The sequence below is a fragment of the Gymnogyps californianus genome, chromosome 21 (genome assembly GCF_018139145.2).
Source record: "Gymnogyps californianus isolate 813 chromosome 21, ASM1813914v2, whole genome shotgun sequence".
Lineage (NCBI taxonomy): Eukaryota > Metazoa > Chordata > Aves > Accipitriformes > Cathartidae > Gymnogyps > Gymnogyps californianus.
The window spans coordinates 775,608-845,156 of NC_059491.1; the positions used below are offsets into that span (position 1 = coordinate 775,608).

At 59.0% G+C, this 69,549-nt stretch overlaps 1 protein-coding gene across 1 annotated transcript; it reads right to left on the reverse strand.

Moving 5' to 3' along the window:
- Window positions 1-18,355: 18,355 nt before the first annotated feature.
- Window positions 18,356-57,248, reverse strand: AJAP1 (adherens junctions associated protein 1). Its single transcript, XM_050909595.1, has 6 exons — window positions 57,192-57,248; window positions 39,155-39,834; window positions 28,376-28,463; window positions 25,521-25,763; window positions 23,950-24,080; window positions 18,356-18,433 (listed from the first exon to the last, which is right to left on the reverse strand). Exons 1-5 carry the CDS (start codon window positions 57,218-57,220, stop codon window positions 24,008-24,010), a joined length of 1,113 nt encoding a protein of 370 aa, XP_050765552.1. The 5' UTR covers window positions 57,221-57,248; the 3' UTR covers window positions 18,356-18,433; window positions 23,950-24,007.
- Window positions 57,249-69,549: the final 12,301 nt, after the last annotated feature.

Genomic DNA, 69,549 nt, shown 5'->3' on the forward strand with positions numbered 1-69,549 from the left:
ATCCGGGGTTTCGCTCACGCGGTGAGGGCTGGGAAAGAGCAAGGGGCTCCAGCCAGCGCAAGGGGCTCCGGTGCCTGACCCCGACCCCTGCCCGCCCGCGTCGCACGACGCTGGAGCGACTGCAGCCCCTGCTCGTGCCCTGCAGCACGCTGAGAGCTGGGGCGAGGCTGGGACACCCCTGCCCCGGGTCCACGCTCTCGGGCGACCGCTCGCATTTCTGCTCCTCCTGCTTGGCGGCGGCACCTGAATTGCAGCGGCAAAATCCGCGCGGCCTGGAAGAAACGGGCCGGCATTACGCTGCGTGGCAGCTCCCGCGCAGCGGCGAGGCGCAGCCAGGGCGCTGCCGGGATGCTCGAGTGCCCGAGCGCAGGTGGGGGTGCCTGCGTGCACCCCGACCCCGGCTCCTGCCTCTCCGGGGAGGCACAGAAGCAGAGGGGAGATGCTACGAGATGCCTCGAACAGGCACCCACGCTCTCGGGGAGGAGGCGACGGAAGCAGCGACGCCTCCCAGGGCCAGCAGCAGGCCTGGGTAATGAGGCTGCTGAAGCATGCTTAGGCTTTTTAGGCTGGATTAGGAGCCTAGCCACAGAAATTTCAGCTTTCCCAGGAACCCTTTGAAAGAGCATTACAATAAGCTAAACAAGCAGCAGCCTGAGATGAGCTTCTCTAAATCAGGTGGCAATGTTCTTTCCCCCCTCAACTACACGCTCTGAGCCTGCCTACGCACATCTCCCCCGACGGCAGCGGGGCTTCCGGGCGCTCAACCCAGAGCCAGGCGATGCAGCCACGGCTTGCACGCACCCGAGACCTTAAAGAGAGGAGGAAACCAAAGATCACAGCTAGCAGAACTTTTTTTTTTTTTAAAATCATTATTATTGAAAGTTTACAAGCAAATATAGCATCAGAACCCTAGGAAGATTCAAGGGGAAAAAAATAATTTCCGAAACTAGTGAAGTACTGGAACTCTAGGGCAACAACTGCTAATGGTGCTTCTACCTCAGCTGGATAGGCAAAACATTCTCTTTAATAGTAATTTTAAACATAGATTTGAGGCTCTTTCCCGTAAATCACAAAGTCAGACAAGGACTGCGCATAATCACTTGTCAGATTACATAAATAAAACTGATTTCAAATACTTTAAGAAGAAACATTTTTATTCCATTTGCAAAGCTGCAAGCTTGAGAGGAGACTTTAGCATCTGTATGAACCACCAGCCACTTTAAACCTTCATCTGCGGTAACCGTGCCTGTCTATTAATGGCACCAAATCTGATCATCATGCAGGCTTTAAAGAATAATTTAAAACTGTAAGGACAAGAGGTTGTCCAGGGAGAGATCTCCTGCAGGTTTGCTCCGAGACAAGAACAGCTTCCCACGCAAGCCACGAGCCGGGATGATGAGCGGCTACGAGGAGCCGGGGGGGAAACCGCACCGACAGCGGCCCAGCCAGGCTCGAGGAGGAGATGATGCACCAGGCTCGAGGAGGAGATGATGCACCAGGCTCGAGGAGCTCCCGGGGTCGAACGGGGCTGAAACCTCGGCCAGTGGCTCGGGGGCGTTTGCCCCTGGGTTTCCAGCCCCAGCAAGCAGCAGCCTCGCAGCGCCTGCTGCGCTCGGCGGAATCATGGGAGCACCCTCCATCGCGAGCCTTACGCACAAGGAAAGCGCGGGCATCCATCAGTTTTATTCCTCGCGCGCAGCCCTGAGACGCCTCTCACGCTGCCGTGAGCCGCTGCAGCGCCGAGCTATCACTTCAAATGTAAATAATAGCCTGCGCTGTTACACTCCTTTACAATAGGTATTATTTTAACGTTTCCCTCCTTGAATCCCTCTTCCTCCGAGGACCAAAGCACTGCAGGCTGATGCGTTGCTGCCACAGAAATCCCTCGGTAGAGCAACACCCGCCGGTGCCGCCGGCACAGCGGGCTCGGCATCTCCAGGGGCCGGCTGTCACCGAGATGCGCTTCCCGGGCAGCGAGGGAGCAAACGCCCATTTCTCTGATACACTGATAATGTCAAGGTGAGTATTAATATCCTCCCTGAACCTCTGGTCTATCAGACTTCAAGAAAGGGATGCCAGGGAGGAAGGAAAAAAAACCCAACTCATTAACAAAACCTGAATTAGCGCTTCGGGGTCTGTAGATAAGAGCCGGGGGACCTGCGCAATGAGGCCTCCCAGTCGACCGTCTTCTGGCCTTGGACCGCTCTTAAATCACAGCTGCCAAGGCGACTGCCCCGTCCCCAGCTCTGGGGCCCACCGATCACATTTAATGTGACCCCGAATTACCACCGGATTATGCTATAACGCTCCCGCGAGGGGACGCCCGAGCCTCCGAACCCGGCCGAGGAGCTCCGAACCCGCGCTGGGAGGGAGCGGGTCTGCATCCGCCAGTAAAACCATCTCGGGGGGGCAGGGGGAACGGGGGCTCTGCTGCGGGCACAGCTCCTCTGCAGAGCCCCAAGCAGTTCGCTTCTCAGAACAAACGGAGGGAGAGACCGTTGCCATCTCGAATGCCCTGCTCTTTTCAGTGGCTTATAAACTTTTTATCCAGCTGTAAAATTTCTAATTAACTGAGGTAACTAACCAGCGTTGCATGAACTCAAACAGAGAATATTACAGTCACATACATAATTAAAAATTTCTGCTGCGCTGGTTCCTTCCACCGGTTACGTAAGTTACTGCACACACTGCAAGCGCCACAGACCAAACCCCCATTTCCATGATTCCCATTCCGGTAAATGCCAGAGCCACAAGGAAGGAGCCGTGCTCTGCCCTCCCCTCCCCTCCCGCTCGCCGCCGGGACCCGGGGAAGGGACCCCCACCCCTGCCGGGGGACATGGGTGCCCCCTCGCCCCGCCGGCGCTGCTGAGGGCCACGTGCGGCAACGCCGGCTCTCCCGGCCAGCTCTCCATCTGCGCTTGTTTTGAAGAGGAGCCGTAAGTACTGACAGAGAGTGGGAGCCGCCGGGCTGCAGCCCAGGCTCTGCTGGCAGAGACCGAGCTGCAATTAGAGCGAAGCGTATATTAAGCTCTCTCTTCCTCAGAATTAACCCTGGGAAATATTCTCCTGTAAGTAGCTAGCAGCAGCTGGAGACTGACAGGCTGGAAAGCCACAAAGAAAAGAGAGACCGCGACGGGGAGGAGAAGCTGCCGCTCCCGGCTTCCCCAGGCTGTGCGTGCCCTCGCTGCAGAGGGGGAGCCGGGACTCTCGGCATTTGCATCCCACCGACCGCCGGGAAACTTCTGCGGCTCCTCAGACAGTGCCAGAAAACACGATATCCCTCTTAATGACTCACCTGCCTCCACACTGCATCAAAAACATCAAGTGGGTCTCATAGCAACTGCCAGATTAGCACATCTCCCTAAACCAGGCTTCTCACACTGAGCTGGAGGGCTAGAAGGAAAAGCGTGTAATGCCAGCCTTTGAAAACAGGGGCAATTCCCCCGGGGCCACCACGGACCTGCCGGGACAAGCTGCCACCGGGCTCCCAGGAGAGATGAGCAGGGGCCGAGCTACAGGCAGTGCTGGCTCCTTACCTTCCTGTTAAATAACCTCTGCCCCAGCCCAATCAAGCCTGGGAGGCTCCCGCCCCACGGGCAGCCGCCTGCCTCCCTGCCTGCCTGCCTGCCTGCCTGCCCACCTGTGAAAGGGGCTGACTCAGCACCCAGCCCACCCGTCCGGGGGAACCGTGCCTGCTGGCTCTCCCCAGCCCCGGTGCGACCTGCTGCACCGCACGATGGGTCTTCCAGCAGAAGCTTCTCTTTCTGAAACGAACGCGTCGTGGGTGCTGGTGGTCCCCAGCCCCTGCGAGGTGGCACCCGGGCTTAGGCTGCCAAGAGCCACTGCTTTAGAGCGCTCTGCTTTGGCTGAGACGCATCCAGCTGTAGCCGTGTTTGGCTGCTACAGCCAGTTTTCTTTGCAGAGATTTTCTTGCTTCATGGACCCAACGGTGTTTCAAGTCCTGGTAGCCATGGCAAAGCCCTTCTCGCTAGCAAGTGTGACGGATAGGCTCTCCGTCCAGCCCCGCCGCGGTTTCCACCCCACCGCACATGCTTGCTCCGTCCAGCGCCCGCGGCTATGCTCAGCCTCTGGCGCGTTCCGTGCGTTGTGTTCACGATTTCCCTTCGCTTCCCACAGCCCGTGTGAGCAGGGGAGAGGGTCTGCAGCAGCTTTCCCTGTCAACGTCCGCGCTCCACGCGCGCTTGCATTTGATGCGAGAGCGCTGATAGAGGGTGTAAGCCCCCGTTAGGTTGCAGGAGTGATTTACTCCACGTACGCTTTACAGCGGGCCAGGGAGCACCGACACGGAGATCACGTCACCGCAGGGAACCCCCACCCCAAGCAGCAACGGGCTTTCATATGCTCGCCGAGCCCTCGAGCGCGGCACGCTGAGCGCTCGCTAAGCCCGGGCTCTTTGCTGGCTCCGGGACCCGCTGCCGCTGGAACAGCCCTGGCCTGGGGCGGCTGCACCGCCCGGATGAAAGCACTGGTGGGAGAGGGATGCCGGCCATGCTAACCGCTTCTGGCAGCAAAAGCGCGGGGGGCCGAGCGCGTCCGACTCCGCTCCAAATCCTCTTTAGATCAAAAGGCATGTGACTGACTCATTTCAAAGAACCTTCCTGCCTCTCCAGCCCAATCGCTTGGCTTCCCAGGCAGAGCCCTAATCCCCGCTGCCGCCGCCATGCCGAGCGTGGTGCCTGGCTGCAGATGCCCACCGGCCCCGTCTCCTCCGGCAGAGCCGTGGCAAGAGGGGCAGAGCCCAGAGAGCCTCGGGCGGCCAAGCCAGGTCCCGCTGCTTTTTTGGAAAGGGCTGCAGAAATCGGGTCCCTCAGGTCTCGCCGCTGCTGCTTCGCCCGAGCGTCTCCAGCCCCTCCTTCGCCTCCGGGTTTTATCCTGCTATCTATAGCACCGACGGGTAACGCCGGGGAGCGGCGGCAGGAGCTCGCGACCCCAGGGCAGCCGTGCCTGTCGCACCGCCGCTTCGGGGATTCTGCTCGCCGGGCGGCTGGATACAGAGACGATCTCACACGGGAGCGTTTTACAGCTCTTCACAACAAATTATCGGAGGGTGCTTTAAACTCTCGTGCTGTTGTGCCGCTCTCTGTGCCTAATTTTCCGTTCCAGCCCCTAACATTTCAATTTCCCCCTTCGCTGCTCTCCTGCTTTAATAGCTCTTCCAAACTTTGCCCAAGTTGAGGAGAAGTGCCTGTTCGGTACCGTTCCTGCCACATCCTACCGATGCCTCGCCTCCTTTCTTCCTCGTACTCCTTTCCCTTTTCTCATCTTTTTCTCCTTGAAAACACAGGAGATTTCCTCGCTCCCTTGGGAATCGCTGCGCCGGCCGTGCCGCTGCCGGGGATGCTGCGTTCCCGCCACTCAGCTCCCTCGCAGGGAGCCTCAGCTGGACTCTGGGAAGGAATTTCACGGAGCTTGTGAACCTTCACTTTTCCTTTTCTTTTCTTTCTTCGCAGCCCTCAAGCCTAGCTCAAGCTGACACTTCACTTGTATAGGCCCAGCGTGCCTTGAGGGCTGTGCTTGGCCAGAAAACCATTCCAAATCAATTCAGCAGGTTAAAACCACGCTCGGACGGCCTCCAGCGAGCACTGCATCTTTTCTGGGCCTCTTGTCCCGCCGCTTTGTTTGCTTACTCCATGCGCCGAGCGCTTTTGGCTGCCTGCCGCCGGAGAGCCTGCACTGTCCGGTCTCTTCCCAGCTCCCCGGAGAAAGGATGCTCCTGGGCTCCGGCGGCCACTGCTCGGTGTCACTCAGCTGTCACCGGGCTTTGTCCCTGCCAGCATGCCGTCTCCCCGGAGGGGGTCTGCTCCGAAGGGCTCGCTCCCAGTCCCCCCGGCACAAGCGACCCACGGGCTGCTCCCGGCACCGAGCAGGGACGCGGGCTCAGGAGAGGGGTTTTGGGGGCTCTTGGCTGCTTCTTCCCTGCTATCCCGCCAAGTCGCTCCTAGAGCGGAGGAGACCCCGGGAGGTGTAAATAGCTCCGTCCAGGCGGTCGCTGCTCTGCCCTACCCTCTGCCCAAGAAGAGGCAGCCTCAGCAGCTTTGGGAGTCAATTATTAGAAGCCAGACAGCGCTAAAACCTGCCAACCCTGAGGGAATAGGTTTTATTTGCATTTTAAATATTGGCCCTGGCTCCTGTTTTTCAGCCACGTGCTCCACCTGACTTGCACGAGACGTTGGTGGGATTCGGGTAGCGTGCCTGAGCACGCGGGAGCCAGCTCCTGCCCCGGCCACACAAAAGCCCCAGCATCCCCATCTCTGCCCAGGGGGGCCGCGTTTTGAGGGCTCCTGCCTTCCAAAACCCCGGGAGAATAACAGCGCGACTATACCAGCCCAAAAAGCATTAGCGGCAGCGATGGACGTCGCCGGCTGCCGGACGGTTCCCAGCTAAGTGGCTCTCCGGGCTGACTGAAAGGAAATCGGTGCATGTGGGGCTTTTCTTTACCAGGGACTGAGATCACGGCTAATTGCTTCGATGTACAGGTTTATGGACTGTTACATGGATATTGCTCTTCTCATGGCTTCACAAAACCATTTTATAAATGGTGCTGGCTGTGATCCACGGCTCTGTGTATAGCTGTTGGTCTGGATGTCGGCGCGGAGTCTGAAGCAAGAAGGAAAACACGAACGAGAAATAGATAGGGAAAAATAAATGTCAAGCTGTGCTTTTTATAGACCGAGGGCAAAGTGCCGGCCAGCCTTTTAAACACGGAGAAGTAGAGAAAGATGTGCTGGTAATTGGAAACACGCGCCTGGGGGAGGAGGACAGTCTGGCTCCTGCGCCTCCAGGCAATGAGGACACCTGCCCGGCCGGCCCTGGACCGGGATGCTGCGCTCCGACTCCCCGCGTCTGGCTCGGCTCGACCGGGACCAAAGGGGCCGTGTCCCTCACAGCACAGCCTGGGCACGGGCCGGTCCAGATCTGCCCCGGTCACGGAGCCAGTGAGGTCGGAGAGAGGACTGGGAGGAAAGCGTTGAGCTGTCACGGAGCGGATCCCACTTTTCAGGCAAAAATGGGCTGAGGGTTGGCCCCCCTGTTACCATCACGAACACAGCAGGCCCCTGGGTTAGCAGAAAACTTGGAAATACTCAGTGGCAACCAGAGGCTGAATTAGCATTGCTTAGCTGTGGCTTTTTCCAGGAAACTAAAGTCCCAAGGCCACGCTTGGGCCGTAGCTGTTCGCTTTGCCCGTTGGAAACTTCAGGCGACGCTCTCCAGCCAGCGCAACCAGGTGAGAATTTCTAAACAGGCTATCGAAGGCCAGCGCGAGTATCAGGCAAAGAAATCAACTGTTCCCTGATCTAAGCCAACTGAAATCAATTGCCGCAGGGGGAAGCGCGGTCAGCCATGTCTAAGCCCTTTGACAGGTCAATAAATACCGCACCCGAGAGGACACGGCTCGCCCACGGAGGTGGATGTGCTTCCCCTGGCATGGCTGCTTGAGTGACGCCCTGCCGGGGCAGGCGGCGGGCACCGGGAACAGCCCCCGTGCTGCGGGCTCCAGCACACTGCTCCCCTCGGCTTCGCACGGGGCTTCGCACAAGGACAGCGCCTTGCCGCGGCCCTGAGCTCGCACCGGGGCTTTTGCTAAGGCACCTCCCGTGCCGGTCCCCTGTGGCAGCAGAGGCGAGGAGCGGCTCCCGGGACGCCCGCCACCAGCTCCACTCACATCACTTATTCACACTTGAAAATCTGCAAGGGAAAGATAATAACAACCCCGAAGAAACTCCGTCCCCGTTTTAGCCTGGCAAGGAACTCAGATAAACGTGAGCTTTCAGTTAATATCATGCTCGGAGGATGAACAGAACAGCGAGGATTTCCTTCTGGTAAGTTTATTCAAAACATATAGACGTGCCGCTCCTGGCAGAGCTGAACAGGTCCCGGAGTCTCGGGGCTCAGGCCGTATCAGCGTCAATAAAACCCGAGATTAGATCTAACACCAGCCTGGCACTTGAATCCTGCGAATCACGTCCACACGTGCTTCCAGAGTCTTCAGGAGAAGACACGAGTCCCATCGGGGAGCGGGTCCCCAGCGCAAGCCGGGGGCAGCCACCGCGCTCCCCACCCCGGGTGGGCAGGCGGAGGAGACCCGTGGGCTGACCCCAACCATGGGCTGACCCCAACCATGGGCTGACCCCACTGCAGGCTGATCCCACCGCCGGCTGATCCCACCACGGGCCGATCTCACCACGGCCTGACCCCACCACGGGCTGCACCGGCACTCTGCCCGCAGGTCTCCTCCACTGCTGCATCCTCGGGGCTCTTGCTTTCCAACGCCGTCCTGCCATAATTCATCTCTCTGCTGAGAGGCTCTGCTGCTTCAAACTGCTTATTAGCACAAATTGCCTGGCAGTAATAAAACGCTCTCTCAGCGCTCATCATTTATGGGGCATGCACGTCCGTGGCCAAATGTTGAGATGCAAGCCCTGCCGCCTCGGCAGCATGCCCTGCCGCAGGGCTGCATGACCCGTGCTCTGCTTCAGCGACTGATAGCAGTAAGAAACCCTCTGTTTTGCGACGGAACTTTTCGATGAATCAAACAATTCCAATTGGAATAAAAGCTTTTGCTCAGCCCAAAGTCCAGACATGTTCGGGCCACGCCACCCGCCCAGAGCCGGACACACGCCGGGGTCTGGTACCCATCGAGGGATGGGGGAGGCTGGGGGTAGGGACGAGCCGCCGGCTGAGCTCACTGCCGGCGTCTCCTCCGCAATCGTCACTGCCGCGGGGCAGGGAGCTCCTGCCCGGCACCCTGCCGTGGAGCCACCCTGCCGTGGAGCCACCCTGCCTCCGGCCACGGGCACCCACGCACGGCCCCGCTCCCGTTCCCCATCCCCGCGGGGAACTAATGGCACTTAGAAGGGGTGTGAAGCGTGGAGATCTTGGCTGTGAGACCCATCAGCTTGGATGATATACTTAAACTTTTAATAAGAAATAGCACTCAATATAGCACGTTTCCAGCATTTATTGAACTAAAGTGCCTTCTACTGCTTCAGTGCTGAGCCCTGAAGCCTGTCCTGGATGATTTAAGAATGATCCATCTGGAAAATGATGCAGACAATTTGTTATATCCAGCCAGGGCGCCATAGAAACCACAATAACAAGCTTAAACGATTTCAGCATCGCTACATCATCCAGCCCCAGCCAATCTTCCTCAAAGCCACCGCCGAGGTGGGGTCACCGCATCGTGCACGGCTCCTTTTCCCGAAGCCGATGCTCCTCCCGCAGCCCAGCCTGGCGCCGGGAGCCCGGCTCCTAGCGCACGTCTTGCGGGACACGGGGGCACCGGCACGAGCGGTTCCCCGCGGCGAGGGGACCCCTTTCCACCCCTCCTCCCCCCCCACCCCCCCAAAATTCCCTATTTGCGAATAAGAAAATACGACCAGCTTAAAAAACCTTCCTTGGTGGGCTCCTCCTCCTGCAGGCAGCATTGTTGCGTGTTGATGGTTACTACCTAGGCCTGGAAAGATCAGGGCTTCGTTTTTCAAAATAGCATGTTGATTGATGCTTAAAATATCTCCAGCAATTACTTCGCCCCGGTATAATTATAATAATTAAACTTGGATAATGCTTAGTCCTACTTTTTAACAGAACTGCGTGCTGCGGCATCAGTGCGCTCGTGTTTTGTTTCCAGCCTCCTTTTTCAGTCTCGCCCCGCTGCCGGGCTGAGGCAGCCCCGAAGGGATGCAGAGATGGCAGCCCCCAGCGCTGAAACGGGGACGGCGACCCAGCCGGGCCCTGGTCGGCGGGGTGAGCAGCAGGAGGGGATGCTCCCGGCTCTGTGCCGGCGGCGATCGGCGCTGGAGGGGGGCAGGGACGGCCGGCTCTGCGGGGCCGTCGTTTTGGCTGGTTCTCCCCTCTGGCTGCAACGCAGCAAGCTGAGCTGGCCGGGCTGGGCAGGAGCTCCTGCAGCACCGGTCTTTCACGAAGCCCAGGAAGTCACCCCAGCAGCAGAGCAGCGGCGAGCTGCTGCCTGCTCCTGCAGCCGCACCGGCTGCCCGCAGCCGCTGCAATCGGCGCGAGGGAACCACGCGGATGGGTGCACCGCCGCGCAGCACCCGCCCGCCCGAGCCGCTCGGCTCCTCCTCGTCCCCCACGTCCCCCCTCCCACGCTGCACGGCTCAGCACAGTATTTCTCCTCTGCGCTCCCAGCAGCGACGCTTGCAACAATTCAGGCTGGCGAGCACGTTTCCGCCTGTGACAAACAGCAGGGAAAGGAATGAGATCTCAACACTGTATTTCATGCCCTGAAATCCCACTTGTATCTGGAAAAGGAGAGAGCTCTCCGCCTGATATATGCAGCTTCAGGGCCATTCGCGCCCTGTTAGCTTGTACACATTGTCACGGTGATTTAAACCGGCAATTTGGCCCTAAAATGAAGAGCATCTCGCTTTCTCCCTCCCTCTTTTCCTATGTATTTTCCCGCAGAAGAGAGCTTTTGGGGAGGATTTGGCCGGGCTGGGGACGGGCGGCAGCTCTGCTCCTCATTTCGGCGTGCCGTCAGGCGGCTGGCCTGGCACGGAGAGCTGCAAAGGGTCCCGGCGCTGCGGGAAGGCTGCTGCCACAGCCGGGAAACGAAAGCAGCAGGCGGCTGTGCCGAGCTCTGTCTTCTCAGGTCGTCCCTCTTCAAAGCCGACACAGACACCGAAAAAGGCTTGTTTCCCCCCTTTCTAGGTCAGATGGCGTTTCGAAGAATCGCAGCCACGCCGTCCCGCGGCATCCTAGGGAAGGGGAGGACGCCGGTGGGAGCAGAGCAGGGCTCTGGAAGCTGTCCCTGCTGCCCGGCAAGCCCTGCAAGAGCCCCCGCTGCGCGGCGCCCCGGTCCCCCCGTCCGTCTGTCTGTCCGGCAAGCAACGGCAGGGCCAGCCCCGCTTGGGAGCGCGACAGCCCGAGTGCGAACCACCGTCACCCATTTCGACCCAGGCGTGCAAACAAGAAATACCATTTTAACCCGCTCACAGCGCAACGTGTCTTTACGTAAAACGCGTGTGGAGGTTAAGCAACGCCCGCTTACCTCGTTGCATAGCTGTTTATTTAGAACATCATTAGTGACGTTTAATTAACTCCCTAACTGTCCCATTAAAGGGCTTCCCTCTTTCAAGCGCTTCGTCCCAACGCGCACGCATGGTGTCCCCCCCCCCCCGAGCCCCGGGGGACACTGGGCGAGCCTGGGGACCCGGCACCCTCCTGCCTCTGCCGCAGGGTCCGGAGGTGGGTGTTGCCGCGGTGGGGACCCGGAGGGGATGCGCGAGACCCTTTTCCCCGGGATGAAGGCAGGGCCGTTCCTCGGCCGCTCGCCCGAGGGGCACGTAGCCGGGGAGCCAGGGATGTTTCTCCGGTGAAGCTCCCGGGCTCCTTCTTGCCGAGGGGTGGGCCCCCCCGCCCCGGCCCCCGAAACGACCCCGTCCCCTCCCCAGGGACCGCGGCCGCCGCGCGGAGGAACCCAGTCACCACCCGGCTGCGCGGTTCTCATATCAGTTTTAATAGCAACATCAGAGTACTAAATATACACAGGGAAATCGGTATAGGGTGGCATTTACAGTGCTTCCAAACACACAGCTTCCAAGTACAGAGACAAATTAAAAACCGCTCGGGAAGAGAACAGTTCTCGCCTGCGCGGCCCCGCGAGCAGCCGGCTCCCCGGCACCCCGCCGCCATCGCGGGCGCGCCGGGGGAACCGCGACGCCGAAAGGCGACGGCCGCTTCCGCCGGTGACAGGCTCAGGGGCTGGGCCGGCTGGCCGCCGCCAGGGCTGCCCGTGCCAACGGCGCGCGCGAGGGCACCCTCGCCCGCGTCCCTGGCTGGACGCCTCGCGGCGCGGGATCTTCCCAGGAAAAGAAAGAAGTACTCAGTGATGTAAAACCGGTTACAAAGTAAAAGCTGGCTCATGTTAGAAAACGGTTTTTGGCAAAATAAAAATAAAGTGTAAACTTCACTGTACATGTCCCATCCAACAAAAAAATAAACCCCTCGGAACCTAAAATAGAAGAATCTGGGTCAGAAATCTGTGCCCTTAGTGTACATTTTTGTGCAACGTAGACTTTTTCTCAAAGTAAATATCATCTCCACTCATGACACTATTAAAAATGTACCTACAAACGCTGAGAATAATTCTTAAAAATGCGTGAGAAGCATTACATGAGATCGGGAGACCAAACCCACGGACTTCTGAAACGGTGAGGGATTTCTTGCTGGTTTTGAAAAAATCGCTTACAGATTTTATACCTGGTTGAACCAAAATTCCAACCACATTCATCCTGAAATGGGTGGGCTGAGATAGTATATATATATATTTTTGTTCTATTTTATTTTTATTTTTTTTTTTTACAAAATATAGAATATGTGTAGAATATCTACTATTTAACTACCATTTGAGCTGAACTACCTTCCTTCGCAACAAGCTGCCAATGGAGAAGAGGTAACCTGAAATCCGCCCCTGCAGGCTCTGCCGCGCTGGCTTTGCCGCCGCCGCCGCTCCGACCTCCCGCCCGCGGCGCGAAGGGCGCGGAGGCTGGAGAGCCCCGCAGAGCGCGCCTCCCGCACGGCCTCACCGCCGCCGCCGCGACGGCCTGCCCTTTTCTCTAGCTGGGAAGACAGAGTGAAGGTAAACGATCAGATCTGGAGAGACGGGCAGGCGCCCGGGGACGCGCCCCGCTCTGCCCGGCGCACCCGGGGATGCTACGGGACGATGCTGCCCACGGGACAGCCCGGTCTGCGGAAACCAGGGCCTTGAGCACCGAACCCTACCGATCCGCCCGCTGTACCCGGAGGTGCCGCGACGCGGTAGCTCGCACCTGCGGCCCCAAACCAGCTTAGTTTGGCGCAGAAAAGAGCCCATCGGCCCTGCCCGCAGCCCTCGCCCAAGCAGTCGCGCCGACTCCCCGGCTCGGCGGGAGCAGCCAGTCCTGCAGCTCCTGCTCGGCGTTTGCAAGGGATTTTGACGGAGGAGAGGACCCGCACGGCCCCGCGAGGTCTGGGCTTGCTGCAGAGCCCGAGGAAGAGCCAGCCTCTCCTCTGCCCGGGGGAGCCGAGCAGCCGCCGTCCCGGCACAGGAGCAGCCAGCTTTGCCGGCTCCCTGCAGAGGCTGGCGGTGAGAAGGGCTCGTCCCAAGCCGTTCTCTCTCTAAGACAGAGCCACAAGCAACACACGGACACACCACTACACGTCTGGGGGGATTTGGCAGCCTTTCGGCAGCTGTGACGCATTTCTTAGTAACTTCTAAGGGGCTAAGAAATCCGTAAAATGAACCGAAAAGCAACGAGAAGCAGCTAGCTGGAAGTTTACGGCAAAGCAAGGAGCAAAACTTTTTCTTTTTTCAAGCCGCCAGATCCACAATGAAACAAAACACAGTAAAAAGCTCTGGTTTTCCAAGGAAAGGGCACACTGGAAACACAGTTTTGCGAGGCGGTGGCGGACGCCCGATGCCGTGTCCGGGCTGCGCTCCGGGCTGCACCCCGCGCCCGCTGCGGCTGCTCCCCTGGCTTTGCTGTACATCCATCGAGTCCCACCACGCACGTCCCCAGCACGGCACCGCAGCAAGGTGACCGCCCCGGACACAGCGGGGACGTTCACAAGGGACGTTCACCGGCCGTTGCTCAAGGCAAACGATGCCGTCCAGCGCACAGGGCTGTACTTCACGGCGGAACACTTCCTGCTACCTGCGCAACGCTAGCGGGCTGGAAAAGGGGCTCAGCTTCTGAACAACAACAGAAAAATCCCTAATTCTCCAAACACGCACAAGTCCCTTCTGTCCCCGCACAGGAGCAAGACCCCGCCGCTCGGGCTAGCAGCTCCAGCCGATTCAGGTGGCAGGAGCATCGGCCAAACCTCCCCCGTTATTGCTGAATAAGCTTTGGGCTGGCTCAAGCCACTGAACCCTGGCGCAATTCCCGCCCGCCGAGGATGAAGCTTTGTGTCCGGCAAACGGCAGCGACGGAAGGAGCCCATCTAGAGCCATCACCTCTGGCTGCGGCAGCCAAAAGACCTCGGGGCGAGATGATGCGGCCGAAACGTGGCAAAGCTCACGAGGGAACGTGTCTGCAAACACCACGCTTGCCTGCTTTTTCCCCGGCGTGAAAGATCTGCTCAACCGGTCTATGCCATGAAAACGCGACGTTACGTTTTCATGTCCTTCTTGGTTTTGGCTGTCATCAATAGCAGGGAATGAAATGACCACAGTTCATTTCTCTTTACTCTGAAAGACACTGGGATGCTAGGATCCTGCCTCGTAAATCACCGCGTTTGCAGCTCCGGCCCTTCCCTTCTTCCTTCCCTCCTTTCCTTCCTCCTGGCAGTCATCCCTTCTCGGTGTGCTTGGCATGCAGAGGGATGGGAGGGTTTCTCTGATAAAGTGCAAGTGCTGTTGGTCCTTAGAAATAAGGGAAGATTGTGCATCTACTTTGTTCCCTGGTTCACCGCTCATCTCTCGGTGACCAGGACGTGTCCTTCTGCAGACTATGGGGAAAGCTCACGCAAGTCCTGCCGTCAGAAACCTGCTCCCGTCCTCTGGGGTCGAAGTTATTCGCCTTCATTCTCTCTCCCTGACACACGCACTTCCCCCTACTTGCCCCCAGCTCCGCAGGGAATTTCCCGGGAGCCAGGTGCTGGGCTTGGGGCAGGGCACCTCTCCATCACCATCACCATCACCGGCGCTGCCCGCGCCGCCCTGCCAGCCCCCAGCTCCGCCTGATCGCTCCCCTTCAGGCAGCAGGTTCCAGACACGCAGAAATACAGAACGATGCTTCAAACGCTCGGGAACGAGGGACTGGAGATATATTTTAGGATGTCCAATTGCTATCGAGATTACACTGGAATACCCGCAAGAACTACTGGGTGCAGCCAGCACGTACAAATAAATAGGAAGATCAACGGGCGAAGCACGACAGGCGCGGCTCCCGAGCTGGAGTGGAGCGACGCCAGCAAAGTCGAACAAAGAATTCAAAACCTGTGCCAGCGAGGGCAATTTGCAGGGGCCGCGCCATTTACATCCCTACAACACAAAAGCCCGGGTACACTGAGCTGAGGGATCGCCCTGGAGCAGTCGCTCAGAATCCGCGCTCCTTGCGCGGATCTCGGCTGACCCCCGCTGCCACGCAGCCCGGCTCCAGTGCAGCCCTGGGGGCGAGCAGCCCCCGGGGTGAGCAGCCCCCGGGGTGCTTCCCCTGTGCGCTTTTAATTGCACCCCACTGCAGCCCAAAGCCCCCATGAAAGCGCCGGCGGCGGGGCCAGGACCCCACGCAGCACCGCCGTGCCTCCCCGTTTCGGGGCAGAACCTGAGGGGAAATGCTCCCCGCGTTTCTCAGGGAAGGCTAAAGCTTTGGGGGAGGTCGCTCCTCTAGCGAGACACTGTCCCCCTCCCGCCCCTGGAGGCATCCCGGGGAGGCATCCCACCCAACGGCCCAGAGAGCCGCCCAGCAGACACCCCTCTGCCCAGCGCCCGGCCCCATCACGGAAAGGTTTGCTCTCGCAAAACACGAAGAGAAGAAAAGCAGATCTCCGCTCCGCTGCAGAAGTCGAAGGGGACCCAGCCCTGTTAAAATACCCCCCAACGCCAAGACCCAGCCCCGGGGACGAGCATCGCTGCTGCCGCCTACGCCCACCCAGCTCAGCGCTCACAAGAAACCACCTCCGCAGAAGGAATGGGTTCGGTCACGGACTAAAACCTGGCCAGGAGCAACAGGAACCCCCCTCCTCCTCTCCCGCTGCCGGTCGGCAGCGACCCCGGTGCAGAACGCGCCCGAGGCGACGCTCGAGGCTCATCGGAGTCGCAGGGAATGTTGCCAATGCCTTCGGAGATGTTTGGTTCGAGTCCGCAGGTAATCGTCGGGTCCGGCAAGGAAGACTTCTTCCTGGGGCAGCTTCCAAAAATTCAGGAAAAATAAGCCAGACTGTGCAATTCCATCAGAAAAGGACAGAAAAGGATACGGAAACAAGAGACTGCACACGTGGCTATGCGCAATACCAGGAGCTTCTACTTTTTTTTTTTTTTTAAACTGCACATTCGTTATATTAAAGACATGGAGCTGCATAATCAGTGGATGAGTAGAAATGTGTATCTGGACAATTCTAAAAAAACCGCTAGTATTTACGAAGGGCAGTTTACAAAAAGAACTGGAGGACTTTGGTCTGAACTCTGCAGTCGTTCCCACCCACGAAACGTCGAAGCAACCCAACCGAGACCCATCTCGGTGTCTGACGTGAAGCAGACCCTCACACGAATCGGACGCTGCAGTTGCCCGGGAGCCCTCTGCAAGCTTTGCCTCGGCATGCTCTGCGTGGGCAAGCCCAGGCTTGGAGCAGGGCACGCGTTCAAGAGCAGAAGCAAACCGTGACGAGACACCGGGCAGGCTGGGAGACCCCAGCCCGCTGCCGCCATCCCCCCACTCCTGCCCGGCTCTCCCAGCCGTGCCGGTTTGGAGGGGCACGGCATGGCACGGCACAGAACGGCCTGCCACACTGATGGCAGCACCCGACTCCTTGGAAAGACTTGGACGGGGGGGCTTGCGGGTGGGCTGGCATGCTCGTCAGCACCCACCAAAAACACCCACCCCAGCAGGAGCTGGATGGGCAATGGGACGTGTTTCTGGAGCAACACACCAAACCGGAGCCAGCGGAACCGTACCTTCCTGGCAAACCGTTGGGCAAAATTCCCTTTTTAACGCTATTAAATGATCCCCATGATTGCGGACAGCGGGCTGCATCCTCTCCCGCCACGGCTGACCCAGCCGAGACCAGGAGAGCAAAGGAAGAGGCTCCCTGGAGCTCGCCGGCCCTGCGCCGGGTCAGGAGGCAACGGGCTCGTTCCTCCCTTGTTTCTCACAAAGGGCTGAGCAAGCTTTGGTGTCGCGGCCAATTCAGAAGCCGTGCTCCAAAAAACCCTCCCACATCCCACTCCTGAAATTTGTCTGCCCTGAGGCGTCACGCCCAATACAGCGGGGACCGCAGCTCTGCGAAACGAAGGGCAGACACAGGCTTTCGGGTTTCTTCCTATCTACCCTGACGATGTATCGGGCTGCAGAAGTCTGGAAATACCCTCCCCTCCACCGCCTCGAGCTGCTGCAAGCTGCCAGGAGCCGGGGGCCCCGCCTGCTGCGAGCTCCCTGCTCGCTTCCCGCTCGCCCTGCCCCACACGGCAATCCGCTGCCCTGCTCCTGGGAGCACGACGACAGCGGGCGAGCACCGCCTCAGACACGGGGTCCGTGGGGAGCGGGAGCAGGAATCCGCCCCGCGCACGCGGCATCCCGCATCGGGGAAAGGGGGCTTGCGGCGGCCGAGCGGCCCGCGAGCGCCGGGGCGGCCGGGAGCCCTGCAGCGGGCGGGCGGGCAGGAGGGGAGCTCCTCCGCCGCCCGCTCCTCTCGCCGCGGCGTCACGCTTCCTCTGGCCTCCTACAGCAGGAATGCACTTTGTGAATTTGGCCCAGACGCATCCTTCTAGCTAGAACCCCAGCCCGTTTCCGTTCTCCTTTCGTTCCAGACCAGCCTCCGGAGCGCTCCGCCGTCCCTTCCAGGGCTGGAGGAATCACGGGGCAGCGCAGCCGCGCTCCGGCTGGTTTTCGGGAAGCCTCTCCCCGGCTCGCCGCCGGCAGCCTGCCACGCCGGCAGCGCGGCCCCGGCCGTCCCGCGCCGCTCACCGCTGCGGTCACGTCGCCACCGCTGGAAAAGCATTTCCAAAAAGAACCAAAACGAGATATATATATATATATATATATGTATACATACATATATATGCTTATACATACACACACACACGTATATATATGTATATATGTCTACCTATATATACACATATAGGTTTGAGAGGCAAGCTGCCAAAGTAGAAAAGGTCGGTTCACCTAGTTTGTATTATGCGTGTTAAAGAAATGAGACTTTTAGCCCATGACATCTTCTTTAAAAATGAGTCTTTAAGATCTTCAAAAATTGCTACAGTACAAAAAGTGTTTGTGTGTGTATATATATATATTTTCTCTCTACATATACCGTATGTACGTATGCGTATGGACCGGAATGAATGACCCCACCAGAAGAGACGCCCCACTCGTCCTCCAAACGTTTCTAGGCGTTAGCGACTGAGCTTCGGCTTCGCGCCGAGTCTCTGCATCGGTACATGGCACATAATGGTATTATTGGCACAGGTTCAGAGTCACAGTCCCCGTCCAGGCTCCAGGCGCTCAGTCCTTCCTTCTCAGTCCCTCGCCGGCTCCTCTTCCTCCACGGGATTCTTTGCTCGCACGTTTGCCTTTCTCTTCTCCGCAGAACGCGCTCCTTGAAAAACGCAGTTACCTATAGGCGTGTTCCTTTTTATAAAAATATATTTGGCCCATAGAACGCTGCTCTTTGAGGCTCCTACTGGTAAACAGAAATGGTAGGTACAGGTAACCCATTATTTTTTTATATTTTTTACAGGTTCACCAATGGAATCCTGTTAAGGACGAGAAGAAAAACAGAGATTAAATCACGACAGGGAAACGCATCGCGACTCGCTTCCCCCTCCTCCCGGCAGCGGCACAGCAGGGCTCGGGGGAGCGAACGCCGACGGCAGCGGGCGAGCGTCCCGGGGGAGCGGGGTACGGAGGGCGCGGGCTCTGGGCTCCCCCTCCCCAGTTGCCAGCCTGCCTTCGGGACTGGGACCGCTACTTCTGCCTCCCTGGAGAAGCCCCCGCCTCGCCCAGCTCGTCTGCAGCCCTGTGGCGCGGGGCGGCCTTCTGAATGGGGATGCGCGCCTTGGGACCGGGGTGCTTTTGGGGAGCAGCGGGAGGGACGAGGAGGCTTCGGTGCGCCTTACCGCACGCTTTCATCTCCTCGGGGCCTTTTCCAAAGCGTGATTTATTTCTGAGGAGCCTTGCGTTCTGGAGCTTTTCGTACCGGGGCTAAGAGCAGCGAGCGCTCTGGCAGATGAGAAGACGATGATGAGTACTAACAAGATTTTCTAGAGTTAAATGCCCCAAAGAAATCAATGGAGACTTGGTTAAGCATCAGAACCAGAGATCCTACTGAAGTTCTTCTTAACCTATTTATTTGCCATCTTCTGAAAGATCTCTCCCTACGTCATCTTTCAACCTCCACGCGAAGACAATTACTCCCCATCGTCAGCGTGCGGCCACTTGCTTTACGTGTATGTGACTTCACGTACAGCGACGCACGCTGCAATACAGCTACGCGTGCCTGAGACAGCTACCCACGTGCGGGTTTTCTATACGGCAGATCTCTATCCAGCATATGCAGAAGGGCTGCCTATAGCGTGCTCATGACATATGTGCCCTAGTCTACGCTATGGCCTCTGACTCGCTGGTTATTAGCATTTAGAAATGCAAAATGCTTTTTGTTCAAGGGGTCTTTCTTCAACAGTATTTTTAAGCAAGATGCCCAATATATACCACCTCCAAGAACAACACTGAAGCCTTAATTAGCGAGACAGATTTTACAGAGTCCTTAATCTCCTGCACCGGGGCCGTGTTGGGACTGCTGTTGTTCCTCCGAAGGCAAGCCTGGATTTTTTATGATGACTCATTATCTCTTAATGTTAATACAAACCATTTGCTGTTGTTAGGCAGAACGGGGCCATCACAGCAGCTGCTCGCCGTGTTCAAAGCACGGAATGACCGTACAATACTGTAAATTTGAACTGCCTCGTGCAAAGGCGAGGGTCGGATCAATGTCACCGTAGCAGCACGGTTTTCAGGTCTCAAATCGCCGCTTTAGAGAAGCGGCGCCACACATCTACATAGTTCTGGCTGAATACTATTTAATGCATGCATTGCAGGATGTAAAATTTGTATTGTATTCCAAATAGCCTCCTTATGCAAAGTAGGTCAGCGCTTGATCAACCTCACCGATTTCTGTATAATCTCATTCCATGGGGTTTTTCAGTCAAAGAGAGCGGGATTAAGGACAAGAATAACGCGAAATCTCCAACTTCATTTCAGAAAGCCCCAAAGCCAGTACGGAATCAAACCAAACCAGCCACAGCTTGCTGTCGTGCCCGGCCAAAGCCACTCGAGCCTTCAGCGAATTTCACCTTTCGGTTTGCCAAATGGCGGCTGTTCCTGCCTCCGCCTTGCTGCTGCATCTCCTCTGCCATCTGCTGTGACGGGGGCACAGATAGTTTTGCTTCTTATACCCCCGTGCAGATAATTCCTCAGTGAGCCTCCCGGCACAAATGCTTTAATCGACTGCTTTACTCTTCACCTACACCAGCCTCGGGCTGCGCTGCCGCAGCCGTACGCCGGGCTGCCGGGGCCGGGCCGGGTCCTCTACGTGCAGGAATAGCTGACGGGGCTGCTCGCTGCCTAGGTGGGACATCCAGCTACAAGGGGCCTGACCGCCGGCGGAGGCAATCCGCTGGAAAGCTCCGACAGCTACTCGCCGCCGGCGTGGGAATCCTCCCCATCGCTCCTGTTGGCACGGGATGAACGTGACCCCGGGAAATAACTTTGACATCTGCTTGCCGTGTAACTAGATGAGTTTCACCGGGTCTCCTGACGCAGCCTCAGCGCTGCCTGCAGCTCTCCAGGCTGGAGAGTGTTCCGCGGCGCTGTCCCTTGCATCTGCTCCCTGCGACAGCTCAGCCCAGCCTTACGACGCCGTCAAATGCCGCACCGCCAGTTAGGCAGCACGACGTTCGGTACTCGCACAGCGCTGATGGACTGTAATATGTAAAGTCCACATTACACTCCAACCAGCCTCCCGGTGCTCATCTAGTCGAAGTGTCCGCACGCCCTCTCTGCCCTGCCATCCCTGTCCCCGGCCACATCGTCCATCTTGTGCCTCCAGCTCTGACTCCACACGTTCAGCCGTACTCATTTGCTTATTAGCCAGCCAAGGGCTGTGCAGTGCCATCAATTACAACTTGTGAAGTGCTTTGAGCCTTTCCAAGGAGAGCGGTTTCCGGCACGGAGCCTGGTGCCGCGTCTGACCCCTCCCGGCGCGTGGCTGTGCGCCTGCAGAGCGGGGAGAGCCCCCCGCTCCGCTCGCCCTGGCTGGGGGTGCCCCCCTGGTTCCCTGCACACGCCGAGAGAAAGGGGCTGGGAAGAGAAAGCTGCGCGTAACCCCTCCAGCCGGGAAGCTCCGCGTGCTCTAGAGCATCCTTCCACCTCTGCCGAGAGGCAGCGGGTCAGCACCAACTGTCACCTTCGGGCTACGCTGCTGCTACTGTAAAAGCCAGCCAGCGAAAGAGCCATCGCTCCAGAATTGGTGCAGCCCCAAGCAGCTGCATCTCCTTTTCCACCGGCCTCTCCTTGAGAAACGCGAGCTGGAAAGGCATCCTCAGTCCCACCGCTCCTCCTGCGCTTAGCAGCATCTGTCCGGGGACAGTAGAAGGCAACCGCGACGACAGGGGACAGTCTACCAGGGAGCTCTCTCGGTACCAGCAGCCACGCCATCTGCTCTTGGAAGCTTTTACCTCACACAGTGACACGTGAAACTTGAAATATTCATTTTGTCTGTGGGATGTCCCAACTGGCACATATGCATTCATGCAAAACGCTGTTTGCATGGGGTTGCAGTGCATCTTTTGACCGCAGGCTTCTGGGAAGCTACGGGGAGCCGTGCCGACCGCCGCGGCCCACGGGGCAAACAGCCGGCTGCAGGGACAGCCGTGCGGCACCGCCGTGCAGAGCAAAGCCCACTCGGAAGACATGCGCGCCGCGACCCTGGCAGGTCCTCACTCTAACAACCATGCCCCGGCAGAAGATGCAGGCAAATGTGCACTTGGCAAAAAAAATACCAAATGACCTTTTTTGAACTTTTAAAGGATTTGGGATGACCCCATGTTGGGACAAGGGTGATTTCTCCTGTTATCTGTGCTGTGGTGACGCTCCCTACGTTACTTCCCACGTACAGTAGGGATCTATGGCAATCATCTGATTTTTACCATGACATACCACTTAGGCATTCCAGAAATACCCTGGTGCAAACACACATATGCACGTGTACACGTACACATTCTCGGATTAATCTCATTTTGTTAACATTAATGAAACCAAACGTCAGCTTCCAGAACTGTATAAATAATTGAAACACTATTACGGAGCTAATGCTCCAGGTACGACTCGGATAGATTTTTCCACAGCACATCAATACGTGCTTTATGGATTCCATGAAAACGGGTCAATGAGAATTTCAAGGATTTAATAAGGCATAATGGACCGGCTTTGGACCATTTAAAGAAATCTATGGAGATGACCAGGGCACGGTCTTTGGCACAGAGTTTCACTGGACCTTGGGCAGGAGCGGTGGGAATTGCACCGGCTTCCCGTAGCGGGCAACAGCTCGGAGCTGCTCATTCTCCTTCCCTCTGCTTCAGGCATGAGAGCTGCTGATGGCATCCAAGTACGACTGGCTTGGGTTTTGTGTCGGTTTTTTTAAAACTCGAGTTAAGCCAACGGACAGACATCGCAAACTACAAAGCTCACGGGGGAAAAGGTTCGGTGGGTTATTGCTGTTTGCTTTCTGAAGCTAGCGTCCGCACGTGCTATTGAGGAAGACCCTGCAGAACCTCTCTGCTTATCCTCCAGCCTCCCTTGCTCGCTAACACCAGCTCTCTGGCCTGGTACCTTTGCACTCTGTCCCCGCCGAGACAGCGGCCACAACAAAAGAGCTGGAGAAATAATGAGAGAACATCAATAGATGGGGAGTGAGAGCCTTTCAAATTTCCTAGCAAAGCCCCTCCAGCCAGGAGAGGCTCTCGAGGGGCAGAGCCGCCCCGGCTGAGCAGCGGGGTCGTGCCAGCGAGACCCTGTGGGCAAAGACGCCGGTGGGCAGATGGCTGACCCCTTGCTTTCTGCTTTCAGCTTTCTGCTTTCAGCTTTCAGCCCTCCGCCGTGCAGGCAGGCAGCGCACACCTCACCTGGCCTGCCCAGACACAGCCAGCCCCGAGCACAGCCGAGACCATTAACTTTTTATTCCCTTCCATTCTAATCTAATTATACTTCTGCGTTCAATAGCTGAGCATAATGTTAAACAGGCTATGCCGGGCAAGCCGCAGTCAGGGAAGGCTGGAAATTTCATTTACACCGAATATAGGATTCATTACAGCAGGGACTTGGGACAGACCAATTAATTCACCTGAGTGCGTGGCTCAAACGGGCACGGCTGCCCCACGGTGAGGTGGCACGCAGTGAACCCTAATTGCTTTTCCTGCCGCCGCTATCGGCCGTGCCGCCTTCAAAAGCAATACAAGGAGGCGCAAACGGCTCAAGCCAGCTTCAAAAAACCCGAAAAAAATCCCCACACAACGTACTGCTGAAACCAGTACAACATCGTCGTACTCCTCTGGTTGCAGCAGTACCCGAGGCATGGAGCCAGCTGCTGGGGACTGCGCACACAGGCTCGCAGGCTCGGCTTCCCGCAGAGCAAGGAGGGGCACGGGAGGAGGAGGAGGCGGAGGAGGAGGAGGACGACCCCGGCACCCTCGCAGCGGGAGCATGGAAGTGTTTATGACAGCAAACATCATCAAATGAGCTTTCGGGTACCGATGGAGCATGCATGTCGGATGCGTGACTCTTGAACGAGACGGGCTGTCCATCATGCAACGAGAGGTTAATTACAGATCAGGCCATTTCCCAGCACGGAAATTACTATCGCTTGTCGAGGTTTTAGAGGTGGGCTGGAACCACAAGATCAGGCTGAAGTTCAAAGCTGCCCCGGGGGCCCTTCGCGCTCAAGCCCACATCCATCCCAGTCCCTGCCTTTTAGCTCGGGCCCGTCTGTAATTCACCTCCGTGGAAAAGCCATTTTGGCACCCAGCGTCCCATCCGCGGCGGGAGACGCGTCCGGCCATCCCGGCCGGGTGAGCCACCCTGCTCGGGTCCGACGTCCCAAAAGAAGCGCGAGCGGGAGGGTATGGCACCAGGCAGGGAAGAGAGCGGCCGCTCGCGGGCAGGGGACGATGGGCACGGGGTGGAGATGGGATGGACGCGGGGGGAGCGCGGTACGTACCAGGAAACAGCCCGACGGCGTCTGCCCTGCCCCCAGAAGTCAAACAGGCTTCGGCCAGTCAGCAGGAGATTTCAAACCATTTCTCAGACACAAAGGCCACGGGAATAAGATGCCGGTCAGAAGAAGAGGGTCTGCAGCGAGCAGAAAAAGGGGCTTGCACGTGCTGGTATGTAACACACAAGGAGCAAGCCGAGGCGGCCTGCTGCAAAAATCAGCTTTTTGGGGGGGGGGGGGGGAATCTCTCTAAAGCAATGCTTTGAATGGGCTTATTGGCCTTGGAAACCCGGGTGGTGCAAAGCAGAGGAAGAAGAAAAAACAGATGGACTGCAATACAGAACATTTTTACCCCTCTGCACGAGCACCTTTTAATGCAGCCGATCGCTCTGGGGCTAGCTGACCCCAAATGGCAGCGGGGCGGCTCCTGTCTGCCCCCTCCCCGTCTCTCGGTCCCGCGTGGGTCTGCCGTGCCCATCGCCTGCACGGGCTCCGCCAGGCTGCGAGGCCAACACGGCCCCGGAAAGCATCACCTGAGGGCAGACGAGCACCGAACCCCTTCCAGCCAGACCAAGGGCACCCCTGCATCGCTTGGCCGGGCTTCACATCAAAATCAACGCACGCGTACGTTCAACGAAACGGCTTGAGAATCCCTGCCAATTCTCTGCCTTCCAAGATCTGAGGAAACCCTGAAAAACGTGAACTAGCAAAACCCCGTGCGCACGGGGAAGACGACGGTTAAAAAGATGTCTATTAAGCTGTTGGCTTCCAGGCTTCTGTCCTTCATGCAGGCAGACGTCAGCTGCGGGGGGCACGCCACGCACGCCATGGTCCAGCCAGGCTGCGTGGAGCACTGGTTGCTCATTTTCTCCCTCAAAACTCTCCTCCTGATTGTTCCGCTAGCTTTGATGGGGGACACGCATTCACCGCGTGGTGAAACCGCACCAGCGCCCAGCGAGAGGGCTCTGGGAGGGAGCTCAGGGCGTGGGGAGAGGTCACTCCCGACCTCCTCCCTCCCCGTGCAGGCAAGGGGCACGCGGAGCGAGGGCTCGCGTCCTTTACGCCGCGCCGCCCGCTGCCACGAAGCCCCCTCGTTAATGCATCATTATTTCACGCCCGACAAAGGGTTCATGTGGCTCTCGCCGCCCGCTCCTCCATTCATCACCCCGCTCATTCGCAACCCAGCAGCTCTGTCGACGCCGCTTGGGAGACAGCACGAATGCTGGAAGATGGATCCCGCAGCATTTACGCGCTGGCAGCAGCAGCCGGGAACTGGAAAAGGCACGGTGCCGAACACCGCCAGGGCTTGCTGAGCCGGGGAGGGGGGTACGGCCGGCTGACGCCGCGAGGACAGGGGCTGCCGAGCCGCCTGCCCGTCCTCATCGGCGAGGTGAGAGGTCCAGCGGCCGCACCCACGCGGAGCTACGGGGCGGGCGAGCACGGCGGCTCGCAGAGCCGGAGGAAGGCAGCTCCGCCGCGCGCTCCCAGGGCATCTCCCCAGGAAAGAGAGGGGGCAGAGGACCCCCGAGCGGGACGGCGCTCCCCAACCCGCAGGGAAACCGCGCCGGCCGCCTCACCTGTTTCCATTGAAGGTTGTTTTATAATCCCCGGGCGAGCGCAACGCCTCCTCCGCGTAGACGGGCACGGGGGTCCGGACGCACTCGTGGGAGCACTGCAGCGTCTCGTTGTAGGCGGTGAAGATGTCGAGGGCGCTGGGCACGCGGGCGGGGGCGAAGTCGGTCAGGTTCTGGCAGCTCTCCTCTTGCTGGTCCAGCTTGCGCTGGTGGCTGTTGCGCCGCGGGCGCCCGCTCTGCGCGCAGCTGGGGCGGCGGGGGAGAGAAGAGGGGACACGACGCACGGCGCGTCGCTGACGCTCGGCAGGGGAACGCGCGTTAGCGGCCGTTCATTCTACAGCGCTCAACGTTAGATTAGAATTCAGGCACTTTGGAAAGACCAGCCACAATCAAGCAGTCGTTTGGCTTGCCTTGTTTCTTTTTTAAAGGATCAAATTTAAATTTTAGATACAAGCTTTTTACCATCCGAGGAATTACTTAAGTCATACGTTTATGCCTGCAGGAAACGAAAGCCTTCTTTTAAGTGGGAAGACATAGGTGAGAACAACAAAGTGAAACCCTTTCCGTTTGAGAGGCACCAAAAGGTTTTAACTTAACGGGATCAATAAGCTCAGAAACTGGTCTGACACGGCAGACACACTCCCTGTTGGCCGAGGGACGGCTGCTGGCATGGCAGCCCTGCTCCCCGGTGACTCCACCGGCTCCGGAGGCTCCAACGGGATCTCGTGGCCATGCAACGCTTCTGGTTCGGTACATATGAAACCAGGAGAACGCCAGCTAGCAGGAACCTGCCCTCGATCGGGCTGGCCCTATTTAAGGGTCTCGATGCTGAGTTAATTAAGATGTCACTTTTTTCCGAGCAGGATTGACAGTGCCAATCCTAACACTGGAGTTTCAGAAGATCGCAACTCCGAGGGCCGCGGGAGCTGGGGATGCTGACGCTGCCTGCGCTGCCTGCGCTGCCTGCGCTGCCTGCGGAGGGAGAACTGCGGGGCCAGGAGCACGGGGCTCCCCCGGGAGCGGCACCGGCCGGGGCGGCGGCATCTGCCCGCAGCGGGGCACAGCCTGCTCTGCACTGGCTGACACAGCCGAAAGGGACAGCCACTAAAACAACCGTCGGCTCCCCCTGGCACGTTTGCCGAAGGAGTTAAGGACAAGAAGGACACTTGCATGGCGCACAGCCATCGCTCACCCGTCCTGCCCGAGGGGGACAAGCATCGGGGGGGAGCGACCGCGTCCCCTTTGGGGCCGGGGATTAAGTGCGTGATCCGGGTCAGCTCTGCCACGGAGCCTGCGGCCGGCGCGCGGCCGGCCCTCGCCTGCACAAGCAGCGCCGGAGGTAGCCTAAAAAACGGGCGAAACACCAAAGCAGCTTGGCGAACGTTCGAGCTGAGCAAACTCATCGGGGCGCTGCTTTCCTGCCTGGGACATGTCTGACTGCTGACCGCGCTCGCCTGCAGGTATCCTCCAGTGACTTCCCAATTGCACTTATTGGAAACGATTTCTATTCTACGCTGATCGCTGTCTTTATTTTTTTTTCCCCCTTCTTGGCTTCAGCATTAGGTTACTCGAGCTGTTCTGCCAAGCTGTGGTCAGCCGGATCGATGACACGTACTGCTTATGACCACTAGTACAGAAAAATCCCCGAAGTGTTTTATAAAGTATTTTCCACGCTCTTTCATTGAAATACTGCTGCGACTAGGGAAGTTTAGTAAAGCAAATCCCGTCTGAGATACAGAAACGGGCACCACCGCCTGCACTCCCGATGCCTCCCCGCGGGCTCGCTCCCGGCGAAGCAAGCTGGTCCGCGGGGCCAGTAACTCGGCGCTTGCGGCCAGCTGCAACGCTTCGTTACAACTCCGCCGAGATTAAGATGCCTCCGGAGCCCTGCAAACAGGTTTTCCTCTAATCCCGGGGAGCGAGCAGGCTTCGTCATCAACCCGGTTTTCTCCTTTCCTCCTAGGTGCAGGAATCGATTTGCTGCAGCACCTGGGGAGAGCTCGGGCGGGCAGAGCGGGCAGGAGGCCGGAGGAGAGCACCGCCGCCGCCAAGCGCGGCAGCACCGCACGGCAGCTCTCCCACCGGCCCAGAGCTGCAGCCGTAGCCCTACACCAGCAACGCCGACCTCAAAGTAGGCCAGTTTCCCTGGGAAAATAGGTAAAGCCACGAGCGCCTGAAGCAAAAAGCTAACCTATTTTGCCATACGCCCAGCCATGCTGAGAGAATAAATGGGAGCAAATGAAGCTGGAGGAGCACACGAGCACTCCAGGGGATGGGGCATGCTTCAAACCGGCAGCATCCGAGGGGCTCAGAAGGTGCCCTTCTGTCCCCGACTCGTAGGGAAGGTCAGAAAATGCCATTGTTGCTTGCTGAGCCAGGCTGGGAATTTAAGGAGCAGCAGCAAAGCTGCTTAAGCAAGGCCGGCGGCCGAGGAGATGCCGCCCAGCTCAGGGCAGGTCCCGGCACCCTTGCGGGGACACCCTCTGTGGCCGAACGCACGACTTTGCCCTCACCAGGTGGCATCACGTTGCAGCGACTCAATCCCGGAGCAGCGACGCGCACGTGTCCCACGTGGGACTCGGCCACCCGACCCCGGCCACGTGCTGGTCCCCAAAGCCACCCACCAGGCGGTGAGAGGCGGGGGAGCCGCAGGGGCACGCACTGACCAGCTGCTTCGACCTCCTCTGGAGGTTTCAGCATAAAAACCCCCCATTTTCTCCTGCGACGCCTTTCCGAAGCCATCCTGGCGGATGCCACGGGCTTTAGCGCTCGCAGCTGGAAAGGCACCCCCCTGTCCCTGCCCCGTCCCCGTCCCTGCGCCACCCCCCCAAGCCGAACGGACCCAGGAGGGACCTTACCAATTTTTTAAGACAAGAGTTGTTATCAGAGCGGCTATGACCATGATGAGGGACACGGTAATAGTGATTATCTGATGAACCGCCAGACCTGCAGAGAAAAGAAACGAGAGAGAGTGGGGACGGGAGCCAAGGGGGACCCCGGGCAGCGGCGAGCGAAGCCCCCCGCCGCGCACAGACTCCCCCCGCCGCCGCCTCCCGAGCCCTTCCCGGCGCGGGGCCGTACGCAGCCCCCGGCAGCGGCGACGCGATCCTCCCTCCCGCCTTACGCGAAATAAATCTTTAAGCCAGGCTTCTCATTTCCTATCCTCTCAAGTATGTTCCTTGTCAGCCCGAATTAGGCACGAAGAACGGAAGAGATGTGAAGCCGTATCCCCTCCGGGACGGAAAGGGAAACTTGAGCGCAGCCTTGCAGTGGGTGCGGGATTAACCAGAGATAATAATTACCGCACTAACTGCTGCTCACTTAGAAGGTCGGATGGGCTCATTTTCTCCTAATTCACCTTACACAGGGTATAATTTTGGCTCGTGTATCATTCCTAATGAGCAGTTTGGAAACAAAAGCATCTCAATGTACAGTATGTTTGTGATTTTGTGCTGCTTTACAGTTGCAATTTCGTAATGAAATGATTTTCCTGGCTGCAGCCCAAGGATGTGCTATTTTTCACAAACAGATGTTGCAACTCCTGATGGATGAGATTTTTAATAAATAAATGAGTGTTAGCATGACAGGAAAACAAGCAGGTTTTTATATATATATATGTGCATCTGTGCAATACACGCGTGGCATGCCCAGCTTGTGTGGGTGTGCGTGGCAAGGAAATCGCTGCTTCTTCCCACACAAGAGCAGACGGGCTCCCGGCCGGCTGCTGCAGTTTGTCCGGAGCCGGGGATGCCCGTGGCGCTGCCCCGGCTGCAGACCCAGGAAGGAGGTAGGCAGACGGCTGCCTGCCTGCCTGGCTGCGGGTCTCGGCACCAAACCGGCCGCAGCGCCGGCAGCTGTATGCACACGCACGTCCCTTCCCCGGCAAAAGCGGCGTGCGCCAGGCGTGCCCTGGAAAACCCTCCCGGGAAAGACGGATCGGGGGCGGCGTGCCCCCGCCGCAGCCCGGAGCGCTGCTCGCCGCCGGGACTTTGCACAGAGCATCCCCACGCTCCCAGGGGAAGGCCGCCCAGGGCTCTCCCACGCTCCCACGAGCAGCGGATTCGGGGCCGCGCCGTGGCTCCCCTGCTTTCGGCACAGCGCACCCCGCTCTCACGGCAGGCTCGTGCGAGACTCTGAGCAGCAGCCCGAGCACCAGGCTGGGTAATTAGGCCAGACGAGATTTATCAGCGGTATTTTAAACCAGGGATCAGGCTTGCTGCTCCGCTGCCTTCTCTCGAAGGACAACAGTTTTGACTCCCTTGAAATTTGTTCTCTCATCTCCCCCTGCTCATCCCTGCGCCACAGGGGTTTCGGGTCCCTGCCCGCACGCCCACGCTGCCGACAACGCTCAGCAAGGGAGAAAAGCTGCTCGAGCTTCGGCCGACTGCCAGGGCAAAGCTGCCACCTCCCAGGGCGCAGAGGCGTCCGATGCCTCCCCAGCCCATGCACCACCAACGAACCGCTCGTCACCCCGAAACACGACGGAAAACGCTTCTGGCCTGGGGAAGAGCGGGAGAAAAGCCGCGCGAGGCTGCCGAGACCCACGGTGACATCCGAGGGGAGACGGAAACTGCGCAGCGTGGGCGCGCAAAGAAATACGCTCACCGTTTGAAGGCCAGCTCCAGCACGCAGCGCAGCAGCCTCCCAGCTTTTGGGAGCACAAGCGTGCATCACGCCACGGCTCGAGGGGCTACCCCGGCTTTCCTTAGGGAAAAAGCATCCCGTGAGCATCCTTGCTCAAGATCCACCATCAACTCGCCCTTGTCGGCGTTACCGTGCTGCCCAGGCTGCAGGACCCAGGCTTCACCGCTGGCTGCCTCGGGAAGGAGGCGCGGATCCCGACTGGGGATGCGGAGACCCATAAAATCCCAGATTTTGAGCAACGAGGCCAGCCAGCAGCGACAGTTTTTTAGGAAGCGCTGCGGACTTTGCTGCCAGGATGCGTCCCGGGTGTAAATCAAACGCTCCGAAATGGGAGTCTTGACAGTTCAATCTAATAAAACCAAGGTCACCTTCGGCGAGTCTGATTCACCAAAACACGCCCAGTGCCAAGCGCTGGGGTAGCGATCGCTCCCGGGGAAGGCTTCGCTCCCAGCCCCGGAGCTGGCGCGCCGGCAGGGCGGGCAGCAGCCAGCGACCAACACCAGGGTGCCGGGAAGGGAGCTGCTCGGGAAGGACGGGGGCGAAGGGGAGGGGAGCGATGGCCTGGCACCCGCCCTGGCGACCACAAAGCTCTGGCAGACGGTGGAGCAGAAGCCCTCGCCTCCAAAATAAAAGCAGCAGGGTTTCTGGGAGGAAACACGCACCCGGCATCTTCTAGCGCTTATTCCGCTTTGCCAGCGGATACGCTACAGAGGAGATCTGGGAGAAGAGCTGGAGAAAAGAGCAGGGATCCCGACTGGTTTTAAGGACAGGACGTGGTCTGGAGCAGGAGGCAGCGGCGGCACGTGCCAGCCGCACCACGGCCATCGCTGGCAAAGGGGTTTTCTAGAGGCAGGACCGAGGAGAAGTGACTTCCCGAAGGCCAACGCTTCCAAAATGCCAGCTCCTTGGATCCTGGCACGGTCCCAGTGCCGAGCCAGCAGAAGGCAAGAGCCTACCAAAAGGCAGGGAGGTGCAGAACGCTGCAAAACCCGGGTTCTTTGGGGTTCTTCCTCTGCTCCCCAGGGCTGCAAGCCACACGCTCCCTCCCGGGGGAGCCATCGGACGGACAGGCGGACGGCTGCTGGCCAGCCCCCGTGCCCTGGCGACGCCGGGCGCAGCGGGACGGGATGCGTCAGGCTTATTTTTCTCCCTCGACTCAAGCACCTATTTTGCAAATGACCCATTTCCTCCCTTTGCTCCCAATTACACTGGAATCGGTTCAAGCAGGCTGTGACAAGGCTCCTCCGGAGAAGGAACGGCTGCCACCGGCAGCTGCCAGAACAAAGAGCGGGTCAGGGGAAGCAAACGCGAGGGCTGGGGACGGTGGTGGCGGAGGACGGGGAGGACCCGGCACCCACCTCCTCCGCACCAGCTCCAGCTCCGGAGGGGTCCGACACCGGGGAACAGGCGCTGGGCTTCGTGCCCTCGAGGAGCGCAGCTGGCAGGGCCCGCAGGACCCTTTCACGGCTCTACGGGCTGGGGGGGCTCCGAACCGAGAGCCAAGATCCGTGGGGACACCCGGGGCAGGCGGGATCGCTCGGGAGCCGCCGAGCCTGGAGCTGCACGGGCTGGGGAGATCGGCCACCTCCCACCAGCGAGTGGGGAGCCAGAGCCGAATCATTTGCTCCTCATCTGCTCTGCCTCCAGCTTTCCTTTCCCAAGGGAATTCGCAGGGAAAACGCCACAGGGGTGCTGCCCACCCTGGCAGCAGCCCGGCCGCATCTTTCGCGGCAATCTTGGAGCAGCTCCCAGTGGGACACTGCCGAAAAAGATAAAAGGAAAGACTCTAAAAATAAAATAAAAACAGCCCAGTGCCCGATTCCTTTGAAAACAGAAGCGGCATCGGAAATGAGACCTTCTGCAAAGATGGGAGCCGAGGCAGAGGCGGCAGGGACACGGGAGAACCTAACGATGCAATTAATCCTTGCACTTACATAATGGGAAACGCGCGGGCAGAACAGATTGCAGGTGGCTGAGCACTGGGAAGGATGGCAGCTCTTCGGAGCAGGACACATGGATTTTAAGAAGGGCTGGATAATTTTAGACTCCATCACATACATAAGTTGCCATATGTACCGGCGTAGAAGAAAGTTCCTTTGCATCGCATATTCATTCTGCACCAGAGCCCGGGGGGATTTCAAGGGGACGGGACGTGTTTTTCCCAACAGCGTTAACCACGGCAGCGATGGAAAGAGGGAAAGGGACCCGATGGGTAAGGGGGACGATCTCCTGGGAAGCCCTATAGCAATACCCGCTGCAATAAAGACTAATAGCTCTTTATTCTTACTTTGCCAATGTATCAAATCCTTTCCTCTAGGCCTTCGAAGAAACACATAGACCTGTACAGAGCGAAATCGAAGAGAAATACCCAATCTGCGAGGGAAGGAGTTCATGGCTGGAGGAAAGGGACCTGGAGGATAAAATCAATAGCTCATAAAGCAAAATTACCCCCTCCTCCGGCACAGGCGTAACTCACAGTGAAAGCCCGCGCCCCCAAAACGCGGGGCAAGCTGCCGGGAAGAACCTGGAAGCAGGAATGACGGTGGCTCGGTTTTGTCCGCTCATCTCCAACATTTCAAAGGGCAAAGCTCCGATCCCAGCAAGCTACAGAACCCGGCGGTCGCTTAATTACGCGTTAACAACCGGCGAAGAAAGAAGCTGCAGGAAGGGCAGAGGCTGGCGCGGGGGATCGGGGAGGGACGCCCGGCGAGCTGCCGCCCCGTCCGGCACCGGCCACGGCGGCTGTAAACGCCTCATCTCTGCGAGGGGACCGCGAGCGGTTCCCTCTTACAAGGCTTTGACTAGGCAATTTGACGCAGTGACCGTTTAACTCGAGGGTAATTACAGGAGAAGTATTTAATGGAATTGAAAGTGTGGCCAAACCCCTGCGCTTCTGCTAGCGCAGCAGAATTTAATGTGTCGCCTGCCAGGAGGGAAAGCTCTTCAAAGGCGCTCTTTGAACCCTCGGAAACGCTGAAATATGGCTGGGTTTTTCCACTCGCGCGCCGTCCCAGCGCACTCCGCTCTCGCCGGGGACTTCTCGTCCCCGCCGGCGGTGGGAGACCCAGCCTCAGCATCCCCGCCGGCGGCAGCAGCCCTCCATCAACCCGCAAAATGCAACTCCGAATTCCCCAAGTCCAGGGAAAAACCCAGTCTTCCCAAAGCAAGCAAACGCCAGGGCTTTTTTTAGATGTTCTTTTAAAGACCATCTATTTGCCACCGAGATGAAAGCGCTGAGTTTTGGCCTTTCTGGCCACCTTTTGAAACGGCTCCCGGACAGCTCTGCATCAACAGAATTAATTCCATGAGAAAATCCATCCGAGACTAACGTCTTGCTCCTGTAGAAGTGCGCAATGGCAGCGAACAGGAGATCTAAGCTCTTAATTAAAAACAAAGAGAACCTCTATCCCCCAAGGCCTTTATTTCAACAGCTCTGGTTAGGGAGACCGTATTTTTCATTTTCCCAATAAAAACAGCTACGAGCCGCAGCTCTTTGAAGACCCTCGTCAAGGCCTCTAAGCTGCATAAAACCAAGAAGGGAGAAAACAGCTCCATTTCATTTTGCAGAGCGTAATCCGGCGTTACCGTTCGTGGCAGGGAAACAACCACTGCTCCGAATACCTCCTACACCCCAGCCAGGAGGGCTGCAACGAAGCACCTAAGCCCCTTCCCGCGCGTATGCCGCACAGATCGCTTCCCCGTTCCTCTCTCCCCGCTTTGCCTCAGCCTTCCCGCAACTCCCGGTTCGAGTCGACACGCCGAACGAGGGCGGATCTCCTAAATAACCCGCCGCCGGTTCTGCCGGCACGTGGCGGGGAGCAGGGAGGGCCCGTCCGGCGTCGCAGGGCTGAGCCAGAGCGGCAAGTCCTTGATGGTGGCAGGGTTTCCACGTGCACGGTCAGGCCGTAAATGCCTCTCCCTCTCGCTCCTCAATCAAAGCATCGCGTCCGGCTGGGGAGAGACCATCCCCATGGGCTCCCAGTAACGAGCGCTAAAGAGAAACTGGCTCCCGGGAGCGGCCGAAGAGCTTATAGAGAGGGGAAACGATGAAAACGCAGATGGAATCGGTGCCGTGGCAATTGTTCCCAGCCAAAATAACCTTCTAAGCGATTTCCACGGCGAGCATCACAGCCCACGCAGAAGCCGCTGCCTCCGCCCTGCCCCGCGTTCGGCTCGGCGCGGCAGCGCATCGGGCAGCCGGTCACGCCGCATCTCCCAGCCTGACGGGCACGCCAGTACCTGCTGCCTGCAACAGCCGTACCAGCGAAGGCTTCCTCTCGGGTGGCTCAGCGACTGTCCACGGCGCTTGGCCCGGCTCCCTGCTGGCGTCCCAGCAGGCAAAATACAGTTGGAAGAGCCGCGTGAGCCCAGAACGGGGAACGGCCAAGCTGACGGGCTCCGTGGAGCCTCCCCGGTCCGCAGCAGCTCAGCATCGGGTACCGCATCTCCGGGCAGCAGAGTGGGCAACGTGAGATGGCAACCACCGGAGAGGATCCGCTCTGCTCAAACCCAGTCAATCGGGCACGTGAGCCCAGCAACCGGCCGCCTGCCTGCTCTGGGCATCGTCCCCAGCCGCCTTTGGATGCGGGGACGTCGGCGCTGGCAGCTGCCCGAGGAGAGGCTCTCTCCGAAGCGGGGTCTTCTCGTGGGGCTCGGCATCCCGTCCTCATCCCTGCGACGAATCTCCTTTGTTCTTGCATGCCCTGAGTGCCGGGACACCTCCACCTCCTCCTGAGCGTCGCGGAGAGGCTGGGGAAAACCGGCTGGACTCGAGAGGCATTACAGCTTCCCCAGCTGTCAGAAAACGCATCTGATCCCCGAAAGCCTCATCTAGCCGATAAAACCGCTTTCGGACCGAAAAATTCAATCAGGAGCGTTGCGTGGCCGCTCTGCAGCAATCACAGCCACAAATGGCCCTTCCCAGGGGGGATCAGCCAGACTTTGCCGTATTGCGAACCCTACTGCCGCTGAACAGCTTGTAAGAAAAATAATTTACAAAACCCACGAGGGTTAGATACAGGGGAGGAGATAGGGCAGGAGTCTTCTTGGAAAACCTTGTTCCGGTGCAAAGCCGGTTCATCCACTGCCCGACCCGCTGCGCTGGGAAACCGCCTTGGGTCCGCTCCTCTGAACAGCCCTCTTGCCTTCAAAGCAGCGTTCGGGCAGGCCAAGGCCCTTGGTTTTCCACCTGGTAAATCGGGGCGATCAGCTCCGAAACCCAGCCCAGGGAGCATTAGTCATCCTGAAGTGACAATGCAGCTCTTCAGCAAAAAAAAGCCACCAAGGTTCCTGGAAACCTCCTGGTATTTCAGGTTGGACTGATGAAAGGAGAATATCTTCCTGCTGCTGCTGCTGCTGCTGCAAAATATTCTTGCCAGGAACCAAGATCCTAGAGGCTTATGCTAAAGACACTGGGACTTATCTTCTCAGGTGTTACAGCAAATATCACCGAGCAATAAATACTTCTGAGAGCAGCAGAGGAGAGTTTCTGGCTCATTTAGGCACACGTGGGTGAAGGCACACACGCACGCACGACACCTGCTAATCCCGGCGAGAAAGCGAGTCCCTTCTCCCTCGCCAGAGAGAGCTCAGCTTATGGCCACGCTCATTTCTTGCTTCAGCCATCATCCTCCATCCTTAAGGAAAGCTGCAGCTGATGCACGGCCTTACAAAGGATTCTTCAGGAGCCTCCCGGGAAAGGCGACCGGCGGGTGCTGGCCCTGGAGATGCCGTCCAGCCCCCTCGCCTCCTCCCCGGCCCCCGGCTGCAATGGCTCCCCACGCCTTTACACGGCGGATCAAAGAGGCGGCTCCATCCCGACCGCCCAGGGTCTTCTTTTAAACGCATTTTATCTTTAATTAATTCCTTTGAAGCCTTTTGCATCCGCTATCTCCGTGCAACCAGCGCCCCCTCTCCTGCACCCGCTTTTTGAAGGCAGGGTCATCTCCCAGCAGGGAAGCGAATGTCTCACTATTATTATTTATTGCCGATACGCTCCCGGCCAGCAGTGGGGCGGGAGCGGAGGGCGGGCTGCGGCAGGCCGTGAGCTCGGCTCTGGCTGCCGGCACGGCGGGTGCCCACACCAGCACCCACGCCAGCACCCACACAGCCCCTCGCCTCCACCCGGGAGCACCCCCGGCCGGCAAACCCGGCCCCCACCTCTGCCCCAGCCCTGGGGAAGGGGTGCCCCTCAGCACCGGCTCCTTCACGGGCACGCTGCTCGCAGAGCCCGCTGCCAAACTCGTTGCATACCGGCGATCGCATCACCATTAAGAGCAGCAGACGGCACATAAAGTCTTCTGCCTTATAAAGCACTTAAAGGTTTAATTAAAGACGGCTTTATTCTAATAATACTGAAAGGAGAACCTCAGACAACCCAGCGAGTGCAATTCATGCCTTCACTCTGACAGTCTCTGATTCATTCTTCTCTTTTCTTCTTCTTTTTGGCTGAGCCCGCAGTCCCGGAGGATGCTCTGCCTTGGCGGAGGAGCCCAGCCCGCACAGTGAGCATCCGCGCGGCCGCCCCGGCGAAAGCTCCTCGCAGCCCTTGCCGCTTGCGGCACGCTGGAATTTTAATTCTTTCCCTCTTTCCGTGCTCCACCGTAAAATGGTGATGACAGCCCCCGAAAAAGAAAGCGCATTTTTGAAAAGCATAAGCATAAACTACGCCCGGGTGAACAAATCGCATCCCCATCTGACTGCCATCAGCACTCTGCCAGGCGCCGAGCCGGCAGGGGTGGCACCGGGACGAAGGCACCTGAGCTGCGGGTGACCCAAACCAATCCCCCCGCACAGCGGCACCCACCAAACCAGAGCGGCACGTACCAGCCTCTCCTTCCTTCCCGGACTTTATTGCAAGTAATCACTCATCTGCCTTCTCTCCTACCTACGAGCAGAATATTTGCTGTTCCAGGGGAATTTTTTGAAGCTTGTTTGTGCTGCTAGTGAGTCACGGAGACGTCGTTTCTGGCTTTTTTCCTCTCGCTTCTTCAGCAAGGAGGAGCGGGGCGAGAGGAAGATCTAACTGAGCAGGATTGCTTTCATTGCTCGTCTCAGCGAGCGCCGCTGCCTTCGCTGAAGTGCCCCCACCCCGCGCTCACCCCAAGGACCCCCACGGTCCCCCAGCGTCGCCAGGCGCCCAGTAGCAAGTCCCTTTCCAGCCAGGCGCGGGAGGGACGCGGCGGTGAAAGCAGCACCTTCGTTAGCACAACGGCAGCACCCGATCCAAGGGCAACGAGGGTGCTGCTGGCGTGCCGGGGAGCACGGGTCCCCTCGGTGGGGTGGCTCTGCCGGCTCCCAGGGTGGCCCCAGCTCCCGTGGGTGCTGCAAGCAGGACCACCCCGACCCCCAGGGCTGCTGCCAGAGAGAGCTGAAGGACGGCAAGCGGCGAGAGCAGCACCCCTCCCTGCCCACCCACCCGCCTCGGGCTCCGATCGCGACGTGCGGCGCCTTACAGGACGGCAGGACAGGGATTTCCAGCGCTCGCTGAGGCAGATAAAAAGTACAGACGAGTTACCTAATCCTAATTTGTAGCCATATGTTTTTCCCAGCAGAGAACAAACACTTCCAGCCGCTAAAGCTTATATAACAGAGAGGAGCAGGGCTTGAAAAATGCACGGCCTCGCACAGGCACACCGCCAGCAAAACCGGCGACAGCACGGCCGGTGCTTCGAGACGGCGTTGGCCGCTCGCTCCCGAAACGCTCGTCCCGAGGCGCAGCAGGGGCCCGGTGCTCCCCGCCGGGAGCTTGCCAGGGCTCTCCTGGGTGCTCAGCACCGGCAGCGGAAGGAAAAGCAGATCCGGAGCTCAGGCGCTTTTCAATTTAGGGTGGATGGGCTGAGATCCAAAAGGTCCTTTAGCGCCGGGAAGGAGTTTATCGTATTCACCGCTCGGCGAAAAGAAGTTAATTAGCAAGAACTCCGATCCCGGAAAAAGCCCCTAATGAGAGCTGAGAGCCGGCAGATTAAAGCAGCCAGCCCCCCGGGAGGCTGCCGGGGACGCGGAGGCTCGGGGCTGCGGCTCTCTGCCGATCTGCTGGCCAGGGAGGGCAGCGGCAGCGGCATGCCGGCAGGCAGGCAGCAGCACTGCCGGCTTGCCCTCGCCTAAACGAGGCAACCCACTCCAATAAGCTGGAGAGCACCAGCACGTGGCAGGAGCCATCCTCCCACGTGCCGCAAACGGAGCAGGCGGATGGGCTGCCGCAGCCAGCCAACGGCAACAAGCCCACCGCACCCCGTGCACCCGGACCGGACGATGCCGCCGAAGTCGGAGGCGCCGACCGCAGCAAGTCTGGGGAGATAAGGCTGAAGATCTCATCGCGAGCAGCAAGCAGCTCATGCCAGCAGTCGTTATCGATACTCCCTCGCTAATTTATCCAGCCGATTCCAGCGTTTTTTTAAAAGGTGTGCAGCGTGGGAGTATTTTCGCCGCTATAACTAGCTCCTCTAAATCAGGAACGACATGATGGTCGGCTTGTCTCTTTCTGCCAAGCAAGGCAGGCTAGAGAATTAATTGGGATTAAGATTAGGCCATAAAATTCTTTTTCGATTCGACTAGAAAATCACTGTGGGCTAAAAGCAGTCGATGCACAGTGAATAAATTCTGTAAACTATACAAAGGTATCCCACAGTTTAATACCGGCAATAACAAATATAATTTGAAATAAATGGGAAGCAGCTTTCCCATCCATGTCCACGCAGCAGATAGCGCTGGGGGAACGCATCGCCGTGCCCGAGCGCCGCGCTAAACACGATTACGGGAGATGGGCTGTGGATGGATACCGCTAATGGGAAAAACACAGCAAGCTGCCGGAAAACACCTCGGATAAAAGCGATGAATCAGAGCCGCCGCTCGCCTCCCGAGCGCTCTCGTTTAACATCACACGCTCATTGCCAGCCCGGGCAGACACTCGTGCCGCTCTGACCCGTCCACTCCAGGACCCCCCAGCCCTCCCGATTCACCCGCCGCCGCCCCGGCCCCCCGGCAGACCCTACCTGTGCTGTCTCCCAGCCCGCGGGGCGGGCGAGCGTCCTTGCCGCCGCTGCTGTGGCCGGCAGCCGGCTCGGCGGTGCTGGTGCGGCCGGGGCTGCTGCGGGGTACGTCCCCGCCGGGCGCGGGAGCCGGGGTGCTGGGGGGCGCGCGGGGTGGCGTGGCGGCGGTGGCAGCGGTGGCGGCGGCAGCGGTGGTGGTGGTGGTGGCGGCAGCGGCGGTGGTGGCGGCGGCGGCGGTGGCGGCGAAGGCGCCGGGCAGCGTGCTGCTCTCCAGGGAGTCCTCCTTGTCCGTGGGGCCCCAGACGATGACCTCGTGCAGCGCCGTGGGCCACCCGTCCCGCGGGGCGAAGCCGCGGCCGCGCAGGTGCCGCCGGCCCCTCCGGGAGCGGGGCCGGCGCGGGGGGCGGCCGGCGGGCAGCGGGGCAGCGGCGGGCGGCCGGCGGGAGCGGGGTCTCTGCGGGGGGGGCGCGGGGGCGCAGGTCCAGGGGGGGCCGGGGCGCCGCAGCTCCTCCCCGCTCCCCGTGCCCCACAGCGAGCCGCGGGACAGTCTGTGCCGGAGCGCCGGCCGCGGCGAGAGCCTCCCCCCGGCGCCGCTGGCTGGGGGCTGGCAGCTGGCGAGGTCCATGGCTAGGTGGAACATGGCTATTAAAATCCAAGCATGGCTTCCGAGCGGGCAACCTGACCTGTGGACAGACAGTGACCGTGTTAGAAAGGCAGGGGAGCAACCCAGCGCTCCCTCCCGGCACGGTGCGCCCCGGCTCCCCAAGCCCGGCCACCCGAAACTGCCGCCGGCAGCGCGGAAAGCGGTGCCATCATCCTCCCCCCCCGCGCTGCAGCCAGCGTCCCCTGAAACGGCAGCGCAGGGCACCCTGCACCCCCTCCCCACCCTCCTCCCACCGCCACGAAGGCGGCACACCAAGGACCCCCAGCCGAAACGGCGACTTTGCTGCTTCTCAGTGGATCTACGAACGCCATGAATGACTCGAGGATGGCTTTCACCGCAAAACGCCCTGAGGAAGCGGCCCGCGTCTGTGCTGCCCGAACTCAGCCCTTTTTTTATGAATTATCTAAAGCAGATGGCAGAAGCGGAGCGCCAGCAGCCAGAGCCTTCGCTCCGGGGTCTCTAAGTCGCAGGGGTATTGGGGAGCCCGGCCCCTGCTCCCCGGCTTTCCAAGCCAAGGTTCAAGGAGCAAGCCCGCGGAGGGCGGCCGTATCAATCCCTCAACGAGCTGAAGCAGAAGAGCACGCGGACTCTCGCGTTCGCACGCGTAACCCGTCTCCGATTGCGGAGGTCGCCCACACCGCAGCAGGAGCATCCCCTCCCACGGCGCAGGGCACCCAGCGCCGGACGCGACCCCGCGGCACAGGGACTCGCCGGGTGCCGCGCCGAGCGTTTCCTCAGCGAAGCCCTTGACCTAGCAGGGAAGGACGAGCAGCCCCTTGCGCTGCTCTCTCTTTCGCAGAACAGCTGGAAATCACGCTGAACTGTCGGCAGGCTCGGTTTTAAAATCTTGCTTTGATGTAACGTGCCACCAACGCGTCACGTCACGTCACGTCACAGCCCTCTCCCTTCCTCGGCGGCACCGCACCTTGCGAGGTTCTGCTCCGCTTGCATCTTCTCCTGAGATGCTAGCCCACGCGACGCACGGTGTTTCACGATGAGAAAATGCCCGATACGCAAATTTTTCTTGGTCCCCCCCCCCCCCCCCCCCCCGAAAAAAAATCATTAGGCCAAAGCCCAAAAATCTTTACTCCGTTTTATTCAGCTTTTACACAAGAAAGACTTTTGTCGAACTCAGCAGGAGTTAATGAGAGCTTTATATGGCTAAATAGACTAATCCTCCGCAGCGCTGCGCCCCGTAAAGTCCTTGGTAGCGCTACAAAATGTGCATCTGGTTGACAGAAGCGTTTGTACACTCCCTCCGTGCGTGAGCAAATGAAGCTAAAGGAGCTGACCTGGATACTCTCAGGCACAGGCTTTTTCTGCTCAGAGGAGCTCTTCCCCCCCCCCCCCCCCCCCCAATTGGGTATTTTTTCCAAGCGTAACAACATTTATTTTGGGGAGGAATAAGGTGACGCAGGGAAAGAGCGCAGAAGGAGAAAGGGAAGAGCCAGAAACAGACAACATAAACCAAAATAGTTCAGGCTGGGGGAGGAAGGATTTCAAGGCTTCCAAAAAAACAAACCACCCAAACCACGTTGTTGGTGGGGTTTTTTTAGAGGCCGGCAGAGCAGTGGCAGTGCCGCGGGGGGAGCATCCCCCACGTGCCGTGCATCGGCGCTGCCCCAGGCAACGCCCCGTCTCCACCGGCGAGGAGTTGGGAGCTCAGGCTTCCAGCGAGAGCACAGAACGCAGATTCACCTTGGCAATGCTCACATTCGCTTCAGTGCTCGATTTCAGCCTCTGCCTGACCCCCTAACGCCATCTGAAACGTCTCCTTGCAAGGAAGGAGAGGTGCCGGGCACCTCCCCGGCGCTACGCTCACCCCAGGTACCACCTCCCGCACCCAAACCTCTTCCCCACCCTCGGCGAGCCAGCGGCACACACGGTGCGCTTCTACGAACGGCCGCCGAACGAGGCGAGGGAAGATGCGCCCAGCCCAAACTCGGCGCTCGCCAAATCCCAGCTGCTGCGTGGAAGCTTCTGAAAGACAAAATGCCAGTCCTCGGTACTCGGGATTGGCAGCTCGCAGGAAAAACAGATCTTTCCCCCCCCTTCCCATTGCTTCCTGCTCACTCGTGACATTCTCAAGCTGCAGCGACGGCAGCCCCGAGCTCGCAGGGGTCTGCTCCGGCGTGGGACCTGCCCGAGCATCACCGCGTTGCTCCCTGCAGCCTCAGGAGGTGCTGCGGGAAAATGCAACACGCGACCCCCGGCTTCACGCGGGTCGTGCCAGAATCTCGTGGGTGAGCATGGCCAGGCAGCGGCGGGTGACACCCGGACACAGGGGTGTCCCTCGCTCCTGGCACCACTTCCCAGGCCAGAGCCTCTGGTGATGGGGAGCGACACAGTGGGGGACCCCCATGGCTCAGTGCCCCATCCTGCCCCAAGGACGGCGTGGGTCACCCTCCCGCCTGCGTCCCTCGGAGTGATGCCGGCCAAGGGGCTGTCACCCAAGGAGCGTCCTCCCGGGCACCCGGCTGGCTGGCACGGCCCCAGGAGGTGGCTTTTGGGACGGGAGCGGCGAGTCCGGTTACCTCGGCGGAATTTTGCGTGGCATGCAATCTTTTGAGGGCTTTGCAACAACAGATAAGAGCAAGTGTCCTTCAGAATAAATAGCAGCGTGTAGGAGTTGCCGTTGTCTAGGCAACGCAGCGCGATGTGCTCGGCACGGCGGCGGGGACGCGGCAGCGCGTGGCGGGGCCGGCGGCAGCCAGGGGCCCCGGGGCTCCACCGCAGGACCACCCTTCCCTCCCCCGGCCCCCCTCGAGCACCCTGCCAAAGCGGGCGGCGAGAAAGCCGCGTCCCAAAGGGCAGCCCAGGGAGCGGGGACACGTCCCGCCCGGAGGTTCTGCCGCCTCGTGCTTGCCCCAAAAAAACCCGGGCCGTCCCACGCGCCTCCGCCTCCCCATCGCCACACCGGGCAGGAGAGCATCCGCGCCGGGAGGAGGCTGGAGGAGGGCGTCTGAGCTTTGCCGAGACGTCAAACGGCACAAACCCTCCTCCAAATGCACGCGCTGCATCCCACCGGCCGGAGAGCAGAGGCAAGAGGAACCGTCGCTGCTCTCAGCGCGTGGAATAACTCATCGACTGCACTCAAAGCGGGGGGTTCTGTCGCAGGGAAGGGGGTACATCGGTCGGCCGTGCACGTAGCACCCGTCTGCCTCGGTGCGGGGGCACGGACCCAGCCCCGGCTGGGGTTACGTGGTGGGCTGGAGGGATGCACCAGGCAGGGCTGCGATTACGCTGCTCGCTGAACCCTCTGGAAATCAGGATTTTGACTATTCCTGACTCCCCCCATAAACAGCCACACACAACTTTTTTTCCATTGCAAAGAGAGACGGGGAGCGGGGGCAAGTTTCACATTTCTTTTCCCATCTTGGAGGTGAATGGGAAACGTTATCCCAAAATGCTTCTTAAACTCAGTGAAAAATTCAACAAAACTCTGAAATCGGGTTAAAAAAAGAAACAAACAGTGGAGATATTTGAGAAGATGAAATCCCTTCTTCGCCCTCCTCATCCGGAGCCTTTGCTCCTGTGAACCACAAATCTGCTCCCACAGACGATGGAGAGGCGGCCGTATCCTCAACAGCAAGGGGAACTGCTACAAATATTTACCTGCACTTCGTGAGAAGCACAAGAGCAGATTTCAAGGAAACTACTCGGATAATTACAGGGATCACGCCCGTTAAGCGCTCCAGGCTTGCTTTGCTGAGCCCAACCGAGCCAATCTCTGTTTTAAAGGCAATGGAGTTACGGGCGTTGAAGGCGTTTCAGATGGAGCCATCGCAGCCTTCCCACTGTACGCGACGTTCCGGAATTCTCCCCAGTATGAAAACCCCTTCGCAAAGCCTTTCAGACACAGCCGTTTGCTTTGAAGAGGAGGAAAGCTGGCACTTAAGACTGAGATTAATTTCAAGGAGGCCGGAGGACGCGAGCTTGCCGCGCTCTTTGCTGGTTGGGAAGAGGCTGCCGGGGCGCTTTCATGTCCGGGGCTGGCGTGGTGATGCTGCCCGGCTCCTCCGTCCTCACCGGCCCCGCGGACGGCAGCAACGCGGCTCTTGCCACCAGCCCCGCGCGCCATCAGCTCCTTCCCCACCAGGAAAGCTGGGATGACCAAATCCCTCCCACCCCGATGAAGCTTCACGTACAGCCCGAAGCCCGCGAGCGTTTTGAGGAGCACGCACACCCAAGAGAAACGCTTGGTGCCTTTGAAACGACGGAGCTGCGTGCACCGGCACGGTACCCAAGCACAGCATGGAAGTCGGACAGAAATCCATGGGAAAAGCAACGCACAGAGAAAAGATGAGAGGAGCCAGGACAAAGAGTAAAAAGCCTCTTCTGCTGCCCTCCACACACATTATTTCGCATTTCTATCCACAGAGGCAGCCCGGCACGAGCAACCCCAGGGCAGAGGCAGCCGCAGGAGTGCGGGGTCCAGCAGCACAATGGCAGCGAGACCTCCCCGAGTCCAGGACCGGCAGTACCCCGGTGCCAGGCTATTCCTCACGCCCGCTCTGCGCCATGCCCCGGTGAGAGCCAGACCTTCCAGAGAAGCGGCCAACTCGCTATAACGCCTGGGTTTTTAATTCACGCAGCTCTGAAGGCTGCGAAGCCCAGCGCCGCTTCGGGATGCTGCCTTGGAAAGCAGCCGCTGCCGCCTCTGCGCACGTGGTGCCGACCCCCACGTGCAGGAAGGGAAAGCGGGAACATCCAGCACGGCCGACGCACGAGAGGAGGTGCACGGAGCAGGAGGGAAACACCTCTGCCCCGGTCCCAGGGACCCTCGGAGGACAGTGGCACCGCCGGCGAGCCCCGATGCCGCAGGCAGGACGCGGGTTAATCCGGCGGCTGCAAAACCAGGCAATACCCAGAAATCTCCGAGTCTGGTAATCTGTCCGAGCAATTAACTGGGATCAGGGCCACCGAGCGGCTCTGACAAACGGCACAGCACAAACGGTCAGCAAGCCGTTCGCACGTAAGCCATTTCCCTGAAGCCTCAAAAGGCCCGCTCGAGCGTGAATCCCAGGGCAGCGCCGGCGAGAGGTGCCTACTTGCGTCCCTTTCATAAGGTGCTTGCTTGCTCTCCAACACCGGGCCCTTTCTCCCCTGACTGTGGAGACACTTCGCAGGCAGCATTAAATGCAGAATAGGCTGATTTTTAATGCAGAATTATACAAATGGAGCCGTTCTTCCATTTCGTGCCTCCTGTTAGGTAATGTATTGGTATTGCACAGGGAATCAAGGTTACGTCCTTGTTGGGATGATTTACGAACACCGAGCATTTCACATCTCCAAACACAGAGCGAGACAGAGACAAAACTATTCCGGCCGATGCCCGGAGTGCGAGCAGGAACCATGGCCGGAGGGACAGGGCGATGTTCGCTCGTCCCAGGCAAGACACGGCAGGAAAGCGGGTGCCACGCTCTAGGAAAAGCATCCTTGGGAGCGTGGCTGCGTGTCCTACAAAGGCGTTCGGAGCGTGACACGTTGTGAGAGTATTTGCAGGAGCTCGCTGGCTGCGGAAAGAACGAGGCCGCTGCATCTCGGCGGGTGACTTTCACGCTGGAGCAAGAGGAAGAGGGGAAAGTTTCGGCGGCGGCGGTGGCAGATACTTGGCCCGCAATCGCGTGTCCTTGCCGAGGTGGGGACTGCAGACCCGGCGCCCGCCTGCCGCAGCCGCTCTCCTCTCCAGCCCCGCTTCCGTGCGCGACGATCCCTGCAGTGCAGCGACTGTCCTTTGTTGTGACACTACCAGCCATCGCCATGGAAATAGAGCATCACCGTTTCACTCCGGGCCGGAACGGGACCGTCGCCGGGGCTGGGAGAGAGGAAGCTGCGCACTCCCGTGCGATGGCGGCACAGATGGGTGCCAAAAGACACGTGGCGAGTTACGGTGCAGGATCAGCGGGAGACGCCGGGGAGCACCCCGGGGACCACCCCGGCGGGGCGCCCAGCACAGCGCCCACCGCATCCTGCCCCGCTCCCCCGGGCGCCGGCAGCGGAGGCGCGGGACCGCGGGAACCGCCGACCCGAGCACTTCGCTCCTAAGCCATGTTTTGCTCCGGGACAAGTCGCTCCGAACCCAGACCCAACGGGAACTGGGAACTTACTGTTCACCGCGCCGTCTGGAGCCACGGCTTCTTCCAAGTTAATTACAAATTTGAGAAAACATGGCTGCCAAGCTCTTGAAAGCCGGGACTGGGAATTAAGGCACAAAAGCTGACACACAGTAGCACCTAGGTAAATTAAATGTGCCACATCACTACCTATCTATATTACAGAACTGAGCTTCAGGATTACCTGCTAATAAAAGTGATATTTAAAACAAGTCCTAAGTTCCTCCGCTCTCCCCCTTCTCCCCACAAGTAATTAAAGCGACACCGCTTCCCGCGGCGGAGGAGATGGGATTTATCACGGAGGGAAATCAGCAGAGGGTGAAATAGGCTGAATCCTCACCACCACGATTCCGCGGCCAGGCAGTCGGCACCCGTTTCCCCGGGAAAACGGGGCGGAAAGAGGTCGGCCGGGGCTGGGGAGCAGCGGGTCCTCCCCAGGACACAAATGCCGAGACAGAGGCGGCCGGATCCATCCCTGCCCGCGCCTGGGGAGCTGCAGCCCGCGCAGGAGAGGGAGGCAGGAGGGCGGCCGCAGCGGAGGGGAGCCGCTCGCTTTTCCGCCTCTGTCTTGAGCTCGCCCAGCTGCAAATAAACAATTTTAACATTTGAATAGCCGCGAGTGCGGAAGGCGTAATTAATACCCAGCGGTACCGCCAATATGCTGATGCGGTAGGCGCAGACCCTGCCAAGGCTGCCAGAGAGCAGATCCGGCGCGGCGGTGCCGCGGCCCCGGCTGCTCTCGCCTTCGGGTCCCGTCCTTCGCTGGAGGCAGAGAAAGGGCAAAGCCGCAAGCGCGGCAGCCCGGGGCTGGTGCTAGAGCCCACCGGCGCGGGACCCCTCCGGCATGGCACCCCTCCGGCACATCCCACGCCCACGCCGTGAGAAGCGGCACGGTCTTGCAGAGCGAGGCAGGAAAGAGCAAGAAGGAGGAAACGCAGAGAACAGGCGCACGTGGCATTGCTGCAAAGGCAAAAGCAGGTTTGCTCCACGTGCCTGGTCGCTGCCAAAACCGAGCCAACCTTTAAACCCGGGTTTCAAGTTCAGCTCCCACTTCCACGGACCGTAAAGGATGCCGACAGGACTAAGGGGTGCTCAGCGCCTGCAGCCGGCCCGAGGACGAGCGCGAGAGCTCAGCTAACGCAGCGAGCTGGCAAACATCGTCCAAGATCGCCAGCCTACTTCGACTTGCTCTAGAAAGGGCACAACGCCTGCTGTAGAGCGTTTTCCCCGGTCTTGCAGGATTCTTTCAGATAGGATTTGAAAAGCGCCAGGGGCGGGAAGCCCAGAAGTCAGCGTGCGCCTTCAGACGGAGAAACGTCTTCAGCCAATTTCTGTGCAAAACCGGCGCTCGGCGATTCACCCGCTGCTGCTCCGGCAGAAGGAGCTCCGTGCGCGGTCTAGCTCCCCCAGGAAGACTCAGCGGGCTGCGGTTTCATCTGCCAGACGTCGCGAGGCAGGGCCCGGGCAAGCTGCCCCGAGCTGCCTGCGCTGCCTGCCCGCTTGCTGCGGGCAGGGGCCGGCAGTCACGCCGCCTCCCGCCTGGGCTGGGCAACAAACCGCCCCGAGCACTTGCCAGGGTGGTGGTGGTGGGGGGGACACGGCTCAGCTGCAGGCTGGGCCCCAGCAGCCCGGGGTACCACCAGAGCATCCCCCCCCGGCGGGCACGGCGCGGCCGCCGCTTCCCCCGCTGCCGCTCGGCCAACCCAGCCGGCAAACACTGCGCGCATTTAGCGCGCGGCAGGGCCGGACAGTGGGGCATTTCATCAAACCGTCGGAACTAACACTCGGGCTTTGTCCCGCCCGGATAAAGGGGATTTGTGAGCGCTGGCTTTCCGGCCCAAACCTGCACCTGTAGCCCACTTATCCCACTCGTCCCCCCCGAATTCTGCACCCGCGCCGGGGACCAGGCAGCAGCGAGAGCTTCAGTTCAGACACAACTTGCCGGGAAGTTTCTCTCCGATTTCCACATCCACCAAAAATTGCGCCGAAGAGTCACAGCCTCCAGCTCCGTTCTTGCTGATACTACAAAAATCCCACGAACCTAAGGAAATTAGGGGATTTTCCCCTTATTTTAGCTTCTATCTAAACCTCCTCGTGCATTTCACCACCTCGTGTGCACCGCAAAATCGCTTCCTAGTCTCTACTCGCTAACTATGTATGAGAGCACTAAACCCGGGAGCTTAGAGATCATCCCGAACGCCGCACAGAATAAATAAGGAGAGCGGCTCGGTTTAGCTGCTCCCCGATGCGGCCGCGGGCTCACGGAGGAAGGCGCGCTCCCCCCGTAGCCACAAATGAAGGAGTTGCTTGTTTCCCTGCTTCGCTGGTGATTTTTCTTCCTTTGCCACACGTCTATCCCCTGCACAACCGATTTGTGGACAAAGCCGGGTTTCCGCAGGACGATCGGGCCGCCTCCTCTGACAAAGCGACCGAATCCGGCTGTACGAGTGGGACGCAAAGCCCGAGCGCTGTGGGACGGGACGGCAGGAGCGGGGCTCTCCCCGCCAGGAGCCAAGCGGACCGACGCCAGGATTGCGATAATCCTGCCTGATCCCAGGCTGGAGCAGGAGCCTTACGAGGGGTTTTCCTCCTCCGAAGTCCATATCCATGAAGGCACAGTGATTTCAAGAGATAGCGACTATTTCAACCCAGCCCTCCGGCTCTGAAGGGACCTACAGAGAGGAAGACAATGGTACCAGCTACTGCTTACACCGCCCTTTAACACCGCCGCTTCACTGGTAACTAAACCGAGTGCTTATTTTCTAAATTAATGTGCTCCAGCGTGTCATTACGACGTACGCAGGAAACGCTTTGATCTAAAAAAATAAGATAAGTTAGCTCAGTATGTATAAAGTGGCAGCTTAACGAGCTTTAAAACCAAATAATTAAAATGGGTTCGTTGCATTGTTGTAACACAATACGGCTTCGCAGGAGCCGCACATCGGAGCCCACCGCTCTGCCCGCCGAGGTATCCGCATCGATGGGAAATGCTACCACTGCGGAAAACACCCAAGGAGAAAACAGCTTCCAACGGGATTTTCAGTGATGATCTCCCAAAGATCTTCCCGGGAGCGAAGCCAAGCATTGACCCCGCTGGAAACGCCCGGATGAGCGGCACAGGGCCAAGCCGTCCCCTTCCCGGGGCGAGGGCTGGACGTCCGCACGGGGCTGCGCGGTCCCTCGGGACATCCGACTGACTCGGGCCTTAACTCCAGCACTGTGGTCTCCTGGTAGAGCAGCTCTCCATTCACACCGGAGTAACCGAGATCCAAACCTGGCTTTCTCCCGGGAAGTCCCCGGCAGCCCAGGGATGCACAGCCTGCATTGAAACCTCAGTGGCCGTACACGGGAACGAACACAGGGAAAGCGTAAAGAATTTCAAAAGCTCCAGTAACTCTTACAGAAATGGAGATGATGAGAGAAATAAAGCCTCTAAAAGCAGACAGATAGACAGATGGCTTTTATGGAGCAAGAAATACAATAAAAAAAAAAAAATAGAAGCAGCAGAGCGCTCTTTGAAGGTGTGAAACATCAATAGGAAAGCCTGGAGAAAAGCAAAGGCGCGAGAGCTGGGGCACGAGGGAGGGGAGCGCAGCGCAGGGCATCGCATCGCCCGGCCGAGGCTCCGGCGCGGTGCCGGGGAGCTCCCGGCCCCCCCCAGCTCCCGAGCCAGGTGCCGGGGCTCTGCCCGGCCCCGCAGCGGGGACATCCCGCTGCTGGAGAAGGCTCACGGCTCGACACGCTTCATGGAGAAAAGAGAACGGCCCACAAGGATGGAGGAAAAGCCAAACCAAAATAGAATGCAAAGGCAGCGAGAATGAAATCCGGGGCAAAGACTCTTGATCCTTTCATACAGAGGTTTAAATCCCCTTTTAGCACCGAACAATCTCTTTTCCACGACGAAGAGCAGTTCCCCCTGCCACGGCCACCTCATCACGCGTACAGCACGCGGCAGCTCGCAGGCTCTCCCGCTCCGGCGGCTGCGGGAGCGAAATCCTGCCGGATCAAGGGGAGCGTGAGTCCCCAGAGGCGCTCTGAAAACACCGTGCTGTCTGCGGGCACACACCCTCCGGAGCCTAATTGCCAGCGAGGCAGATATCGCTGCGCTTTGCATCTCATTTAATAAAAAAAAAAAATCCCGTTTGCAGGAGAGATTAAACTTTTCAGAGCGTTATCTCCAAAGGAGAGACAGAGGCCTCTGCCAGGCAGATGGGCAGCGACAGGAGACCTCCCGCATCCCTCCCCGCTTTTCGGAAACCTCTGCGGTTTATTGCAGCTCCTGCAGTATCTCGGCTTCTTGCTAACGTCCCCTGTGCCGGGTCCGCGTGCCAGCAGCCTCGCGCCGCGCAGGTCCGGACCTCCGGATGGATGAAAGGGAAGAACGTGGAATCATATCCCTTCCCGCTGGACGCCTGAGCGGAACATCCCCAAGAAACAGCCCATAAGAAACGTTTCCATCCTAATCCATCAAGATTAGCAAAACTGATTTTGCCAGAGACTATGTCACTTTGTTGGGAACCCAGAAGTCGTCCTGAATATTTCACATCGGACGACGCTAAAGGAGTAGAGAGCCTCTTACGAAGCCAAGAAACAAGAAGATGAGTAACTCATCCTCATCCTTCCCAGGGAAAACCGAATAAGAAAATCCATGAAAGGCAACTACTTGGAGAAAATGGGTTTCTTCTTCTCGGGAGCTCTTTTAAAAATAACGCTTGCCAGCATCTGAAACGGCAACGCTTTCCCTGTGTAACGCCCAGCCGCTGCGGGCTCAGCCGAGCTTCGGCTTCTGCCGGGGAAAGGCAGAGCCCGACCGTGCTCCCAGCGGGAAGCGCGGCCACGTGGCCCCGGCTCCCGGCATTAATCACCCACGTTTCGGTGGGTACTTAAGTGGATGTCCTAATCCATGTCAATTAACAGACGCTTCATTACTCGAGTCCTGCAGACGGAGGCAGAGATGCTATCGCAGGCACCGGGAGCAGGGCTGGGGTCACGCACGGGACTCCGGCAATTAGAGGAACGCGTCCCCGAGGAAGCCGCGCGTGCGGCGGGGACGGCTCGCCGGGCAGGCAAATCCGGGGCTGGGGGGGGCAAAACCCGGGCTGCCCCCCCAACCTTGCCACCTCTGCAACCCAAATGACACGCAGTCAAGTGGCAACATCAATTAGCGCCGTTTGCTCTTAACGGAGCCTCAAATGCTGTCTGCCGAGCAACGAGCCCTCAGCCCTCCCACACCGAGCCACCAAAGCTTTACGCAGTTCCTAAGCCAGCGTTACGCAGCCACATCTCCTATTTATAGGGCCGTAAACCACGGCTGGAGCGAGTATCGCAAGGAGGTTCTCCTGAACATCCCGGGGTGCTGTGGAAAGGGAGGCACGGCCAAAGCCCCTTATGGATGGGAGCAACCGATCCCTGCAAGGTCGTAGCTAAACTCCACAAAAGGGCTCTCCTGCACGGAACAGCGCAGTCCCTTGCACGGCACGTGCCGTTCCGCCGGTGTCCTGAGGCACACGGTCACTCACCGTGGGTCCCTGCGCCAGCACGTCCCCGTCCCCTCACTTCTCTCGCGTTAAGGCGTGCGCGCTCCGGCAAGCTCCAGTTTTTCCACCTCAAGGGTCCAGACTTGTATTTCTCTTGCGGGAAGCGCGTCACCGCTCCCAGCCCACGTGTTCTTCTTGAAGCAGCTTTTACTCGGCCTTTATTTGGGAGGCAGCGGAGTTTGCAGCGCTCGCACCCCAGCCAGGCAGAGGAAAGCTGCACCGCTCCCACCTCGCCACTTTGCAACAGCCAAGCCTCGTCCCACGGACAGCTTCGCCCGGGGCTAGGAGCAGATTTGCTTTTGCTCCCCGCAGCACCGCGCAGGATCGGGCAAGCTGGACACCGCTGGAGCAGCATCGCTCATCGGGACGCACCAGCGGCCACCGGCAGAACGGACACAGCGCCGCTGGGGATGCAACAACGCTTCCAGAAAAGCGGAGCTGCTGAGAAAGACTTTCAGAGCAAATTTAAACAAAAATCATCACATGTTAAAGTGTATCTCCTGCCTACACATCATTTCCAAGTCACAACGAGACATTTTGCAGATCAGAGTTGAAAATGAACACTTTATGAATGATGAGCTTTTTTTTTTTTTTTTTTTTAAAGTCCATTTAAGTTCTCTGGGACAACCAGCAAAGGTGGAGGGCTGGGGAAGCCTCTGTGGCTGAATTTTGGTGGGGCGCTGGCCCGAAGGCGGTCAGCGGTCTCGGACAGAAAACCAGAGCCAGGCTCAAAAGCCTTGCCGGGGACGTACGATGCGGTGCTCTGCCGGGAAGGGCCTCGGGCGAGTCCCCGGTGGGTGCTTCGGCCTCCTGCCCCGGGCGCTCAGCGCTCGCTGACCCCGTCCCTGCTTCATCCCACGCAACTGCTCATCCACCTCCAGCCAAGCCAGATTTCTTTGCCTTTTATCGCTGTTGCTTGGCACCAGAAAGGCTGAATCACTCGGCACCGAGGAGGGGACACATCCTCCCGCACGTGGGGTTACCGCCGCAGGTCTCCACCGTGCTCCGCGAGCATCGCACCCAGCAGCCCCGGCCCCGGGCGAGAGCTTCGCCGAGCATCGCCTGGCCCTGCCACCCACGCCACCAGCAGCGCGGGCGCTTCGCCTCCAGCTTGGGCGACCCGCGCCAGCAGCACCGGAGAGAGACGAAGCCTCGCCAGAAACGGCCCTCGGGCCCCGCCGCGTCCCCCGGCGTGGCTGCACGCCAAGGCACCCGACGCCGCGCTGAAAGGAGGCTTTAGCGCAGCTTCTGCTCGCTGAGCCGCTGAGGCCAGAGAAAGGAACGGATAAACCCAGCAAGCAGGAGCAATTCAGTGGCAGACGAAAGCTCATTTCAGGAGGAATCCTCATAAAACCAAATTAATGTTGAAGGATGAAGGCAGGTAAACCTCCCACAGTTAAGTTCAGGCCACAGAGACTCAGTTTAAGTCTCCCAGCAGTTCTGATTTAATCAATGCATTTCAAAGTGAAATTAGATGAAGTACATCTCCATCACAGGAAATTATGTAAGCTATCAAAGTCTGTAGGTGCAGGTCCCGGTAAGGAGAGCCACAGGAAATATTCACATCTACTCGAATTCCATTTTTAAGGAGGCAGTTCAGGTCCAGAGTTTTGCATTATTCCAGTGAAAAAACTCGCTCTGATGAAAACCGTGTACCCAAGGCGAAGAAGGGCCAAGCGGCAGCTTCGGGAGCATCCCCCAGAAAACCCGCGGCGGCCACCGGGTCGCTGGGCTTGGCCGGGGAACCCCTGCCCAGCGGCACTATCCAGGGAGGGAAGGGAGGAGGAAAAACCCTTTGTTTTAAACGAGGGGGTGAAAGCGCCGACGAGGCCGCTCCATCCTCCCCGCTGATCCCGCCCAACACGCTTGGCTTCCAGGAGTTATCCCGCTAGAAGAGTTGTGGTCTCAAACCCAAACCCCGTCGGGCCTGAATTGCTGTAACCCACTTCGTCATCGCCAGCCCTTAACGAGAATAACAGGTACTGCAACCCGGAGCGGAGCAGCTCCCGCTCCTCCGGCTCAGCACATTGATTCCCGTAATCTTTCCTCCCAGTCCTTCTCCCATTCGCTATATTTAAAGGCTTAAGCATGCATACATTTCCATAATGAACCTCAGACCTGTCGGAAGTCATATGGATTATTCACACCCTACGGAGCTGTTGGGCGAAGCCGCTCTCGGCGCTCACCGCCGCCCTGTATACGTACGTACAGCTACAAATGTAAACAAGCCGTGCTGGGAGACCTCGCGGATCAGACTGGGGCGAGGAAAGGCAGGAACGCAGCCACCGGGCCGCCCGGCGAGCTGGTCTCTGCCTCGCCGTGCTTCCCCTTCCCAGGCTGGGCTTTGAAGGAAAACTAGCAACTCCTTATTTTCAGCAGATGACCGTTACGTAAAGCAAACCCAGGCTGCGGCGCCTGGAGCAGACGGGCCGGCAGCTCGTGCACCGAAGGCAGGCAGGACGGCTGGCGACGTGGAGCAGCCCCCGAAGCCCCCAGCTCCGGCACCGCAGGCCATCCGTCACCCCGCCGGAGACGCCACAAAGGCAACGCGGCGGCGACGGCTCCGGCGTGATTACACCAATTATTCACGCTCTGGGGGAGAGGCTGCTAAAGCCCAGCGCCGCTCCCTTTGCCTCATCTGTGAAACTGCTGCCGGTGCGGAGGTACGAACCGCTGCATAAAAGCGCAGTTTACTCAAGCATTATTGTGGCTGTTAAGTGTCATAGCCGGTGACACTAGATGAATTTCTGTGGCAATCAATTCACCTGGGAGCAGGCAGCTCAGCCCCTGCGTGGATGCGGGATGAGTAAGGACTCCTCAGTGGAGGCCATTAACTCCCACTGCTTACTGCTCTCATTACTTTCCAGACTGCAAGGCTTGCATCTTTGACGAGCGGCTGAATCTACATTTGACAGCGTGAACTTGAGGAGCGAAATTCATGGAAAACGTTTGCTTTGGCAGTCACTACAAGGCCCATAAAGTTTCCTCGGCGCCAACGCGCAGGGATGTATGCTTTTAATGAGTTGTTTTATACAATCGGGAAGAAATCGCAAACAGAGGTTTTACTCATGCTGCAAATCACTCCGGAGCTAAACGCTGTAAAAACCGTGGCATGTTGTTTAAAATATTATATTTGTAGCTACGGAAGGGAAGTCCCCAACCAGAGCTAGGAGCCAGGCAGACGGCACGCTGCAGAAAGCTGTCGTGCCCTTCCAGGCAGACGCAGGCACCGACGCAGACGTACACACGTACACGTACGTCTGTGCGCGCCCAGGAGGCGACAGAGTAGCTGCCGTCCCCCCCGAAAACAGACCTTTGCCCTGCAGCACCCGGGCCCGCCGCGCTGCGAAGGGCGGAGCGGATCGGGAGCACCCCCGGGACCTCACGGGGGCTTTGAGGGGCAACGCCGCACACCCAGCCCCGCTCCTCACGGCGCCCAGAACCGGGGCAGCGGCGAGCTCCCCTTCACGAAAGCAAGGGCGGCATCATTCTGCGGGTTTGCAGGTCTTGCCCTCCTCAGCTGAAGAGCAAGGCTCGCCCGCAAGGTCACGCAGCTGCCGCTGCCCCGGGGCGAAAGGAATCCGACTTGAAAGCAGCAATAAGGTACCGTCTCCCCGCGGCAGCCAGCAGCTCCAGGCAGAGACTGCGCGGGGTGAAACGGGCGCTGGAAAGGTCTACTGCTTCTCTCGGAGCTATTTTTCCAGCAGTCTTCAAGAAAATGAGGGGAAATGGCATGGGAAATGTCAGAAATGAAGCCAGAAGCAATTAGAGGTAGAGAGAAGTGAGAGCAGCAGGCAAGGTTAGCAGTAAAGTTATCTCTTATTAAAAATAAAACACGGAGGGACTGGAAGCTGATGAGGTGGTACAGAGGACAGCCTGGCGCTGAGGATCCAGGATACGCAGCAAAGAAATTCGCAAGGCGAATCGAGGAGAGAAGCGACCGGAAGGCTCCTGTTTTCATTGCTAAACTCTTCACAAAAATAAAAAAGCAGAGGGCGTCCTCCGTTTCCAAGATTACAGCCTTCTGCTGGCTCCAGCCTCAGGAAACAGCCCTCCAGCTCCACCGGGCTTTTCATCTGCCGCAGAATACATCCAAACGCGAGGCACCCTGAAAACCATCTCGGGTGCTTTCCCTAGGAGTAATTCCTAAGGTCGCTACATCCCCGTGGACTCCCGGGAGACTCTGTCCTTCCCACCCCACAGCAGCGCATCCTCGGCGGGCGGATGGATGTCTGCGGCGGCAGCACGAAGGTGCTCGTGTGCCCGGGCCGTCGGGGTGCATCGGCCGGGGGCCGGGGACGAGGCCGGGGGGCATCGGGAGCTCGCTTGCCACGTGCCTCTGGAATACGCCGCACGGCACACGCGAGTGTAAAACAAAAGCCGAGGGCCTCCCCCAGCTCCTCGGCGCAGACAAAACCTCAGTTCAAGCTTCACCCTCCAGGACTCCATCCGAAGCTCAAGCAGAGGGACAAAGCCGCCAGCGACTCCAAAGGCCGACGGACAAAGGCCTCTCGCAGCACCCGCATCCTGCCCGCGGCTCCCGCGGCGTTCGGGGGGCCCTGCCCGCCTCCCCTCCCGTGCCCCCAAAGCAGCAGCCATGTTCTGCCGAGCCCCCCCCCGGGCTCCCCTAGTTGCTGCGTGGGGTAGGGCTGGCGGCGGGGCCGCATCCATCCGCTCACCCCGCAGCCGTCCGGGGCACCCAGTCCCGCTCCCCGGGGAGCGGCCGCAGGGCCCGGTGCGAGCTGCGGGAGCGGGGCCACCCACTCGGGACCCCTCGCCTCGGGACCCCCCTCCGCAGCAGCCAGACCCTCCGTGCAGCCGGAGAACACGAGGACGCGCCTGAACCGCCGGCCCGCTCCACAGAGGGGAGGCTTGGGGCAGGCGGCAGGGTTTGACCCCTGCCCCACACGAACCACTCGCCGGCTCCAAACCAGGACTTTTTAAAGACAAAATCGGTCTGGGGGGGGTGGGGGGGGGGAGGAACGGATCGTGAATCTCACAGCGGCGTAGTTTTCTTTGTGATCTCACTTGTTTAACACGCTGCTGCTTTAAACGTATTCCAGCGAGACAGGCTCAAAGCAGAGGAACGCAGGTATTCCTGCGGCTGCAGGGCAGACGGGCAGAGCGCGGGCAGGGGCTGGGTAACCAGCGCTCGCCCAGCACAGTACCGTGGAAATAACACGATTTCGGCTCAGATGACTTCGCAGCGGTAATGAAAACGTGTTACATAACACTTTGCCTCCGTCTCCTCTGCTTTGCAATTCTCGATTAATCTCCCCAACACATCCACCCGCCCGCCGCACACGCCCCGGCCGCCCCCCCCCCCCACCCCCCGGCCCCTTCCCCCGAGCGGCACCCGCCGGGGCGGCGGGGGGGGGGGGACGGGGACGACGATACCCTTCCCGGCAGCGTGCGGGGACCGGCGGGCGCAGGGACACGGCGCACCCGTGTCGCTGGGCAGGGCGGCCGAGCGGGGCTGGGGGAGCCGGGGGAAGGAAGCCCCGCCATCTCGCCCGGAACGGGGACCGGCCGCGGCTGCCCGAGCGCTGGGAGCCGCCGGGCTGCACCGCCCCGCTCTCCAGCCCGCACCCCGCTTCCCGAAGTTCACGATGTCACCCCGCCAGCCGCTCCCCGAGCGCGGCCGGGCGGGGGGGGGGGAGGCGAGAAGCGCAGCCGGCGCTCGCTCCGCGGGGCTCCGCGGGGCCGCCGCGCCCCGGCCCTACCTGCTTCCCGAGAGCCGTCGCATCCACATCGTCACGTCTCCCGGCCCGTCCCGGCCCGGCCCGGCCCGGCGGGGCTCACCGCCTCAGCTCTCCATCCGGGCGCGCCGGCCCGCGCCCGCGGCGGCGCTCAGCGGCGGGGCAGGCGGCGGCCGGCGGGGCGGGCATGCCCGGGGGCCGGCGGAGGCTTCGGCGCTCCGGTTGCCCTGGTCCCTCAGCGCCGGCGGGGCAGCTGCGCGCCCGCGGAGGCTGCGCGCCCCATGCGCGGCGGGGGCCCCTGCGGGCGCGGTGCGGCGGGGCTCGGCGCGGCTCGGCTCGGCGCGGCTGGGCTCGGCTCGGCGCGGCGGGGCTCGGCGCGCCCGCGTCTGTGCGCGCACCCGCGGGGCGGGGGCGGGGGGGGGGCCGCGGCTCGGGGAAGTTGCGCGGGGAGGAGGCGGGGGCGGAGCGCGGCCCCTCCGCTCCGCGGCCGCGGCGGGGCGGGGGCGGACCCGCCGGGAGCCGGGGCCGGAGCCGCCAGGGGCGGCCCCGCCGGGGAGAGCCCCGCCGGGAGGCGGCCTGTCCCTCCGCAGGATGCCGCGCTCGGCCACCAACTTCCCCTCGCCTGCGCACCGAGGCACCGAAACGCTCCTTTCTCCCCTGGACCGGGCGAACGGCGCCTGGCTTGCGGGCTCCCGGGGAAGGCGACCCGCCGGCTCTGCCCCGCTTGCGCGCCCCTGCTCCGGCCCGAACGCCTGCTCGGTTAGGCGCGCGTGTAGGAGGTCGGCGGTTGGGGACCGGGGGCGGCGGGGGGGGGTGTCACCGCGCTGATTCCCCGTCCCCGGAGGAGCCGCTGCCTCCAGCGCGACAGGTCCCCGCATCCACAGAAATGGGATGCATTTTTAATCCGGGCTTGGAAAGCCGCGGGGCGCAGGGGGGGGCTCCCCCGCCCCTCGGCAGCCCGGGCAGAGGCGCGGGGGCGGCGGGGAGCCCCGGCCCGGCTGCCCGGAGGAGCGGGCCCGGCTGCGGGCTGCGGCGGGCTCCGCCAGCCGGCCGTGCGAGCAGGCGCAGGCTGGCCGGGCGAGCGGTGCCCGCTGGCATCGTGCCCCCGACCGAAAAACCAGCGGAGGTGCCAGTCCTGATCCCGCACATCTGTTCTGCGGGGAAAACGTCGGGCAAGCGAGCGCGCTAATCTGCTGCTGGCGAGCGGCGTCTCCCGAACACCCTCCTCCTCCTCCTCCTCCTCCTCCTCCGCCTCAGGCTCCCGACTCGGAGAGATTTGCAGCAGCTGCCACCACCAAATCTCCTTCAGCTCAAAGTTCGTGCCCTTTTTTTGCTCTGCGCTTGTTTAAAGACAGTAGAGCAGAAAGAGGGCAAGCGAACGCGTGGGGAAAGGCTTCGGTTACTTTAAGAGGTGTTTCACCAGAGCCTGATACGTTTTCTCTCTTCCCGGGGGTGCTGCCAGTAAGAAGCGACGTTATTCCTATAGCTAGTGTATTGAAAGAAAAGGGTCTCTCTCGAAAAAGACGAGCTGCTTTGGATGGTTTCTGTTCGGTTGCTGCAATAAAAGAAGTTTTTGTGTCAATTTGGGGACAGATTCTTTGAAGCCGCTCCTGGCTACGAGCGAGGAACGGGACCGCAGTTTGCCGAGTCAGAACTGCCGGGGCGGTCCCCTCGCAGGAGCAGACCTCCAACGCGCCTCGGCTCCGCACAGGGCCAGCAAGGAAGGGGCACTCCAACAACCACGGCTCGCTTTGTTCCAAGCAGTCAATCACAGCAGAAAGCAAGGCTTAAGTAGAAACGCGTCTCTCTCCGCTGCCTTTCTGAGTCACTGGCTTTCTTTTCTGCCTCCATATAAACCTGGTCTAGAAAGAGAAGGAGCCTCCTTTAAGCAGGGCAGCCCGATGAAAGCTCAGCGTTGTCCCTGGGATGCCTCGCAGGTCCCTGCTCCTTAGGTGCGCTCCCGGCGGATCAGCTCCAGCTGCCACTAGAAGTGCTGTAGTTCAGCGTCCAAATCCCCACGTTGTTTGGAGCTGGATTCCTGGTCGGAAGGAACCTGTTTTGGGAGGGATGGAATCTCGGGGCTTATCCTGTGAGATTCCCACTGCTGGGGAGACAGACCTCTCTGATCCAAGCCCAAGCAGAACCAGGGCTACAAAAGTGTCCTAAGTAACGGCCGGGCTGATTTTTGGTTTTTTCCTAAGCGTGCTTCCGACCCTCTGGGGCAGTTTGGGCACGGTTCCCTCAGAGCCACCCATGAAATCCCGACTGGCAGGCCAGGCAGCGCGCGTTCGGTGACGCTGCAAGGTCGATGGCCGTCCCCTCTCCCTCTCGCCGTGATGAGGCCAGTTACAAACCAGACCACAGCTCTGCCCGGTCAGAGTTCTCGTCCCTCCGCAGCCTGGAGGGAGGGAGCCACGAGACCCAGGGACATTCCTTACATACAAACCCATGATCTTACGCGTGGTGTTCGTAGCTGCGAATTACAACAGCTTCGGCAAAACCAGGTATCGAAGCCCAACAGTCACCTGGACGCCGTCTTTCTGGGGGCTGTATGTGTAGCGATTTGAAAGAGAAAGCTCGGCTTTACTGCAAGCCCGGTGACTTTATCATCCATTAAACCCGGCTAACTAACATGAAAGATCTTTGGAGAGAAGAAGGGAAGAGCGTGCAATTGCCAGTCTCGTAAGAGTCTGTTCTGGAGCCTGAGAGATACTGGAACGCAGTTAAGTGGAAGACAATCAATTAAGGCTTAAATAAACCCAAACGAGCAAACATTAATGAGAGCTACCTTGTATCTGAAACAAATCCTCTTAACTCATCCCCACTTAAAAAAATATTATTTCCCCATTTGTGCCAAATGCGCGGAGCCGGCGTGGGGATTGCGCGCCGGGGGACCGGGCCCGCGTCCGGGGAGCTCTGGGGCCCGGCAGCGCAGGCTGAGCTTGACAAAGGGGGCTGGAAGCCAGCGGGAAACTTTGCCTGTATTTATTTGGCTGTAACCATCTGCTACACCTCTATATACCGCAGTAAGGCAAGCGAACCCTGGCGCTGAAAGGCCCCGTGCCCTTGCCATCAGCTTTGCTCTGGCCCCGAGCCTCTGCTAGAGCTTCTGGCCTCTGCCCTGCATTGAAACGTCACCAGCCAGAAGCTCCCAGAGTATTTTTGAACCAGAAAAAAGGAGATATCAAAGGAGAGTTGAGGCTTTCAACCGTACCAAAGCAAGCGTGCTCACAAAGCTTTTCTATATAGGCTATTATTTGGGTTCCGGGCTGGTTTGAGATGCTTGGAGTGTAAACCTCGCGGGGAGGGAGATACTTGGCCAGAGTTTGGGCGTCCTCACCGCCCTCCGGAGAGCCCTGCCTGCTGCCTGCCTCCCTGCCTGCCTGCCTGCCGCTGGGCTAGGCGACGCGCGAGGCGCTCGCTTCTGCGCCTTCTTAAAATAGCCGGCGCACCATTTTTAGTGGCGTTTGAAAAGGCAGACTGATGCCGATCGGCAATCTTGGCCCCCTTTGTCTGGCTCGTTTACTCAGCAGCGCTGCCGGGGCTGCCTCGCACGGAGCGGGTGGCAGGCGATGGAGCAGCCCGCTGCGGGAGCAGGAACTGAGAATTATCCCACCATTTAAGTAGGAGGGAAGGAAGTCATTAGCGAATTCATTTGTCTAACTTGTTCTTCTCAGAGTCGTCTCGCCAAGAGAGTAAAGTTCCCGACGCTGGTGCAAAGCTGCCAGCGCTGGCTGGAACTGGCTGCCGCGCCGCGGGTCACAGACGCTCACGCAGACCCGTATTCTGGAAGACAAGAGGGGTTTTCCCTGCGATCCGAACTGCGCTTCCCAGGTTTCCCCTAACAGCACCTGCGTCATCACCCACCCACCCACCCACCCACCCACCGCGAGCTTTAAGAGGTGTGGGCACCCCGAGGGTGCTGCTAACCGTGGCGGGTGAGCGTCGCCAGCAGCACTGCGCTTCACCCATCGTCGTCGTGAGGCGAGATCTGTTAATTTGCCTCTGAGTGGAAAGACAGACGCTGCCCTGGCTACACTTGCCAAGGAGGAGTGAAAATTGTCTCTTCAATAGAAAGAGGTTGTCATTACTCATTTTCCTTTCATATGGAAAGAGCGGTAGTGTTACTTAGAGCTTGTGAAGAAGAGAGGAGTATAATGCAATTTCTACCTCCTTGTAACATCGTACGCTGGTTTTTCAGACCAGTGCTGACAGGGAATAGGATTCTGGAAAGCACCTAGCAGATTTTATACTCCGAGCAGCTCTTAGGGGACTCTGAGACTTGTATTCACGTAAGAAAGCATCCCCCAAGGTCTCAGACTCCTCTAATGGTCTTGATGGGGTCGTACAGCGAGGCACAGCTCCAGCTCCAGCACGCCAGACCCCTGGAAGGAAAGAGGCACGAGGCAGGGGAGCTGAGGAGATGTGAAAAGGCCGGAAAGTATTTCGTGGGGCACATCTGCCCGCCGCCCATTCTCCAAGCCTGAAAGAGTCACCGCAAGCCCCGCAGCCTCGCGGAGCCTCCCTGCAGCGTGGGCTGCCTGCCCAGGGGCCGTCACCCGGCTTTCCAGCCACGGCTCACTTTTCCAGGGAAGCACGCTGTTTAGCCGCTTCTGTCCCCAAAGTCCTTCCCCAGGGGGAGGAGGCAGAGCACCCTGCCTTCGCTGACTAATGCCGGCCCTGCCGCAGAGCCCGCCTCGCACGCCCGGCTCCGTGCTCCCCCCCAGCTGTATTTGTCCAGTACTGGGAACCAGCAAAGCAGGCCGGGGAGTCGCTACCCAAAAGCTAACACCTTGAATAGCGTTTGTCTGCCCAGGCTGCTCTCGTGCAGTTTCTTCTTGTTTTTAATCTAAACATTGCTAATCAGCTGCTTCAAGCTCCAACATATGTCCTATAAATATCCCTTGTAGAAGCAAAATCTGTCTTGTGTATGCAAGACAAAAGAAAGAAATTAGAAAGCATGAAGCCCTGACTTAGCAGCCCAGTAGCGTAACTAAGCTGAAGCCTCAGAGATTAATGAAAGAAGGAAAAAATGCCTGCCTTCCCCATGCCCTTAATACAGCCCCAGGGCACGCCAAAGCCCCGGCAGCCTCAGTCCCCGCCGGACAGAGAGTTTGCCCGGGCTCACATGCTCGTTGTTGTCGCCCGCAGGTCTCGTACAAGCCGCCCACGAGGCCGCTGCCAGCCACTCAGCTGAGGACTGGCCAGGGCACAGAGCTGGGGAGCGCGCCGCTCTCGGAGCTAAGCGGGAAGCTCGGTGCTTTCTCTCTCGCTATTTAGCAACAGCCCTTACAATTCTTATTTCAAGCGCTTGCTTAAGAAATTTATGGGCCCCTGGTTGAGCTGAGGGCAGGGGGGGATGTCCTGATTCGCAGCTTGCCTCTAAATGGGCTAGGAGCGGGACAAGCTCCTCCGGCAAGACACCTCCAGGCCCAAGTACCCCGAATGCAGCGCGGCACCGTGTAGATGGAGCTCCTCTGGCTCTGCCTCCGTTCCAGCACGGCTGATAGGCATGAGCTCAGATCAATCATCTCCCTCTAACTGGCTTCCTAGCTCGCATCCCCCAGCCTCCTGGCTGGCTGCGCCGCCCTGACCCTGAAGCAGGACCCTGAGGACAGAGGAGTATCTGAGCAGCTTAATTGCCTGCAGCGCGGGCATCAGGAATCCGCCTGCTCGCCCCACGCGTCGTGCTCAGGTACCTTCTGTTTTGATGGAGGCACGGTCAGCTCTTGGCTGCCTTCACCTCTGGCACGCCGAGCCCTCGCCCCCTCTGCTGCGCGGCTGCCGGCACCTCTGCTACCGAGCCGGCAGGGCAGGCAGGGGCTGGAGAGCCCAGGGGGGTTGGGCAGGCAAGGGGCTGCAGGGGTACCAGCTGGGGTCAAAAGCAAACGCCTGAGAAGCAGCACTTGCAGGAGACTGGAAACTGTGCTTTTAACGGCTCGAGAGGTAACCTGCCTTCGTTAACTCTGCTGAGAAGTCCTTGGCATCATTAGGAAGGTGACACCGGCTTCAGCATTGCCATGGTTTCCCATCTAGCTGCTGCAAGGTGAAGCAAGGTGGCTCTCCTTCGCGCGGTGGCTGTCGGCTGGGAGACATTAACAACCCGGAGACGTGAATCTAAAGCAGAGGTCTCCTCTGCCTTGCACAGGAGAGGTGCCGTCACAGGGTGCAATGCTTCGCACTGCTCCTCGCAGGGAAAGAAAAGCTAATCCAGCCCCGGCTCGCTAAATAGGATAAGGTAAACAAATCCGAGAAGAGAAATGCAGCAAGACTGGTATTCTTTCCGAACCTCTGCAGGAGCCGGGGTTCAAGCTATGGCAGGAGCCTGAGGGCTCCGGGTAAATGAGGTGTAGTCAGGGCAATAGCGAAGATGATTTTGATGTCACTAACTTCCAGTTCCCAGTGACCGCACGGCAGCTACGTGGCGCGGAGCAGCTGCCGATTTAAAACCGTGGCCCCTAGCAGAAAGAGACGGCGTTAGCAAACCCAGCGCTTGGCAAAGCTTGAAGGAGCGGGCTACCGGCTTTGTGATTTCCCCGCGCAGGTTCTCCCATCACTCTCCAGCGTGTCTGCGGCGGGCTGCTTCCTAGGACACTCGTTCACGCTGAATTACGGGTTTTTCACCTTGATGGTGCTGCATGGTACGCGTGGGTCCAGCCCTACGGTTCCTTGCGTAAAGGGGTTTTCCTAGGAGCGGAGGCCTGATGCTAAGGCCAGCTTCTTTCCAGCTCTGGTGCCGGTGTTCTCATCTCCCGTGCAGCCCTGGCTGGTGAACTTTTCCGGCTCTCCGTTGCTGGGAGGTGGTACGGAGGATAACAAAATTACAGCACTTGGTTTCATAAACGGTACGTGCTGCTTAAACCCTGCAAGCGTCTCTAGCAGGGCTGTTATAGATTCCCTTTGCTTTGGCTATATTTGTCTCATAAATCTCAGTGATGTTGACAATTGGGCACGGTTTAATTTTGCAAATCCGAGGAATGATCAGGCCAATTTAGTTCACATTTAAAGCATTTGTGTTCACATGCTGGAAAGCCTTTTTTCTTCCTTGCTCCTTGCCTAAGGCCCTTATTATCTGCTGGTGCTATTTATCAATGCACAGCAGGTATATTACAGTAAGGTCTCTTTTGTAAAGTGATACAAAATAATCATTCCTGTTCCTCATCTGCTCAGCAAGAAAAGTGAGCCCGACCCTCATGCATGTCAGTATTCCTGAGCCGCAGCATTTTTATATTACTGCGGGAGAAGTGATTTAACTCAATAAGCTCTTCTCATAAACGGCGACAGCTTTCTAAAATGAAAGGAGGCGCGTGCAAATTAACACAACGTTCCCCTTCGGCTCCGTCGCTTCAAGCCCTGCCCCGGCTGCGGGGGATGCCGAGGGAGCCCCGGCCCCGGCAGCGGCGGCAGTTATCCCTCCTCCAGGTCCCAGCTCGCGCGCGGGACTGGGAAACCTCTCACCAAGCGGGAGATGCTGGGAGGCGCTCGTTTTTGGGGCGGATAGATAACTTCCATTTTGGCTCCTGAAGCGCGTGAGATGAAGGAGCAGTCTTTAATAACGGCTCGTGCCTCTGAAAAAACCGCTCCTCCTCCTCCTCCTCCTCCTTCACACGCACAGAACAGCTCCTTGTCCCCTCTTCTCAAGAGAGATTTGTCTGCGTCTAGCGAAGGAACGCGCAGATCTCCTACGCCATTTAGTTGACACAAGTGCATATATATTTGTGCCACGCGCCGCGGCCCGCGGGACGCTGCCGGTTCGCAGCGGCGACTGAAGGTGTCCGAGTAGGGCGCTTCTTCCTCTGGCGTACAACTAAATGCTCGGTCTTGAGCGTCTTGAGATGTCTGCACGCCTGAAAAGCGCTACAGAAAGTACAGTCGGGGTGCGTACTTCCCCGCGGAAGTTATGAAGGAAGACCGTGCAGACCCAGGAGCTGGAGAGGAGCAAGTCCTGTAGGACCGCCGAATGCCAACCTGCGCGCCCCGGGCATCAGAGCCGGGCTGGCTCCTCAGTACGGGGCCCGCAGGAAGGCCTGGCAGAACCGGAGCCCAAGCTCTGGTACTCCTCCGTGCCGCTTCTGCCCTCGGAGCGACGGCCTCTGCAGAGCAAAGGGGATGATTTAACGGGCTGCCTTTCTTGAGCGCAGGGAGCGTGGTCTTTGTTTGGCTTTCTCCTCCCCCAGGGACTGAGGTTTAGCATTACCTCCCCGTTAATTTATATGAGAACATTTCCAAATAGTAAACTGCCAATAAATTAGTAATGTTGATCCATAAAAGGGAAAAAACGGTGTGTTGCGAGTTTATAGCCCTGTGGAAAAGCCATTAAACAGAGGCCTCCCTGGCACGGAGCGCTCTGGGGAGGCCGGGGGGCTGAACGCCGGGCTGGAGACCCGCCTGAATGCGGCGTATCCGCAGGGAACTGGGCTCACCCCCCGGCTGCAAGGGCGTTCGGCATCCTTCACCTCTGCCCGGGATAAAACCTGATGCAAGACGGCTTGTCTCATCGCGGACCGATACCGCCGTTATCGCTCATAAAACTCTCTTACAGCAATAGGTTCGCGGGCAGGCGCTGGGTGACGTGAGGCTGCGGGACTCCCGGCCTCAGATTAAACTCGGAAACCCTGCGGCTCCTTCCCCGCAACCGGGAGGGCTACAGGAACGAGTTTCTGCATGTGTGCCAGCTTTCCCTGTAACAGCCACTTTAAATATAAGCGGAGTTGACTGATAATTTTCCCACGAAAGAAACCCGAAATGAAATACCTAGGATTTGACATCTGAGGCGGCGATGCTCCCCGGCTGTTCTCCATCACCGCCCAGCACGGGCTGCGCCTGCCGCGGCTCTCACCAGTCAGGACCTCTGGTCTCCCCCAGTAATAGCTGGAGCAAACGGGGAATGGAAACCTCGGTCCTTCTGCGCCGGGCTCCACGTCTGCGTTTTCCCACACGTTTGACACGTGGCTCAGGACCCGCTCCCTGCTTGGCATCAGCGCCGTGGGCTGCTTGGCACTCCCTGCTTCCCGGAGAGGCTTCTTCCAGCGGGAACAGCGACTGGCTGCAGAGAAGATACTGAGGCAAAAATGGTCGTGAAAGCTGTCATTTACATGTCGAGGGAAAAAATCCGCGCGGGTTTCACCGCCCAGCCGAGTCCCCTCTTCCCCCGCAGCCAGACACGACTTCCCGTAGCTGCCAGGATGAAAGCAGAATTACCCTTTACGTGGTACACATCCCTTCTGCGTTTGTGGCTTAGATCTCGTGGTCTTTATCACCACAGAGGGAGCGGTGGACGGGCAGGTCTCCGGTTTGGGTGCAGGCAGGCTGGGATGCTCGGGCATGCGGCTCCACACCGTGGGATAACCGTGATCCGGCGTGTTCCCTGCTCCAGCTTATCCTTCGCCCAGCCGAGAGGCAAACGCGGACGTTAGCCAGCCCGGGGGGATGTGGAAGGAAACTTTGATCTCTGCTGTCAAGACCCCTCACGGCACAGAAGAAAAGCAAGCGCTTTCTGGTTGGTTTTTAAACGCGCTCTCCCCCCAGCATCTCTTTGTCAGAGCCGGACAGGGAAAAAAGCACAAAACCATTCCCAACAACCAAACCGAAGGCGATGAAAAATGAATGAGAAGACAATTCAGCCTGGAGAGTACAAACAAACTATCTGGAGCGAATAGTTTATTTTAAGATGCTAACAAATTTGCTCCAGAGGCCTGTAGAAAAAAGTCAGGTACTGTACAGCCAGCCTTCCCCTTATTTATAGAATAATTACGATGATTTATTCGCTGTGATCAGAAATATATTTACGGCGTGGAAGTTTTCAGCCATATTTCAAGTAGTTCACCTCCTCACACAACTCCCCGTCGCTGTCATCCCAGCTCCGCTTTTTCTTCCCCTTGAAACCTGCTTGCACGACAATTTATGGCTTTGTTTGTGGGAAAAGCAGGTGTCTTGCTCCAGAGAACAAAAGCAAAACAAGTGCTCAAGGGTAAAAACCTCTCGCCAGCAGCCCCGGAGCAGCTCGCTGTGCCGGCGAAGGCAGCGCCCGCCCCGGCTGCCCCCGCCCGGGGCCAACATCCCCGGCACACCGCCGCTCTTGCTGGCACCGTCCTCCGGCAAAAGGACGTGGCTTTCTCCCCAGCCGCCGGCTGCTCTATCCCGAGCACAGCGAGGCATCGGTGTCCCGGCAGCGTCACGTATCGCCCTGCGAGGCTCCCGGCCTCTTTCCCCCCTCCCCGTGCCCACCAGCCGAGTCGCATGGATGGAGAGGTGACAGCCAGCGTCCCATCCGGCGCAGCTCTCCTCCGAGCCTGGCTCGCTGCCTCCGAAACAGCCAGAAAAAACATCTTCACGTTCTCACGCTAGCCGCTTCATGTATCCTTGTCCCCTCTCTGCTCCTGCTGCTGCTTGACGCGTCTCGCTGTTTTCAGCGCAGGGAGGAAGTAAACACTCTCAGAAGAACGCCAAAAGTCACAAGTTTGGGAGAAACACCAAAATATTTGGTCTCCGCCCCAACCGAAGCAGTAAATATGTTTTTCCTGCCGCACATGCTGTTGTTTTCCAGGCGAGCAGCAACGAGGCGAGCGGGGCTGCCGAGCCGGCAAGGACAGGGCAGGGCTGGCGGCTCGGCGTTCCCCCGTGGGTGTCTTCACCGGGATGCCCGGTTGCATCTGGAGTCAGTGCCACCCGGCCGGCGGCAGCCGCGCCGTGGCCGTGGTCTGGCAGCACCCTGCTCGGGGCACGGACGGCCCTTCTCCAGGGACGGAGGGCTGGCTTTGTGAGTTACCGTGAGAGTCGCTTCTGCGGGACAGGATGAATTCACGCGCCGCGGAGCGTGCGTGCACGCTTTGCACAAGGGCGAGTGTGTGAGGCTGCGGACAGACGGACGGACAAGCAAGCAGCCGCAGGATTTGTGTGCCAGGCATGGAGCCGAGACACCCGTCTCTGCAGTTACCTGCTTCAGATATCTCTGCTGCTTTCTGTTACTTCCAGCCTGAGCTGCAGAGTTTTCACTCCTCCGCTCTCCCCTTGTCTTCTTTTTTTAATCTCACAATAAAAGTAAGCTGTTGTTTCCAATTTGTTTCATGCTGCACTCATTCATCGCCCCGGTACCCGCGGGGCTGGCAAGCCAGAGACTGTGCCAGCACTTGAATACTGAGGGGAAAAAAATGGTCTTCAAGTTTGGAGGTCTTTAGGAGTGAATGAAGTTTGATGCTGCTGGAAATATGAGCTGCTGCAGTCGAGGTCCTGCTGCAAACCAATTGATTCTCATCATCTCTTATTTGCTTGCCTGCACAGGCTTAGGACTGGCTTATTGCACAAACATCCCCTCCCGCTGCCTGGCTTCTCCGTGCTTTTCTCCTGTTCAGGGTCTGCCATGAGCCGCCTAGGAAGCTTTAATTCTCTGCTTTTAAAAGGCGATTGCATTTCACCGGCCAAAACGCTGGATTTTGGTACAAAGCTGGGATGGCAAACTTCCTAAACGGGGACTAACCCTCCCTCCCGCACCCCTCCACCGCCGCCGCCGGGCCAGCACCCTCAGGTACTTGGGCAAAGCCCAGGCCAGAGGTAATTAGCTACCGTTAATTGGCCGCTAAGCCCCGCTCCTGCCCTTCAGAGCCCTGATGCAGGAAACTGCTTCCAAGAGCTTTTACTTCGCGCCCTCCCGGAGTAACTTGAATTTCACGCGCCCAGGACCAGATGCAAAGGCTGACACTAATAGGATTAATGACCAGAGACCAGAAACAGCTCCATTACGGTTTGGGAATTAGATGTATCTGGGAGCAGCCAGGATATAATTTGGTTCATTTGTTGCAATAACATGTATAAAAAGAAGTCTAAAGCAAGCCCATTCTCGGGGCCCCAGAAGACAAGTATGAAGGATGGCCCTTGTCCCGGGTGGCATTTGTTTTCATTAAGTGGCTGGAAGAGACCTGATGGAACCGGAGAGCGTGATCGTCGAGTAACCTTGTTGACTCTGGAAAAGTCAGAAGCTTTCAAACCGGAATTAGCAAACCAGCTCAATTAAAAAGAAATAAAAATTGACCTAAAGCTTAGACTTCCACGTCCCTCAGCTTCTTGCCCGCGTTGGCGACTCTCCGAACGTTGGCTTTCCACCGAAGCCCGCCCGCAGAGGACGTGTCGGCGGCGTGCGAGAGATGCCGTCGCAAGCCGGGGCGCTCCTGGAAGCCCCCTGCACAGCCGGAGAACCAGCGCCTGGAGCTTCCTACCTGAAGGGCAACCAACCGAGAGAAATTTGTAGTTCCTCTGGCTTATTTAGTTCTCCGAGCTTCGTTTCGTGTTCGGTCCCAAGGCGCCAAAATTAAAAGGATTTGCGCACTAAAACGGTTCGGAAATTTATGACTTGTGGCCTGATGTTCTCCTGGAGCCTTTCCTTGAC

What these genes read in the sequence shown, in the direction of transcription:
- AJAP1 (XM_050909595.1), bottom strand. Translation starts at nt 57,220, where the DNA reads ATGTGGATGCGACGGCTCTCGGGAAGCAG. An exon ending in CGGGCTGGGAGACAGCACAG is followed by an intron (nt 28,464 to 39,154) that starts GTAGGGTCTGCC and finishes TTTTCTCTGCAG; the next exon opens with GTCTGGCGGTTCATCAGATA. An exon ending in ACTCTTGTCTTAAAAAATTG is followed by an intron (nt 25,764 to 28,375) that starts GTAAGGTCCCTC and finishes CCGCCGCCCCAG; the next exon opens with CTGCGCGCAGAGCGGGCGCC.